The sequence below is a fragment of the Notolepis coatsorum genome (genome assembly GCF_963971535.1).
Source record: "Notolepis coatsorum genome assembly, chromosome: 13".
NCBI classification, from domain to species: domain Eukaryota; kingdom Metazoa; phylum Chordata; class Actinopteri; order Aulopiformes; family Paralepididae; genus Notolepis; species Notolepis coatsorum.
Window position 1 is genome coordinate 10,697,060 of NC_140177.1, and position 72,089 is coordinate 10,769,148.

General features: G+C 42.0%; 1 pseudogene across 1 annotated transcript; it reads right to left on the minus strand.

Annotated features, from left to right (window-relative positions):
- Positions 1-18,071: 18,071 nt before the first annotated feature.
- Positions 18,072-35,495, minus strand: LOC311238901 (zinc transporter Slc39a7-like; annotated as a pseudogene). Its single transcript, XR_014621097.1, has 7 exons — positions 34,875-35,495; positions 28,717-28,885; positions 28,030-28,110; positions 25,930-26,049; positions 23,802-23,924; positions 22,124-22,320; positions 18,072-18,328 (listed from the first exon to the last, which is right to left on the minus strand). The product of XR_014621097.1 is annotated as a zinc transporter Slc39a7-like (transcript).
- Positions 35,496-72,089: the final 36,594 nt, after the last annotated feature.

The window sequence follows — 72,089 nt, forward strand, 5'->3', positions numbered from 1 at the left end:
TCTGTCACCAAGTCTGCCTTCTACCACCTCAGGAACATCTCCCGTCTCCGACCCTCACTCTCAGACTCTGTGGCGGAGACCCTGATCCACTCATTTGTCACCTCCCGGTTGGACTATTGTAATGGAGTCCTGTTCGGGGTACCCAGCAAAGCCCTGGACAGGCTCCAGTATGTCCAGAACTCAGCTGCCAGGGTTCTCACTCACACCAAGCCCTGGCAGCACATCACCCCCACCCTCATCCATCTCCACTGGCTTCCAGTCAGGTTCCGCATCACCTTCAAACTCCTGCTCCTCACCTACAAATCCCTCCATGCCCTCGCCCCCCGGTACCTGTCTGATCTCCTCCACCAGTACACTCCATCCCGGAACCTACAATCCTCTGATCTAGGTCTCCTCTCCATCCCTCGCACCAGGTTACGGACTTTTGGGGACAGAGCCTTCAGTGTGGCGTCCCCTACCCTCTGGAACTCTCTCCCCCCCGAAATCCGCAACGCCCCAACCCTGGACACCTTCAAATCCGCTCTAAAAACACACCTCTTCACCAAGGCTTTCCCCATCAGTTAGTTTTAGATTAAATTAGGTCCATTATCCCCTACTTTCCCTCATCCCCTCTTCCCCCTCCCTCCCTACTTTCCTTGCCCTATTTTTTGTCCTGATTGTAAAGCGACCTTGGGTTCTATGAAAGGCGCTATATAAATTTGATTTATTATTATTATTATTATTATTATGCTTGCACCTCATGGTACCAAAGCACCTCAAAGGCGCTAAAAACAAAATTACAAACATCTCAAAACAAACTGGTCAGACTACTGCTTGACCTTACTCCTAGAACCCACCTCACCCCTGCCCACTTTGACAACCTAGGATGGCTTAGAGTAGACGACAGAGTACAGCAAGTTGCAATGGGCCTGGTCTACAAGATACACTACACGTACCCATGAACATGTCAAAATACTTCCCAAATGTCTGTGAATACCATGATCACAACACCAGAGGGAGCTCCACAAATCATGTTAAACCCAGATTCGGCTCAAACAAGGGACTAAACACGTTTTCGCAATTATGCCACATCAATGTGGAACGCCCAACCTAAAGCTGTAAAGGAATGTGAATAACTACCCACTTTCAAAACCACTCTCAAGGAACACCTACAGGAGACTGCAATTCGAAACTGGCCCCTGTAAATGTCCTAACCCAACCCTCTCCAATGTACAGTAATTTACCTAGTATGGTCATCAATATTACAATGTACAGTTTTGCTTGTTTGTACAGCCCCCCCCCCCCCCCCCCCAATGTACAGTAAATTACCTAGTATGGTTGTCAATATTCCAATGTACAGTTTTGCTTGTACAGTTGTACAGTGTTTCCCCCCCCCCCCCAACCCCTCCTTTACAACCAAGAATCAAGAGGTTTATTTGTCACATCATTCCAGGTTCAACTAGAAGACTGATAAGGTGAATATGCCTACCATATTACTACTACACCTGCATATAACCCATACAACTCTGTATGATATCAATAATGCTGTATATACGTATACATATATTTACTGTATATATATTTATACACATTTGTCGGTATATACCTGCATATAATCCTTTTTTCATACCTGTAGTTACTATATCTATATCTGTACATATCCCTTACGTACTCTTACTAGTTATACCGCTGGCCAGTATGACTTTATTTAGACACAAAACATATACAGATTTTACTCCATTTACACTTTTGTCAAGGATAGGAACGAAAAAGGCGCTTCGTGAAAAAATAAATACTTTATTCATGCCGAGGGAAATTCCACGGTGGTTGCTAACTGGCTTAGCTAGCAGCTAACGTGCTACCGGCTGTTAAGATGACGGTTTGCTTGCATTCGTCAAACATTTAACCGACTTGAGGTAACGTTAGCTATAAACTGAGAACGCGTGTTGGTATATTCCTGACCCGGCAGGTCCATCTCACTTAGCCCACCGTCTGCTGGTCTCCCGGCTAACAGAGCTAACAGTTAGATAACAGAGCTAACAGAGCTAACAGTTAGCCAGCAGAGCTAACAGAGCTAACAGTTAGCAGCTAAAGCTCGTCTCCTCGACACACAGCTTACTGTAAGGCCGCGACATGTCTCCCCAACAAAACAATAACAATAAGCTGAAATACAAATAAGTCACAATTTAATATTCAGTGTTAGTTAGTCAAACAAAAGCCCCGTTTGATTTACCTGTGTACTTTTGGCGTAAGGTTGAGCGGCGATGTGATATCTACTGCTTCTGCTTCTCCCTCCAGCCGTGACGTGTCTCCTGAGACGCCGGAGACTGAATGCCTTCTTCTGGTACAAAGCCGTAGAGAGAAAGTTAAGACACTCCCACCCGCTTGTGTTGTTATCGTGGAATGCGGAAGTAAAGCGCTCAGGGGGGCGTCTCTACAATTCGTAGCCGCATTTCTGCAGACCCCTCTCTGATTGGTTGAGGCCATTTCTGCAGACCCCTCTCTGATTGGCCGAGCGCGCGCATGTGCATGAGCCGCGACAAGCTCCTCCAGCCAGGAGTCGAAACTCCGTTAAGCTCCAGAGAGAGAGGCTGAAAACCCACAGTTGTTGCCCGACGGATGGGAGCCGAATCCCGGATCCGAGTTTTCTGATGAATAGCCCCAAAACATGGAGGTCGCGAACGCAATTTATACGCATGGAAGTATTGATTACGCCATAACGAATCATTAAACAAATATACCGTTAACTGGAATATGTTGTGTGTGCCTTTACACATATGTTGGATAGGATTAATTGGTTTGTCATTAACCAATAATAAACTTTCTGAATATGATTTGGGAGGGTTATAATAGAAGAAAGACAGTGTAAACAATATAAAGTTATGTGAATAAACCGCGAAATAATAACTAATTCCTTGGTCAATAGAAGTCTCTCTGATACTTTCTGAATATGATTTGGGAGGGTTATAATAGAAGAAAGACAGTGTAAACAATATAACGTTATGTGAATAAACCGCGAAATAACTGCGAAATAACAACGTTATGTTATATAATGGAATAAACCGCGAAGTCACGCGAAATAAATAACGTTATACGCGAATCTGGTAGTACATTTCTGCTTATCTTCTTGATATGATAACATTACATCCGCCTTTTACGGCGTGACGAGCTAAACCAATCAGAGAGGGGCTTCGCTCAACCAATCAGAGAGGGGTCTGCAGAAATGGAGCTCAACCAATCAGAGAGGGGTCTGCAGAAATGCGGCTACGAATTGTAGAGACGCCTCAGGGGGGGTACGTACATAGATATATATAGAACACTAGATAGGTTGCCCGCGCTGCCGGCCAATGGAGAGCGACGTCACTGAACCGCCGCCATCTTGCGTAGGTCAGCCTTGAGTGAGAGTGAGTGAGCTGCACAGACAAAAATACTCATAACTCGCTGAAATATTGACGGATTTACAAACGGGTTGGTTTGCTATAAACATCAAAGATGTAGTTATGATACTGCATACGTATAAAAAAAAAATTAAAGATGTTTTTTTTTACAAACCGCTTGAATCATAGCCATGTTAATAATGCTTGTAATAAACCAACCCGTTTGCAAGATGGCGGCAGTTCAGTGACGCTGGTGACTCCGCCTTAAGCTATCTAGTGTTCTATATATATCTATGGGTACTAGTTCAAGCTTTCAGCTCATCGCCATTCATTTCATTGTTGCCGAGGCGGCACTCGCTCATAAGTTTACTTTACTTACTTACTGCATTTTTTACATTTTAACGCATTAGCAGACCACTCATGGATGTAGTCAATAGTGGTATTTTATGTAGCAATCTTTAGTTAATGTTTATCATAAGTTAATAGCTTGTTAGATTCTAAATGCAGTTAGATAACGTTACCATGTAACGTTAAATGTATATACACTCTTTTTCTGGACACTTTATGTATCACAAACAGTACTGTATTTGCAAATCTGGTATGTCATAAATGTATAGATGTAGCAGTACTGTATATCTATGTCGTGTGTGTCATATATGTTATGATTAATTGAAAATGGGGGACCCTGATGTAAACAAGACGAAAGTCTTTCTCTGGTCTGCATCCCCTTAACAATTGTATGTATTGAGCTGTGCTGTACTGTACCCATTCTGCAATCTGTTAATAAAGTGTTCAATCAATCAATTCAAAACCATACTGACGTTGGTAAAGTGAGCAACACTAGTTTCGATCGTATTCGTATTAGTACATCTGATTACAACCAAGAATCAAGAGGTTTATTTGTCACATCATTCCAGGTTCAACTAGAAGACTGATAAGGTGAATGAATGAATGAATGAAAACTTTATTTAACAGATTGCAGAATGGGTACAATACAGTACGGCTCAATACATACAATTGTTAAGGGGATGCAGACCTGAGAAAGACGTTTGTCTTGTTTCCATCAGGGTCCCCCATTTTCAATTCATATAGACATTTATGACATACACAACATACATGACATTTATGGCATAGGGACATATAGGTATTTAGTACTGATACATTTGTGACATAGGCGGTATTCAAATATACAGTACTGTTACCCCTAGATCCTGACAGAGTATATACATATGATGGGGAGGGGACTGTACATTAGGAGGGGGTGGGTGGGAGGGAAATATACATACGGCGGGGAGGGAATATATACATGCGGTGGGGAGGAGACTGTCTATTAGGAGGTGGTGGGGTTTTTGGGCATTTACGGTGGCCAGTTTCGAATTGCAGCCTCCCGTAGGTGCTCTTTAAGGGCGGTTTTGAATGTGGGCAGGGATTCACATTCCTTTACAGCTTTGGGTAGGGCGTTCCACATTGTTGTGGCATAATTGCGAAACGTGTTTAGTCCCTTGTTTGAGCCGAATCTGGGTTTAACATGATTTGTTGAGCTTCCTCTGGTGTAGTGGTTGTGGTATTCACTGACCTTTGGGAAGTATTTTGACATGTACATGGGCACCCCGGTCGTATAGTGTATCTTGTAGACCAGGCCCATTGCAAGTTGCTGTACTCTGTCGTCTACTCTAAGCCATCCTAGGTTGGCAAAGTGGGCAGGGGTGAGGTGGGTTCTGGGGTTCAGGTCAAGTAGTAGTCTGACCAGTTTGTTTTGTGATGTTTGTAATTTTGTTTTAAGCGCCTTTGAGGTGCTTTGGTACCATGAGGTGCACGCATAGTCATAGTACCCTTGAATGAGTGCTCCTGCCAGAGTCTTCAGGGTATTCTTGTTTACCAGAGAGGAGATCCGGTACAAGAATCTAGTTCGTTGGTTGACTTTTTTTATTACATTGGATGCCATTTTGTCACAGGAAAGATTTGCCTCTAGGATGGAACCCAGGTAGGTAATTTCGTCTTTCCTTGTGACAATATTGTCACCCACTGTAACTGAGAAGCCGTCGGTCTTGCTGAGTTTGTTATTTGAACCGAAGAGAATGGACTCTGTTTTGCCCATGTGTAATGATAGTTTGTTATCAGCGAGCCATATGCAGATTTTGCCTAGTTCCGTGCTGAGGGTTTTTTCAACCTGCAATTTGTTCTTGTCAGAGACCAGCAGGGCTGAGTCGTCCGCAAACAGGAACAAGTTGCAGTCACAGGCTGACGACATGTCATTTGCATAAATTAGGAAGAGTAGCGGTCCTAGTATGCTTCCTTGTGGAACACCACAGCTCACTGTGAGGGGGGGGGATAGAGTACCGTTTACCTCTACCATCTGTTCTCTCCCCTCCAGGTAGGATTGCATCCAGCTCACTGATAGGCTATCAAAACCAATTGCTTTTAGCTTGTCCATTGAGTGAATATGCCTACCATATTACTACTACACCTGCATATAACCCATACAACTCTGTATGATATCAATAATGCTGTATACGTATACATATATTTACCGTATATATATTTATACACATTTGTCGGTATATACCTGCATATAATCCTTTTTCATACCTGTAGTTACTATATCTATATCTGTACATATCCCTTACGTACTCTTAGTTATACCGCTGGCCAGTATGACTTACTACCATAGTGTCTTTAAACCTGTATCACTGTAGATAATAATACTATAACACTGTACATACTGTACATCTGGTTATAATTATTACTCAGTAGTACTCTTTATATATTTTGTATCCAGTCTAATCACCTGTACATTGAATATTGCTATTGCACTTTACTGCTATATTTGCACTCCGGTTGGATGCCAAACTTATTTCCGTTGTACTGTACTTGTGCTGTATAATGACAATGCATTTTAATCTAATCTAATCAAATTTTGTGTTGAGTGACATTTTATCTCATGGCACAAGGGCATATTAAACATATTTTCCCTTATTCTGAAATACAGTATATATAAATAAATATATATATATACACTGAAAATGATATTCACTGCATTTCCACATGTGCATGTATGAATGTCTTATAGATAGCATTAGGATGTGTGTATTTATGACCATAGAAGCACAAGTCTCTCTGCCACTCCCCTAAAAAATGCTATAATATATATTGAATATAAAGTGTTGTCAACATATAACTGTAATGTGGGCTGAAGACATGTAAATGATATAACGCAACAGTGATCAATGCACATTGTGTAAATAAGTACCAAAAATTGCTGTAACAGTAGTATCAGAGCCGTATAATTAGTTCTACCCAGAGCCGTGCCGTTCTGTCCCGCTGAAATCAAGTCGACAGGAAGGCCAAATTGGAACTAAAGGTAGCTACGTGAGCCACGTGATATCCTGTCGGCAAGATCAAAGTGTGTCGCAACTCTAATTATACGGCTCTGCCTTCTACAACAGAACTGCGTTTCCGCGTCTCTGATTGGCCAGGTCATTTCTGGTCATGTGCCATGTACGCCCAATCGTGGGACCGCAAGTGTCTACACTGGTTAAGCTTAGGCGCTCGTTCGAAGTTGGTTAAGGTTAGAGTTTGTCTTAGAGCGTGGCGATAGAACGCCAGGTAGTTTGCAGGCTGTTAGACCCGGAAATAGGCGCAGAACTTGCTGTCCCAAGATTGGCGCACATGTCACATGACCTGGCCAATCAGAGCGCAAAACTCGAATGCGGAAACGCAGTTCCGTCGTAGAAGGCATGCGTGAATACCAAACCCAGCCACATTTCTCGGAGACGCTCTCTGATTGGCCGACGCCTGTTTCTACACTGGTTAAGCTTAGGCACTCTTCGAAGTTGGTTAAGGTTAGAGTTTGTCTTAGAGCGTGACGGCAAGTTCTTTCGACGGTTAAGCTTAGGCACTCTTTCGAAGTTGGTTAAGGTTAGAGTTTGTCTTAGAGCAGGTGTAACGGAGTTAGAAATGATATTTGTTTGCATGTGAATTTTATCTAAATTGAGAAACATCATACCATATTGTTTTGGGAGCCACCTGGTGACGTGTTGAGGTCATTGTATATCGCGCTGCATGTCCCTGTGGGGACACCGTATCTATCCAGCAGTGTTGTACCGGTCTGCTTGAGGTAGGTTCCTCATTGAAGTGTAGCTCTGCTAATTCACTAATTTCTCTGGTTAGAATTTGTCTAAACATTAAACTGCAGTAACCTAGTGCATAATGCTCACTGTATTACATAACGTAATGATAGCTGTGTTGGTTTGACCGCTGGTATTGGTTCTGTATGTGTGTTGCGTTTGCAAATGTTGTAACTGGAGGAACGTGTTATGGCGCGAATACTTTCTTTGTACAATAATCTTGAGAAGGAAGTCTAATGTACCGTTTTATGTTACACATGCAGGTCTACCAGATGTACAGTGACCAAGAAAACACTACAGCTGTTTCTATTTCATGTCTTTTTATAGGTATGTGGCTTCATACGTAATGCAAACATGTTATATTCGACGTCATTATATGTTGGGGATATACTGATGCACTTCCTGCTATGTCCAGCAGGTCGTGCAAGTTTACCAATTTGGTTAATAGACTTAATGGTATTATACTGTGTGTTGGGTAGTGGGTTTGTTATTTTAATTGTTATGAGAATGTAAAATACATGTACTTTTATAAATACTGTGTCATTGAGACATTATAAAAGAGCAGTGTTGTACCGGTCTGCTTGAGGTCTACCAGATGTACAGTGACCAAGAAAACACTACAGCTGTTTCTATTTCATGTCTTTTTATAGGCAATAAACAGTCGAAAGCAGTTCCGTCTCTTCAATCTCTGACCAGATGACAACCGTTACACAGGGCGATAGAACGCCAGGTAGTTTGCAGGCTGTTTGATGTGGAAATGGGCAAAGACACAGCTCGTCACGGATTGGGCAAACGCGTCAGTGGCCAATCAGAGAGCGTCAGTCAGTGCCAATCAGAGAGCGACTCCGAGAAATGCGGCTGGGTTTGGTATACACGCAGAAGGCATACACGCGTTCCGGAGAGCTGTCATGCAGCGCAGCGCCACCAGAGGGAGCACTATTGTTTGATTGAAAACTGTATTAATAGATTACAGAATGGGTAAGGGGATGCAGACCAGAGAAAGACTTTCGTCTCGTTTACATCAGGGTCCCCCATTTTCAATTCATCATAACATATATGACATACATGACATACAGATACAGACAGTACTGCTACATCTATACATTTATGACATACCAGATTTGCAAATACAGTACTGTTTGTGATACAAAAAGAGTAAAGAAAAGAGAGTATACACATTTGACGTAGAAACAGTACATTGGAGGAGGTGGGGTTGGGGGGGTACTGTACATAGGAGGTGGTTGGGTGGGTGGGGGGGGGGGGGGTGTTTTATGTGTCACAGCCTACCGCTTCACAGATCACCGGCCAAAAAATATACGGGTAGTAATTTTAGCACAAGTAATTTTAGCACAAGTGTATACAACAATAGATATTAATGCAAAAAAACAAAACAAAAATGTGCCATTGTATATAGATCACTGATTCTTGAGAGTCGGGACAAAACACTTTTTAAATATTATATTTTGAGAATGCACACTATATTAATTAGAGTTATATATTCATGTAGAGAAAGGTCTGAGCTATTTAACCATGTAAAGGTGCGGGCTCTACATAGAAAAACATTTTCAACAAATTCACATGTTTCCCTTTGAAACTTGATTTGTGTTAACTCCGTCAGACACACAAAAAAGTATATAATTCTAATTATTCCAGTCCAACAAGAATCTAAAGTTCTGAAGTATGTTGTAATAGTGTTTAGTTACTCTGGTATGCAATAAAATATAATATATAAACCTCAGGTGTAATTTCACACTATTCTGAAAACCCAGAGTTAGAAATATTAGCATTTTCAAACTTTGTTTTTAATTTTGATATGATAAAAAAAGATCATTAAGTAAATAAGACACAAGAGGATGAAGATCTAATGCTCCTTTATTACTTAAACAACATAAACTGAAGAAGGAATTTGTATTTTCCCCAAGATTAACAAAAATAAATATCTGACGGTGTTGACAATGATCTGACGGTGTTGACGAGAAACTGACGGAGTTGACAAAATTGGATTTGCATCTCTGCTCAATTTTTTAAACAGATGGAAGTGACAATAATAAGAACTAATAACTCCTTGTCTTATACTGAACATTTTGTTAACTCAATTGTAATAAATAAACAAACTTTACATACACTGTTTCCAACTATTACAAAATGCACCGTTTCCAACAACAAAAACAGTAATGGAGAACAGGACCCCTTCTTCTCGTCCCTGTTTTCATCTACCTCCTCTACACCACTTCCTGATCTCCACTTTCTCACCCACTTCTCCTCTTCCTTTCCTTCTGCATTTCTGATTAGTTTCACTATGATGTCTTGAACTGGGCAGAAACAGACATCCTTCTTGCCACATTTGGGCTGAACCACATTTCTGTTGGACCATGGGGATGCAGAAATTCTACTTTCACATCTTGTTGCTCATTATCCACATCGATGGTCTTGGCTAGCCACCAGTGGTCATCATATACTACTGCTAACCAGTCTCCATTACTAAGGCTGCTAACAGCCTTTCAAAGGTTCTTCGTCCAACTCCTCCATTACATCTTCCATCTCCATACCCTCTTCCATCTCATTTTCCATCTCCTCCCACAACATGGCCAGAGGTCTCTTCTTCCTTGCCATCCGTGTATCACTCTGCTGTTCTCCTGGGTTGCCATGGTAATAGGAGGTAGCTGGGCAGAAGCACTGGCAATCCAACATCTCGCTGCAAAAGCAGGATAGTTGTCTGTTGTGGATCCTGTCCTTATGTGCGATGATCTGGTGTATTTGTCTTGTTGAGGGAACCGGTTTGAGAGGATTCATGAGAAGTGTGTCGTATCTTTGCATGTCTTCTTCCACAATATGATACAGCTGAACACCATTCAGACTGTTTGAGACCTTTTTGAAGAATATGTGTCCATCCGTCACATAATTTCCTCTCAGGACCAGGTTGTCAGCTGTTCTTTTTACTGTTCCGCCAATGCCGTCTGGTGCGCCCTTACCATGAGAAGTGGGGAAGAAGTTCCACGTTGTCCTTTCAAACCCCAGTGTAGGTGGGATACCAGACAGAAGAAAAAAGTTCTTCTTGTTCTTGTTTGCTTGGACCATCAGACCAAAAGTGCACGGTGGTAACCTGTGGATATTTTGTCTTGATATCTTTTAGGACTGGATCCATTTGTGTCCAGATTGCTGCAGCATCCTGTCTCTTTGACTCTGACAGTGTGCAAAACCCTGCCTTTCCACCCTTAGTGTAATACATTCTGGTATGGAGTGTTATCTTTGGCAGATTTTGTCCGAAATGGCAGGCCTGAACTTCAGCTTTATATTTGAATTTCCAGGATTCTGAAAAGTCAACATGGACGATTGCTGTACTCTCATCACAGGACTCAATTATGTTGCTGTATTCTTTTGACTGGTTTCGCAATGAACACACATGTGTTGTGGTTTCCTTTCTGAGTTTTTGCTCATAGAGTTTGATGAGCAATGAAAGGCTGCCTCGGTGTTCGACGATTCCATTGCGTGTGTCTTCTTGAACTCTCTCCCACTGCCTCCATTGAACATCGATTTTGTCTTGCTCTTGGGTTGTAACTGTACCTTTGTTTAGACATTGTGAACAGGCGCGAAGAAGGCAGGCCTCACTTGCTGGAGAGCAACAAACGAATTGAAAACTGTCATCCAGTTTGTTTGACTTCACAACACCAGACATTTTAAGGACCTCGAGCATTAAGCATGCATTTTCATGTATTTGACACAGACATGTCTTCCGATCAGATGCTTTTGGTGCTGTGACATAGAAGGGCCTCAGAGCACAGAATGAAGAATAGCTCAGCTTTACAGTGGTTCTTAATCTGGTGTGGAGGTTGAGCATGGAGTCTAGCAGGATCATTATGTGCCGCTTGATCTTGTTCCTGGTGATTGTGTCAGTCTTATCCGTTGTCACACGTGTAGAGTTCAGGAAGAAATCCTGAACAGTCTGTGTTATACCCTGTATTAATGTTGGCTTTTTCTGAGGCTGCTCCTTTTCTCTCATTAACTTGTAGGTTAACCCAAACTCTTTCATTTGTTGAAGAAGACGATACTTTTTAAGAATCGTGCCTGATGACACACTCAGTGGTGGTTTTTGGCGCCGTGGGCCAGGAGTTTGTTTGTCTTCAGCTCCCTTCTGGGGATGTTGTGGAATAGAAGGGTCTTTTGGATTTTCGGATTCCTTACTTTGCTTCCTGATAGCATCTTCTTTGTTTCTGTGCATGGAGAGTCCAGTGGTGATGTATTTGTAGCCTTTTTTCTGCGCATTATTGTTTTTATCAGGTTGTTTCGTTGCTTTGTTACATTTGTAATATTCTCTTTCATAGTTTTTATTTCTCTTGAATGCCTTTTTCGCATTTTACTTCGTTGCTTTTCCTGTCTGAGAGACTCCCTGCACTGTCTGGCATTGTTATCTAGAATATCCTGATCTGATTTTTATCTGATCCTGATTTTTCTTGAACTCTACACTTGTGACAACTGATAAGATTGAGACAACTGACTAGCAAAATATTATCCTGTTGATCACTCCATACCATAATGTATTACACTATGGATGGAAAGAGTCAGATAAAGGATGATGTAGCAATCTACAGTAGACACACATGGACCAGTCCTATATTAAGAATTATTATAAAGTTTACCACCGTTCACCTTTTCTCTGATGATCTAAGTAAACAGTATAAGAACAAGAATAACTGTTTTCTTCTGTCTTGTATCCCTACTGGGTTATGAAATTTTACATCAATCAATCAACCACGTAGACAAGTGATATATTTATATTTATGTATTAACACATGTGTTGGGAAAGTAAGACAATTATTCAATAAGCATACCACAGCCTGCCCATGCTCTAAAAGTCAGAAGTGTATTGTAATGCATGCTATTATATGCACACTTCTGTGCAGATACAACTCTGAAATAACATTTAAATCCTTTACCATGTTCAAAAATAGTATAATAATAGCATATTATGAGGTTATTGATGGATTTGTCAACTCCGTCAGCTTACACGTCAACTCCGTCAGACACAAAATCTGACGGAGTTGATGTCTGACGGAGTTGACAAAAAGGCACACATTTTCCCTCCAAGCCTGTATTGTGCACTGCAGCTAGCTCGTTTTTTGGCAGTTGCTAGCTGTCTTAATAATCTCACTGAAACACTTGAATTCAATCCACTATTGTTTTTTAAAAGTATAATAACGGAGAGATGGTGTTGACATGTTCCAGCTGTGACCATAGGAATATTGACATTGTTTGTCTAAAATATCAAAACGTATCAAATTTACCAGACCATGTGTGGTAGTGTTGCATTCACCACAGGCAGGGAAAGGAAAAGGGGTCCTCAGGGATAGAGCTGGCCATGCTATTGCCTGATTTAATTAGGTTTATGAAAAAGTCTGACGGAGTTGACATAAACTGAGGACACAACTTTGATGATTTCTATGGAAAATATTATTTGAGTTTCATGGCATGCATTGTTTTATACATTTATAACCCTTATCCTTGATTTGATATGTATGTTTTCACAAGTGGAGAGGTTTTTCAAGCTTTTTTGGGCTGGTCAATAATGTGACCCTTGCTGAGGACAAGGAAATTAACATGGGAGCTTCTAACCACAGATTATACATTTAAACAAATATCCCCCAAAAAACAAATATATGTGCTAAAACATAACATCAGTATACACAATACCTTTAGATTGAACTTTGTGAGTATGTCAATCATTATTAATTTCTTTATTTTTTATATAAATTAGACTTTTCTATGTAGGACATGTTTTGTCCCGACTCTCAAGAATCAGTGAGATAATTTGATTTAGCTGTAACAATACTGCATTTAAATTGTGCATCAAAATATCAATATTGCAATTATATATATATTTTTAGTAGTTTAGTAAATATTAGTAGTACTAATTATTATCACCTCAGCATGTTCACTAAACTGCATTATTGACAATACAGACATTCAAAGCATGGAATCACTGGGGCAGAACAATGCTAATTAATTCAAATATTAGATAAATACAAATATAATAAATAGACATTACGTTACCAACATTACTTGAACTGACAGGAGATTAATATATATATATATATATATATATATATATATATATATATATATATATAGACACCAACACTGATATGAGAGGAACACTGCCAGGCTGGTGACCCTGTTAGAAGTAACTGTTCTTCATGTATATCACTGAAAAACAGAGTGGATTATATTATAAAAATGCATCACTTGACTTTGCACTGATTGTCTCCAGAGGTTGAAGGTGACGCTCACAGCACAGCTGCTGTGTGGAGCCTCACAGATATGTCTCCCCTCTCCACCTCCCTCACTCCCTCGTTCACGTCTCACATGGTCTCACATCACAGATATGTCTCCCCTCTCCACCTCCCTCACTCCCTCGTTCACGTCTCACATGGTCTTACATCACAGATATGTCTCCCCTCTCCACCTCCCTCACTCCCTCGTTCACGTCTCACATGGTCTCACATCACAGATATGTCTCCCCTCTCCACCTCCCTCACTCCCTCGTTCACGTCTCACATGGTCTTACATTTGTTGTGACAGCGTCAGGCAGGATATTAGATCATGCAGTGGAAGTCCACTGTGCGGCCTGTACATGATGCAACACAAGAGAAGCCCTTTACATGTTATTTTTATCAGTTGTTGTGGACGCCTGCCTGATCTCACACGCACACGCACACACACACACACTTAAATGCAGAAGTTTACATATATCGACTTTAAGTGCAATTAAATTAAACATAGCTCACAGTAGTTAAAAAGGAAACACATTATGTTAAGGCTACAGTTGGTCGTGCCTTTTCATTTGGAAATGTGCAAAACAATTTTTTGTTCACGATGCTGAGGATTAACATTGTACCAATACTTCACCGTGTTGTTCCAGAAGTATAGGTACAGAAGCTGTGACATCATTCATCAGCCTCGGTGAGGTGTGTCCCCCTCCGCTCTAGGAAGATCTTTAACAACAACAAGCCCTGGTTTTCAGCCCAACTCTATCCTCACCCACTCCATCATCTCCTGGTTCCCCGCTGCAGCGGGTGATTCGCTCTGCGGAGAGGGTGATCGGCTGTCCCCTGCCCTCCCTCAGGTCCCTGCACGACTCCAGGTCGCTGAAGAGGGCAAGAAAGATCATGGCCGACCCCTCCCACCCCGGACACAGCCTCTTCACCCTGCTCCCCTTTGGGAGAAGACTGAGGATCCCAAAGGCTGTGAAAGCTCGTCACAGACTGAGTTTCTTCCCCTCAGCCGCCAGGCTGATCAATGCCTCAGGCCCCCCCCCCCCCCCCCCCCCCCTCCGCGCCCAAGTGACACTGGCACAATGACAATGACAATGACACTGCACTGGTCCTTACTGGAACTCTGCACTTTACACTTTATATATATATATATGTATTTAAATTATTAAAAAGCTCTGCTCTCTCTCTCTCCGTGTCCAGAGGAAGCTGACAGGAAGCTCTGCTCTCTCTCTCTCTGTGTCCAGAGGAAGCTGACAGGAAGCTCTGCTCTCTCTCTCTGTGTCCAGAGGAAGCTGACAGGAAGCTCTGCTCTCTCTCTCTGTGTCCAGAGGAAGCTGACAGGAAGCTCTGCTCTCTCTCTCTCTGTGTCCAGAGGAAGCTGACAGGAAGCTCTGCTCTCTCTCTCTCTCTGTGTCCAGAGGAAGCTGACAGGAAGCTCTGCTCTCTCTCTCTCTCTGTGTCCAGAGGAAGCTGACAGGAAGCTCTGCTCTCTCTCTCTCTCTCTGTGTCCAGAGGAAGCTGACAGGAAGCTCTGCTCTCTCTCTCTCTGTGTCCAGAGGAAGCTGACAGGAAGCTCTGCTCTCTGTGTGTCTAGAGGAAGCTGACAGGAAGCTCTGCTCTCTCTCTCTCTCTCTGTGTGTCCAGAGGAAGCTGACAGGAAGCTCTGCTCTCTCTCTCTCTCTGTGTGTCTAGAGGAAGCTGACAGGAAGCTCTGCTCTCTCTCTCTCTCTGTGTGTCCAGAGGAAGCTGACAGGAACCTCTGCTCTCTCTCTCTCTCTCTGTGTTAATTTTGGCAGCTATTTGAATTTTAGTTTTAGTCTTAGTCATGTGTCAAGTGCTCCTTTTTCGTTTTCATCATATTTAGTCATCTTCATTTATTTTTCGTTTAGTCAGTTTTAGTCAACTACAGGTCTGAGCATTTTAGTCTCAGTTTGTCTCAATTTTGTCTCTTTTGTTTTAGTCTAGATTTTGTCGACGAAAACGGATGACATTTTTGTCTATTTTTAGTTAATGTACTAAAAAACCTTTTTTCTCTTTTTACAGCTAGTTTTATATATACTGTTTTTTAGTAATAACTAGAAAGTAATGGTATTTATTCAACAACAGGTGATTGTATAGATTAGTATTAGTATCATTAAATGACAACTATGCTCAACTATGCTTCACCCACGGAAAGGTTGTTCCACACGGACATTATACGTTGTTGCACTTGCTTCCAGAAGGTTAAGGTTTAGTCGGCCAGTAGCAGAGGCTCAGTTGTGATTTTTAATGCACAATAAATATTCAACATTCTCTTTTGAGACTCCGCCTCAGACTCTTATCATTTGGCACTAAAAGCTAAACATTGTCACCGGTATGGGTGTCTGCAGCATTACGTCATTAATTGTGTGCGAGAGCAGAGGTCGATCAGTGACCACGTTAGCATGAGCTAGGTTAGCCACTAGTTAACGCGAGCTAGATGGAAATACAAACAATGTAACGTTACTGGTGAAAAAGTGATTTACCTTGGAATACTCCTTTGCCAACTTGCTGTACTTTGCTTGCATGTCTGCAGCTGGATTATGAATAGTCCCAATTTTAGCCAAGGTAACGTTAAGCTAAAACTAGCTTTTCAAATAGCTCTTCAGCTAATGCTAATAACAGAGCTCCCCGTCACACTGCTCTGTCGGGACGATGGCATTAAGAAAAGTTATAATTATTTTGTCTCGTCTTGTTTTAGTCAACAATATCAACATACATGAAGAGAAATTTCGTCCTGGTTTTTGTAAATTAAATTTTTGTGTCCTCAGTTGTGGTCAACGATATTTAATAAACGATTTAGTCTCGTTAGCGTGACGTGGTCTTCAATAACGTGACGTCACGTCTCGTTGTCGTCATGAAAAAAACCTTCGTTGACGAACATCTTTCGTCATCATTTTAGTTGACAAAATTAACACTGTCTCCATGTCCAGAGGAAGCTGACAGGAAGCTCTGCTCTCTCTCTCTGTGTATAGTACGCATTTCTAATTCATCACAATTCATCACTTCACTGTTCAATTTACAGCCAACATATTTTTACTTACATGTATACATTGACATACAGTATATTTCTATGAGAAGGGAAAAGCACACAACATTCTTGGTTGACAGTTTTATCATAATGTTTACAACAACGCAGAACTACAAATGTGTGGCGCTTCGGAGATGGAGCTTCAGCAGCATGTGAAGGACATCTACCGCCATCTAGTGGTTTGGTCAGCAACTGCGGCTGAGTCGCCGTCAAAAACAACTGAACCTTTAAAGGAACACTCCAACATTTTGGAAAATTTGCTTATTTGCCATCTACCCTGGAGTTAGACAAGAAGATACAGTACATACCTTTTCTTCTCTGTGCAGTAGGAGTAGGAAGACGTTGGGAACTAGGCTAATGGAGGAACCTACTTCCAGTGACTGAAGCTAAGCTAGGCTAACGGTGCATGTCTTCCTACTCCTACTGCATGCACAGAGAAGAAAAAGGTATGTATCTTAACACTCCAACATTTTGGGAACCCTGGAGATAGACAAGATACATACCTTTTTCTTCTCTGTGCATGGAGTAGGAGTAGGAAGACGTTGAGAACTAGGCTAATGGAGGAACCTACTTCCAGTGACTGACGCTAAGCTAGGCTAACGGTGCGTGTCTTCCTACTCCTACTGCACAGAGAAGAAAAAAGGTATGTATCTTCTTGTCTAACTCCAGGGTAGATGGCAAATAAGCTAATTTCCCAAAATGTTGGAGTTTTCCTTTAAATCCTCCCATCTTCCTTTCAAACCCCGATTCCATTCCCCAAGTTGATGACGAAGCAACAATGGCATTTTGGTCTCTTTGCTGTCAAATGTCCGACATGAGTAAATTAAAGACTTGCACAGTATCACTATATACAGTGTCATAGAACATTTCATTGGAATGTCTGTAGTTACAAAGCAATAGACCTACAGTATTCTGATCCACAAATGCGACAGTATGTACATTTAATAAAACTCAAACTTTTCCATTTGACCCGAGCCAGGTTTGGCCAAAACCCTTTTCCCCCTCAAGTGCTGATATTCTGGCAATAGTTATTCCTGACATCAACTTTAAACTATTGAACTTGAGATTTAAGGTACATTTCTTAATGCTAAAAACATTTTTGATCCACTTTTTCTCCCATCCCAATTCTGCCCCCCCCCCCCCACCTCCTCTCCACCCTCTCCCCCCCCCCACGAGTCCCCCCCCACCTCCTCTCCTCCTCTCCTCCCCCCCCCCCACGAGTCCCCCCTCCTCTCCTCCTCTCCTCCCACCCCCCCCCCCCCCTCCTCCTCCTCACTCGTACTCTGCGATCAGCACCATCATCGCCACGCCGAGCAGCAAGGCCAGGATCTCCATCACCGACTGGCCCAAGCTGGCGCGTCCCACCAACAGTTCTGGAAGCACGGTCACCGTGGCGATGTAAACAAATCCTCCGGCCGTGAACGGCAGGATCCAGGCGGTCGCCGCGGCGCCCACACCTTCAGCCAATAGGGAGCAGGCTGTGCCGGCCAGAGCGCCCACGGCTGTCAGCAGCTGTAGACACATGGCCTGGTGGGACAGAGAACAGAGCGGGGCTCGCAACTCACTTGATGCTCCAAGGTGTTTTAATTGACTAAATAATACCAGTGGATACAACGTTTCGACGACCCTTCCGTTCTTTTTCAAGTATAAATACAACACAAAAAATGACATCTTTTTATACAGGAAATTAAATAGATTACATATCAGCCCCACCTGGTGATCAGGGGCGGTCCCAAGACTTGCATGATTTATACATTTTATACATGATTAAGTAACAATTAGGGCCGTCAGTTTATCACGTTAATTAGATTAATTAATTACACAGCAAATTATCGCGAAATACTGTGTCTGTTACTAGGCTTGAGTAAATTGTAATGAACCAAATGAGAATATCAATTACATTTTTTTTTTTTTATCTTTGACTGTGAATAACACCATGCTAAAATTTACCAGACCTGAAAAATCGAAGCAAATTAATAGATGGAAGAGGATTAAACAGAAGGTTTTGTAGATACAGTACTGAATTCTGCCATCCGGACACATGCAATTTTAAATGTGATTATAGAATAGCAGGCATAAAATGGTTATGCGATTAATTAGATTAATTAATTACAAATCCTGTAATTAATTAGATACACATTTTTTTATCGCCTGAGCAGCACTAGTAACAATTTATCTTTTCCATTTGACATTTTTTAGAAGGAGAATTTTTTTAGAGAAATATATATATATATATTAAACACAGTATTAGACATCATTTAAAGATAGGCAGCAGTGAGGTACTTTCTTTGGACCCGGTCCAGGTCCTAGCCACTGAAAACAAACAAAAACGAAAAAACAAAGTCTATCTATCGACTGTCTCCCTCTATGAGTTACATTTACAAATAAGGTCTAATGTCAAAGTCCTCATTGAGTCCTGTTGGTGCCATAGTTTTAAGATAATGGATCCACCATACTTCTCTCCTCAGTAGGAGATTATCTATATCTCCCCCTCGTCTTGGAAGATGCACTCCCTCTATTCCAAGGTATCTTAGTGATGAGACATTGTGGTGTGCCTTTTTAAAATGTAAAGCTACTGGGCTTTTTTCATCCCCAGTCCGTATCGTACTCCTGTGTTGGGACAGAGGCCACAGTTACCATCTATATGAAGCAGATAGGGAATCATTCATAAATAAACTGTGTTCATATTAATCTCAGAAGTCATGAGATGGTTAACCAACAATATCCACAGAATCGTACTAAAAACAACACAGTGGCAGGAGTTTCATTTCAAAGACAGGACATCCCAACGTCGACTCTAAACGACATGTTCGCAAACTAGGGATGTTAACAATTAATCGAAGATCGATTGATTGATCGTTAAGGATTTACTCGAACACATGACATTTACTACATCTACTATCAAACAATGACGTGTTAGAATGTTGTCTGTCTCTTATCACATTGTAGCTGTCAGTAGAATGATGTCTTTTCAAAGCATGTTTCAATGGACAGATAACTATGACGAGGAGGAGTCTGGAGAAGAAGCCACTACATCATGAGGACTGGCGAGTCACCACTGCTGTGTTGCCAACTAGGGGTTAACCCTAACCATAACTAGGGGTTTACATTACAGCGCTGTATATTGTTGATGGAAAGATGAATTTGCCGCCTTTCGATCGTCACCCTACTCAACCTATTGCGTGCTTCCTGTCTCGAGTTACAAGACGAAACCTCTGACGAGTGTCATTTGACGAGCCATTCGGACAAGTGACCACGTCCGGTTTGGCCGGGTCCTGAATGGATCGGTTACCGCTGATGGCGAAAATGATTGACCGACCACCTTTGTAGCCAATGAAATTCTGGAGCCAACGGTATCTTACATGAGGGCTGATTCCTATGGTAAACGGAGAGAAGAAGATGTTTCCTCATTCGCCGTCCAAATCAATGAGCAGTCCGCCATTTTGGACGAATTATTACCGATACAAGGATTACAAAAACATCTGTAAAACACTAATTTTCCCAGGGATTGTTATGTTTGGACCTGTACTGTAGATAAGACTACAGGTTATGGAAAAGTTATATTTTCCAGCTCCTACCTCTCAGATGGAACTCAAACAGGCATCTGGCAACAAGTCAACACAACGCGAGTCACTTGTATTTTTATTTCAGTGTTCAAACCTTGTGGAAGAAAGTTCAGAATGTTTCCTTTCAAAAGAGACCAGACTCATGCATGTGGTTCAAGTAATAAATCGCTAATAACTTTGGGTATGCAATCGTCAGGCGTTTTATGCAAAATGTGCCCTCAGCATAAGGGGTTAAGAAAATGTTTGAGTTTGTTAAATACATGCTTTAGATTATTTAAGTGGCGACTGACGTTTTCTTTTTTTGTAGCCACATACAGCTCGCCCTCTTTAAGTTGACACAAAGCATGTGTAGGCCTCTACATTTCTATGTGTTTCATATGCCATGCAATGCTGTGGAAATAAACCTTTTGATTGAGGAAAGAAATACATTATTGTTTGGTAAATTTGGTATCTTTTGTTACAATGAACACATTGACCGCCAGCAGCAGGGGGCGCTGATCCCCCTTCAGCGCCAGGTCTTTATTCAATGGATATAGTTTTGCCAGAATGCCAAACTTGCGAGTCCTAAAACTATATTTTATATTATAGCTATGGATCTAATAATGCCGTAAGACTGTCAGTGAGTTGCTTCTGGTCAACATGCAAGAAACTGATTGTTTTTTCATCCGCAAATTTCAGTTTTATACCGTTTTGAATATGAGTATAGTTTGAGTGATTCTGAGTAATTCCAGGAAAAGACGAGGAAAAGGCATTTGAGTGTAATCCAGTCATTACGTTGTAATTTTTCGGCTGATTATCGAATCATCCTGAAATCTACGCTAGATTATTATCATGTCTCCTCGTGCATACATGAAATGCCCCCCCCCCCCCCCCCCCCTTCCACCGCAGCCAGCGGTAGAAGGCACAACACGGTCCACACAGATAGCTTTGATCGCGGGAGAAATAAATATCAGATCAACGTTGACCGTCTGCCAGCTCAGACACATTCACCAGGGTCTGCAGAGGCTGCAGCCATGAATTATGAATAGATATAGCGAATAAAAGAAATAACGATCATAAAAACTAGTATACTCGTTTTTGGCGCAGAACCAGTTAATGGGTTATTGATCGTTAACGTTACCAATGATCGAGTAAGGAACGTGCTTACAATTTGCAACCCTATCTCAAACCGTTCAATCTCAAGCAGGGATCCAGGCTCATGAACACAGGAATCTGCCACAGCTTTGTGTCCTGGATGATAGAAACACTGCTCTCTGCACCACAGCTCTGTGTCCTGGATGATAGAAACACTGCTCTCTGCACCACAGCTCTGTGTCCTGGATGATAGAAACACTGCTCTCTGCACCACAGCTCTGTGTCCTGGATGATAGAAACACTGCTCTCTGCACCACAGCTCTGTGTCCTGGATGATAGAAACACTGCTCTCTGCACCACAGCTCTGTGTCCTGGATGATAGAAACACTGCTCTCTGCACCACAGCTCTGTGTCCTGGATGATAGAAACACTGCTCTCTGCACCACAGCTCTGTGTCCTGGATGATAGAAACACTGCTCTCTGCACCACAGCTCTGTGTCCTGGATGATAGAAACACTGCTCTCTGCACCACAGCTCTGTGTCCTGGATGATAGAAACACTGCTCTCTGCACCACAGCTCTGTGTCCTGGATGATAGAAACACTGCTCTCTGCACCACAGCTCTGTGTCCTGGATGATAGAAACACTGCTCTCTGCACCACAGCTACTGCTTGAACCGTTACCTTCTTCTTGGTGCATCCGGACTGGACGAGGATGGCGAAGTCTCCGATCTCATGGGGAATCTCGTGCAGGAGGATGGTGATGGTCGTGACCGTTCCCACCGCAGGACCCACCAGGAAGGACGCCCCGATGGCCAGGCCGTCGGTGAAGTTGTGGGTAAAGTCGGCCGCAAGATTCAGGTACGCAGACACCTTGATGTCTATAGTTAGTGAGAGAATCAGCCAATGAGACGCACAAGAGCTACAGCTGCAGACTTCAGAGAGTATTATCTACACTATCTAGTAGGGCTGACCACTATTAGTCGATTAGTCGACTAATCGGTCGAAAGGGGCCGTAGTCGACTAACCAAACTCTTAGTCGAATAGTAAAAAAAAAAAAAAAAAAAAAAAAAGAAAAAAAAAATATTATTATTTTTTTTCCATTCTTTCCAAAAGGAAAGAGGCCTAGAAGCGTAGCTAACGCTAATGGCACGCATACCAGAGGCTAACTGCCTACGAAAACAGGCACAGAGGCACTGAAAGAGGATTTCACCCATCTAATGAACACACTAGACCAGTGGTTCCCAAAGTCGGGGTCGCGACCCAAAGGTAGGCCGCGAGCAGCCACGGGAGGGCCGCGAGATGATTTCCAAAAAAAAAAAAAAAAAAAAAATCTATTTTTTTTTTGTGTCAGGCCACTGAACTTAGAAGCAGGCCAGGACAGTGTTTCTAGTTGTATTCTAAAATTCTATTCTATTGTATTCTAAAATGTGACTATATGGTTTTATATTAACTTAATAAATAAACAAAAACGAAAAATCTACTTATTTCAACGAACATTTCAAACTAAATAACAGACTATGCACATAAAATGCTGAAAACAACCGAAGCAACAATAGTATTTTAATGAGGCTATTATTATTATCATTATTATTTTGCAACAAGTAAGCCCTCTCATAAATAGCACATATAAATGAATAACTAACTTGAACTAACTTAATAGGATTGAAGTGATATTTGGCTTAAAAAATCGGTCGCCTGGCAAAAAAGAAAAGAAAAAAAAGCCTGACGATGTGCATTGGGCCGCGGCTCTCTGACGCCTTATTTTCTGGGTCCCGGCCTGAAAAGTTTGGGAACCGCTGCACTAGACTAGACAAATATCAAGATGTATCCATCAGTGGACCAATTGCATGCTTTTGCAGAGGACAAGAAGCCTTCAGTCGACTCCTTCAGACATTAAGCACCCCCCACAGCCCAAATGGAATGATAAAAAAATAATAATAATAATAATTTAATAAATATTATACGTTTCTTTTTTTTTTGTCGACCAATAGTCGAATAACGGCAAATTTTGGCCAATCATAGTCGACCATCCAAATCCTTAGTCGGGGACAGCCCTACTATCTAGTAAAGTATGAAACTGTTTCAAGTGCCTTCTGTCTACTAAAAGGTGCATCAGTGTTAATGCTTGTTTTTATTTATGTTTTCAGTTCTTAAAAGTGTTGGGTTTATAATTCAGTTAGACATCAGTGTAAACACACTGAAGTCTGCGTTCAGGATGACAGCATGTACATTAATTACTACTGTGTGTAGTAATAATACCAAGAAGAAGGTCTCCAAGTTGACTCACTAAACAGCTGTTTGAGAACGGGATCAAAAGGTCCGTCTGAAAACATGTTGGATGAATAAATTATCTCCTCACCCGGGCTTTTCTCTTCATCTTTCTCTTTCTTTGGTGGCTTCTGATCTTTGCCTTCCTTCCCCTCTTTCGTCATCTCCTCCCCCTCGTCTTCCTCTCCGTCGCTCTCCTTTGCCTTGGGAGCGGCTGGCGATGGAAGGACAAACACAAAGCATCATTTAATGCTACTTCGCTAAGAGCAACCATAACAAATATATAATTTGAAATGGGCTCAGATGTAGTGACATTCAGCAACTATTGGGCGAGGAGGGGAGGTTGGATGGGGGAGTGCAGGAGAATGGAGGAGAGGAATAGAGGAGAGGAATAGAGGAGAGGAATGGGGAGGAGGAGAATAGAGAGGAATAGAGACTGAGAATAGAGAGGAGAGGAATGGGGAGGAGGAGAATAGAGAGGAATAGAGACTGAGAATAGAGAGAATAGAGAGGAGAGGAATAGAGAGAATAGAGGAGAGGAATAGAGATGAGGAATGGGGAGGAGAATAAAGAGGAGAAGGGAAGAGAGGGATAGAGGAGAGGAATGGGGAGGATGAGAATAGAGATGAATAGAAGAGGAATAGAGGAGAGGAATAGAGGAGAGGAATGGGGAGGAGAATAGAGAGGAGAGGAATAGAAGAGAGGAATAGAGGAGAGGGATAGAGGAGAGGAATGGAGGAGAGGAATGGAGAGGAGAGGAATAGAGGAGAGGAATAGAGAGGAGAGGAATGGAGGAGAGGAATAGAGAGGAGAGGAATAGAGAGGAGAGGAATAGAGGAGAGGAATAGAGAGGAATGGAGGAGAGGAATAGAGAGGAGAGGAAAAGAGAGGAGTGGAGGAGAGGAATAGAGAGGAGAGGAAAAGAGAGGAGAGGAATAGAGAGGAGAGGAATAGAGAGGAGAGGAATAGAGGAGAGGAATAGAGAGGAATGGAGGAGAGGAATAGAGAGGAGAGGAATAGAGAGGAGAGGAATAGAGGAGAGGAATAGAGAGGAGGAGGAATAGAGAGGAGATGAATAGAGGAGAGGAATAGAGGAGAGGAATAGAGGAGAGGAATAGAGAGGAGAGGAATAGAGAGGAGAGGAATAGAGGAGGGGGATAGAGGGGAGAGGAGTAGAGAGGAGAGGAATAGAGAGGAAAGGAATATAGAGGAGAGGAATAGAGAGGAGGGGAATAGAGGAGAGGAATAGAGAGGAGGAATAGAGGAGAGGAATAGAGAGGAGAGGAATAGAGAGGAGAGGAATAGAGAGGAGAGGAATAGAGGAGAGGAATAGAGAGGAGAGGAATAGAGAGGAGAGGAATAGAGAGGAAAGGAATATAGAGAGGAATAGAGAGGAGAGGAATAGAGAGGAGAGGAATAGAGAGGAGAGGAATAGAGGAGAGGAATAGAGAGGAGAGGAATAGAGAGGAGAGGAATAGAGGAGAGGAATAAAGGAGAATAGAGAGGAATGGAGAGGAAGAATAAAGAGAGGAATGGAGAGAATAGAGGAAAAATAGAGAGGAGAGGAATAGATCGGTTCCCAGCAGAGAGCTACCATGTGAATGACTTGTGTTCCCCGCAGAGAGCTACCATGTGAATGACTTGTGTTCCCAGAGACCTACCGTGTGAATGACTTGTGTTCCCAGACACCTACCATGTGAATGACTTGTGTTCCCAGAGAGCTACCATGTGAATGACTTGTGTTCCCCGCAGAGACCTACCATGTGAATGACTTGTGTTCCCAGAGAGCTACCATGTGAATGACTTGTGTTCCCAGAGACCTACCATGTGAATGACTTGTGTTCCCAGAGAGACCTACCATGTGAATGACTTGTGTTCCCAGAGACCTACCATGTGAATGACTTGTGTTCCCAGAGACCTACCAGGTGAATGACTTGTGTTCCCAGAGACCTACCATGTGAATGACTTGTGTTCCCAGAGACCTACCAGGTGAATGACTTGTGTTCCCAGAGACCTACCAGGTGAATGACTTGTGTTCCCCGCAGAGACCTACCATGTGAATGACTTGTGTTCCCCGCAGAGACCTACCATGTGAATGACTTGTGTTCCCAGAGACCTACCAGGTGAATGACTTGTGTTCCCAGAGACCTACCAGGTGAATGACTTGTGTTCCCAGAGACCTACCATGTGAATGACTTGTGTTCCCAGCAGACACCTACCATGTGAATGTGAATGGCCTCCTCCCTTCAACAGGCGCACAAACTTCTCCACGACCAGGAAGGCCACGATCCCGGCCAGAACCCACAGGCCGACGGACATCATGTGGTCGTGAGCGGCGCCTGTGGAGAAGCAGGAGAGACGTTCTGTATGAATAACATCTCAGCCACAGACTCATACCCCCCCGACACTCAACTAACCGCCTCGGACAGTCCTTCATACCAGCGGCCATCAGGCTCCACAACAGTGGGCAGGGACTGCTGCCAGACATCCAACTAGAACTAATAGGAACCCAAGGAGGACAATAACACTACCTTATGCATACTGCACCTCATGTGGATACTGTGATACTGTATATTTCAGTTAGTTAGATAGTAAATTATAACACTACCTTATGCATACTGCACCTTATGTGAATACTGTGATACTGTGAATACTGTATATTTCAGTTAGTTAGATAGTAAATTATAACACTACCTTATGCATACTGCACCTTATGTGAATACTGTGATACTGTGAATACTGTATATTTCAGTTAGTTAGATAGTAAATTATAACACTACCTTATGCATACTGCACCTTATGTGAATACTGTATTCTTTCAGTTACCGGTAGTTAGATAGTAAATTATATTGACTTATTTGTTTACACTGCTTGTGTTGTTTTTACTACCTCAGTGTTTCCCCTACCATTGCCCCGCCAACCGGACGCCCCGCCCCTCCAGAAATAAAATATTAAAAATGTATATATATATAATTTTTTTTTATTAAAGTTTGCTTTAATCAGCTAAATTATAGCTAAATTATACATAAATCGGTTTTCATATAAATCAATCTTCACTAAGACATTAAACCGGTGGTGCAGCGCGGTCTACGGAGACGCAGAAACCAAATCCATTCCGAGACAACTCCGAGACTGACTAGCATCGCGCGTAACAAGTCTCAGGGCTAGATCCACAAAGAATGGATTGCTAATTGCTAATTGCACCCTTACTTACAATTCACTATGAATTGAAAAGGGGGGACCCTGGTGTAAACGAGACGAAAGTCTTTCTCTGGTCTGCATCCCCTTAACAATTGTGTGTATTGAGCCGTACTGTATTGTACCCATTCTGCAATCTGTTAATAAAGTTTTCATTCAATCAATCACCTTGTTAATATTTATTCACCTAATTTATGTGCAATCATTTCATTTCAGCTCAGTGTAGAGAAATGCACCGATACTAACAACCGCCTTACTAGTAGTTTTGGGGGCCTACCACCCCACCTGAAAAAAATCCTAGGTGAAACACTGTACCTGTACCCCCCCCCCCCCCCCTCCCCATGCTGCTATGATGCCTGCATTTCCCAGAGGGGATCAATAAAGGAATATCTTATCTTCTCTATGTTCTGGATCTACTGGGTTTGGACAGGCAGCAAGATCAGCAAAGCATGACATATGAAGATGTAGTTGTTTGTAGTTTAAATGTCAATAAGTCGGCTATCAAGTAGAGCGTTTCATCATCACAATTTCAATGTATCTTTGAAATTAGATTTATTTTTTATTTTAAAAGCATTACTGTATATTTGATTGCATTTTTATTCTATTTTATTCTACTCTTATCTTTGGCAATTTGATTTGTTTTGTTATTCTTATTCGTGACCTGTTCTGTCTAAATGTTTAATGTTGAGCGATTTGCCAAATTTCCCTCTGGATAATAAAAGTATTTCTATTCTATTCTACAGGAGATCCAGGGTTTAAAACATGCAGAACAAGGAATTACGACCCTTCTCACGTTTCAGTGTTGCAACCTTCATTAGATAATTAAGCAATATTTCTCAACAGGGAGGACTATACCGTGAGACTTGGTAGTAACCAGGTTAGTACTATTTTTTACTATTATTAGTGAAGAGTTTTATTTATCCATTTGTATTTTTTAACCCCTTCACTGCCACACGACAGCCGGTTAACCCTTTCACTGTGACAATACAGAAGGTTAGCCCTTTACTATCACACAACCGACGGCAATGCTCCATCATTAGCATCATTAGCTCTGCGGATGCTAAAGGGTTAAATGAGAGAGTGTTCCACCTCTACCACTCGATCCAATAACAGTTCCATACCGTGGGCGTGGCCGTGGTCATGTGACTCTTCACTGGCGTGTGAGTGGCCAGGTCCTTCATCTCCTGTGTGAGAATGGGGTGCTGCAAGAACAAACGAGAGGAAAAGGTCAAACAGATCATATAATAATAAACTTTATTTGTGTTTACTGCTTGATGCACTACAGGGCCAGGCTGCGTGAATCCTTTCCGCAACGGAATTCGGTTTCCGGGTTCCTCTGATTGGCCGCGACCCCCACGTGACCCCCCCCCCCTATCCACCGCGGACTCGCTCGCTTCCTTAATTTATACGCATGGAAGTATTGACTGAATGAATGAATGAAAACTTTATTTAACAGATTGCAGAATGGGTACAATACAGTACGGCTCAATACACACAATTGTTAAGGGGATGCAGACCTGAGAAAGACGTTTGTCTTGTTTACATCAGGGTCCCCCATTTTCAATTCATATAGAACGACTACGCCGTAACAAATCATTAAAAAAATATACCGTTAACTGGAATATGTTGTGCCTTTACACATATGTTGGATTATGTAATTGGTTTGTCATGACAAAACAAATAAAAAAATCGCGATTTACCCGCCGGCTACAACAACACTCAGTTATCGCGATATGATTTTTTGCCATATCGCCCAGCCCTAATGAAAAGCGCTATACAAATAAAGTTATTATTATTATTATTACTACCCAGAGCGTGGGGGATGAGGTGGAGGAAGGCGTCTCCCAGAAGTCCTCCGGAGGCGAAGCTGAGCAGCACCTTCAGCAGGTTCTGGTGTTTGTCCGTGTTGGACTGGACCGGGATGAGGAAGAGGATGAGGAAGGGCGCGGCGCTGATCAGCAGAGTGGCTCCAATGGCCTAGAGAGGTAAACAAAGAGACCAGGGTTTATGTTTATGTTTATTAGGATCCCCATTAGTCATCATCAACGTGTTGACTATTCCTCCTGGGGTCCTCACAGATAAACACATACAAATATGAAACATTCAGTGTAACTCAGTCATATATCACATCCATAATCAATAGAAAATAAAACAAAAGGTCATAGGTGAATCCATTTCACCATACCTTTAAAAAAAGCACAAAGTGAACAGAAGGAGTTTGGATAACATGGCTGCAGCTACACTCATGCATGATGACATATATTGATTTCCTTCCGGATTATGGCTCCTTTAAGTTTATTTTTGAAACTGTCCTTGTTTTCCGTCCGTATGATATGTAATGGGATCCTATTACAGTATGTTATGGCTCTATACTATACATTGCAGTTTTCTTTAGATCGTTGGTTCTAGGCAGAGGTAGGGTGAAGCGACTACTTGAAGCATGTATTATGGTCATGGCTATCATTGGTGGATAAAAGCATAGAATACAATTGAGTGTGTTTACCTAAGGTACAAATGTTCTTTAAAAACCTAATCAAACTACATGCTAGCCTCTCCTCCACCCTCATCCACACAGGGATTCAGAAAGGTGAGCTTGAACACATCAAACCCGTGTTTCCACTGCCGATACCGGAGTCATAACCTTTGATTATAGTCCGATACGGAGTACTTTACTCAACGGTGTAGCCTTAGAGACCACTGGTTTGGGGTCACTAGGCAGAAATGTATATACTGTACCTGTAGGGTTATATTCAAAGGTTGAAACTTTCCATGGGAATATATGAGAATTAATGGGAATGAACCAGAAAAGAAAAATGAAATATAGGGGTTATTTGCACAGGCTGTATTTACCATGTCATATGAAGGGTATCTGCAAGTTCAATTTAAGACTTTTTAAGACCTTTTTAATACCACTCAGAGCGAACCACGACAATACTAGCAAAACAACAACAACACATAGCGACACTGAACTGGGAGCTGCACCAATTTAAATTATTGCACGTTCCATATAAGCCGTCACCAGACAAGCTCCTGGTAGCCCCGCAATAAAGAACATTTCATACATTTTATATTATTTCATCTCCCGACAGCCCAACCAAAATGTAATACCTGTGCAAATGAAATGTAAGACTTTTTAACTGAACTGACCTGGGACACCTTTCCCAGAGTCTTAAACTCGGCTAGATGATCCATAATCCACTTCCATTAATTTGTGCTAAGCTAGGCTAGCTTGCAGCCAGATAGCTTTCTACTGAACGCACAGAGAGGAAACTGGTCTCTATCTTCTTGTCTGACTCTGGAGAAGACGGTGAGCACATAATCCCATAGTTTCCCATAATGTTGGCGTGTTTCTTTAACATCAACATACTGTATGTGACATGGTGTTACGCTGCATGGTGTTGCTGTGGTTTGGGTTGTCTGCTTATTATGGGAACTGTGTCACACAGGGTTGCACTCTGTCACCTCACTGCAACGTTACAGCTTCCTGTTCACATACTTGCTGTATATCTGTATATCTGAGTCTATATTCAGGGTTGATTGTTTCTAATCTACATATAGATGGGCTCAGTGGCAGTGCGTTGCTAGGCAACAGATTGGACCCAGGTGTATTTCCTGTTGCAGTGTTTACTAATATCAAATATAGGCGTGTTGTCCCTTTAGAATGTTTATGTTGCAGTGTTTACTAATATCAAATATAGGCGTGTTGTCCATTTAGAATGTTTATGTTGCAGTGTTTACTAATATCAAATATAGGCGTGTTGTCCATTTAGAATGTTTATGTTGCAGTGTTTACTAATATCAAATATAGGAGTGTTGTCCATTTAGAATGTTTATGTTGCAGTGTTTACTAATATCAAATATAGGCGTGTTGTCCATTTAGAATGTTTATGTTGCAGTGTTTACTAATATCAAATATAGGCGTGTTGTCCATTTAGAATGTTTATGTTGCAGTGTTTACTAATATCAAATATAGGTGTGTTGTCCATTTAGAATGTTTATGTTGCAGTGTTTACTAATATCAAATATAGGCTTGTTGTCCATTTAGAATGTTTATGTTGCAGTGTTTACTAATATCAAATATAGGCGTGTTGTCCATTTAGAATGTTTATGTTGCAGTGTTTACTAATATCAAATATAGGCTTGTTGTCCATTTAGAATGTTTATGTTGCAGTGTTTACTAATATCAAATATAGGCGTGTTGTCCATTTAGAATGTTTATGTTGCAGTGTTTACTAATATCAAATATAGGCGTGTTGTCCATTTAGAATGTTTATGTTGCAGTGTTTACTAATATCAAATATAGGCGTGTTGTCCATTTAGAATGTTTATGTTGCAGTGTTTACTAATATCAAATATAGGCGTGTTGTCCCTTTAGAATGTTTATGTTGCAGTGTTTACTAATATCAAATATAGGCGTGTTGTCCATTTAGAATGTTTATGTTGCAGTGTTTACTAATATCAAATATAGGCGTGTTGTCCATTTAGAATGTTTATGTTGCAGTGTTTACTAATATCAAATATAGGCGTGTTGTCTGTTACGACCCTGGCTCAGGGGCACGCAACCTATGTGCAAACCAACACCAAAACCCTGTGCTCTAACTCAAAGTGCTACTATCTCAGGGAACTATTAATATAAATGTTAACTAAAGTACTAAGGTAACCCAACGGACAAGGACTAGAAGAACGTGACAGCTCTTTCTCTAAGCACAGACAGTGCATGTGTGTTACTAGGTCTGCCTTTAAAGCTCCCCAGCAGGTCACCAATCAGCACTAATTGGCTAATTGGCAGGCCTCACCTGCATGCCCGGTGACACAGGAGTGATCAGGCCTCTAGTACATAACATTGTCCATTTAGAATGTTTATGTTGCAGTGTTTACTAATATCAAATATAGGCGTGTTGTCCATTTAGAATGTTTATGTTGCAGTGTTTACTAATATCAAATATAGGCGTGTTGTCCATTTAGAATGTTTATGTTACAGTGTTTACTAATATCAAATATAGGCGTGTTGTCCATTTAGAATGTTTATGTTGCAGTGTTTACTAATATCAAATATAGGCGTGTTGTCCATTTAGAATGTTTATGTTGCAGTGTTTACTAATATCAAATATAGGCGTGTTGTCCATTTAGAATGTTTATGGTGCAGTGTTTACTAATATCAAATATAGGCGTGTTGTCCATTTAGAATGTTTATGTTGCCAAGTTGAAACCGTGTATAAACTGACTGCCTACTGACTAGTGAGTCATGTGTTGTGATTGATTATCTGCCTTAGAAAGGTCCAGAACATTTTTTATTTAGTAGAAAGAATGATAGGATAAAGTTGAACTTCAGTTTGAACAGGCTGACTCTAGAGGCATGTGGCAGGGCCTCAGAACAATGACAGACTACAAAGGAACCCCCCTCAAACTGAACAGTGACATCTCCTTAGCAAATGATCTCAACTCCTTCTATGCGAGGTTTGAGGCTGTGAATAACAACACCAGCCTACAAACCACGGAAATGGGGGGGGGGGGGGTCTGCTGATGGAGACTCAGTGTTCAGGGTAACAGAGCATGAGGTGAGACGGATCTTTAAAAAAGTGGATATCAGGAAGGCAGCAGGACCGGACGGCATCCCCGGCTGCGTCCTAAAAGTCTGTGCCGACCAACTGGCCCCGGTATTCACTGACATCTTCAACCTGTCCTTGGAACAGGCCGTCATCCCCACCTGTCTGAAGAAGTCCACCATCATCCCTGTACCCAAAAAATCTACGCCCGCTTGCCTCAACGACTACCGCCCTGTAGCCCTCACCTCCATAGCCATGAAGTGCTTTGAGAAGCTAGTGAAGGGCTACATCTGTTCCTCCCTCCCCATCAACCTGGACCCTCTGCAATTTGCATATCGCCCCAACAGGTCCACGGAGGACGCCATAGCCCATGTGCTGCACACAGCAGCATCACATCTGGACAAGAGGAAGGGGAACTATGTGAGAATGCTGTTCATCGACTACAGCTCAGCATTCAATACCATAGTCCCCTCCAAACTCATAGCCAAGCTCAGGGACCTGGGCTTGAACTATGACCTGTGCCAGTGGGTCCTGGACTTCCTGACGGGCAGACCCCAGGTGGTAAGAGCCGGCAACTGCACCTCCTCATCCATCACGCTCAACATAGGGGCCCCCCAGGGCTGTGTTCTGAGCCCCCTCCTCTACTCCCTGTACACACATGACTGCGTAGCACAGCGGAACAACAACACCATCATCAAATTTGCTGATGACACAGTAGTGGTGGGCCTGATCTCTGCCAACGACGAAAGGGCCTACCTGGAAGAGGTAGAGAACCTGTCACAGTGGTGTCAGGAGAACTGCCTCTCCCTGAACGTCAGCAAAACAAAAGAGATGATTGTGGACTTCAGGAGGTCGGGGGTCAAGGACTACAGCCCCCTCAGCATCGACGGGGCACCAGTTGAGAGAGTGAACAGTTTCAAGTACCTCGGAGCCCACATATCCGAGGACTTGACATGGACCACACACATTGACAGTGTTGTGAAGAAGGCACGACAACGCCTCTACTTCCTCAGGCGCCTAAGGAAGTTCCAAGTCAGTCAGAAGATCCTTAGGAACTTCTACTCATGTACAATAGAGAGCATCCTGACCGGCAACATCACCTCCTGGTTTGGGAATAGCACTGCACAAGACCGTAGCAGACTACAAAGAGTGACACGTTCAGCCGAACGCACAATTAGAGGGGGGCTTCCCACCCTCCAGAACATTTACAACAAGCGGTGCAAGGGGAAGGCTAAGAGAATTATTAAGGACTCGAGCCACCCGAACAACTGCCTCTTTGAACTGCTGCCGTCAGGCAAGCGATACCGGAGTCTTATGGCGAGCACAGAAAGACTCAGAAGGAGCTTCTATCCCCAGGCCATCAGGCTGCTAAACGAACAATAATCGCTAAACGAACAATAATCACTATGCAACAACCATCAAATGCACACAGCACACACACCCACAAGCACACACTCACTCAAACAAACAACACACTGCAGCACCCACTCTCCACACTTTAGATCACACAAACACACTTACACTTTATATTTATTGATAAAGGATTTGCACTACAACTCGTACACCTACTGTGAATTGTACCTAAACTGCACCTCGTCCATTTATGCCTAGCACTATATAGTATTGTATATTAGTACACTGCACAGTATTGTATATTGTATGGTAACTACGTCTACGAACATTGTACATATGTCTAAACTGAACACTGTGACCTCTTTTTTTACTTCTAATTTTTACTATGTTTTTATTTCATACTTATCTTGTCATGCACAGTCTCTGGAGCGCAACAGTAAGAAGCATTTTGTACAAAAGTATTCTGTACTTCTGTATGACAACTATTAAAGAAACTTGAAACTTGAAACTTGACAGCAATGGTTCAGGACAACTGGTCAGGTGACCCATAGAAACGTCACTATGAATTAGAAGTACGATGGTGTCAGACAGCAGCACGCCTGTTCTAGGAGGGTTGATGAAGCCTGTTCTAGGAGAGTTGATGAAGCCTGTTCTAGGAGGGTTGATGAAGCCTGTTCTAGGAGGGTTGATGAAGCCTGTTCTAGGAGGGTCGATGAAGCCTGTTCTAGGAGGGTTGATGAAGCCTGTTCTAGGAGGGTTGATGAAGCCTGTTCTAGGAGGGTTGATGAAGCCTGTTCTAGGAGGGTTGATGAAGCCTGTTCTAGGAGAGTTGATGAAGCCTGTTCTAGGAGGGTTGATGAAGCCTGTTCTAGGAGGGTTGATGAAGCCTGTTCTAGGAGGGTTGATGAAGCCTGTTCTAGGAGGGTTGATGAAGCCTGTTCTAGGAGGGTTGATGAAGCCTGTTCTAGGAGGGTTGATGAATGAAAAACCCAACACTAAACCAAATAGCACCACATCAAGGTTTGGTGTGTGTTGCACAGGGGCTTATGGAGGTGATGGGATCATACCTGCGTCCAGAGCTCCACCAGGTCTCTCTTCTCTCCCTCCGCCTCCCGCTTCACTCGCTCCTCTCCGTGCGCGTGTCCATGTCCGCTCTCTTTGTGCACACGCACAACCTCCTCATCATGGGCGTGTCCGTGGTGTTCCTCATCATGGGCGTGTCCGTGGTGTTCCTCATCATGGGCGTGTCCGTGGTGTTCCTCATCGTGGGCGTGTCAGTGGGCGTGTCCGTGGTGTTCCTCATCATGGGCGTGTCCGTGGTGTTCCTCATCATGGGCGTGTCCGTGGTGTTCCTCATCATGGGCGTGTCAGTGGGCGTGTCCGTGGGCGTGTCCGTGGTGTTCCTCATCATGGGCGTGTCCGTGGTGTCCCTCATCGTGGGCGTGTCCGTGGGCGTGTCTGTGGGCGTGTCCGTGGGCGTGGTGTCCCTCATCAGGCAGGTTGGCCTCCGCGCTCCACTTACTTGCTCCGTGGTGCATTTTTACCTGAGGACCGTGGCCGTGGCAACCGCCTTCGCCATGGGAGTGGGCGTGGCCTTGATGATGGTGGCCGTGGTCGCCATGGGAATGGCTGTGAGCGACAGCAAGCAGCAACACTGCAGACGTGAGCAGCAGACGTACATGGGTCATCTCGGCCCCTGTGAGGGAGAGAGAGGGAGAGACTGTTGAGGAATAAAGAAACACAAACATTGTATGGTTGGTGGGTTAACAACCTCTTGAGCCCGAAGCACTATTTTCTGAAAATCTGCCTAAAAATACATACCTAAGTAAATGGAAGATTGCTCCACTTGGGTTAGGGTTGATTGTTTCAAATCTACATATAGATGGACTCAGTGGGTCTGCCTCGTTAGACTGTAGGTAATGATATAACAGTACTGCCTCGTTAGACTGTAGGTAATGATATAACAGTACTGCCTCGTTAGACTGTAGGTAATGATATAACAGTACTGCCTCGTTAGACTGTAGGTAATGGTATAACAGTACTGCCTCGTTAGACTGTAGGTAATGATATAACAGTACTGCCTCGTTAGACTGTAGGTAATTGTTAAGAGCCGATGGGCTTGTCTCTAATTATCTCAGATCACTTACTTGAGATATAACCCTTTGGCCGCTCGATATCCCCCAGCGAGGTGCTAAACTCGCCAAGTTCTCGAGTCAATTACTATTTCTGTCAAGATTACTTCAAAATCACTGGTCTAGTTATATCCAGTTGATATGAAATGTAAGCATGAAGAGTTGTTAATCTCTTCTTGTTTGTAATAAACCGAATGTATGTCTAGGAGAACTCTTATTGCCTATAATAACAATAATATTATTATTATCATTATCATCACCGTCCTCATTTGTGAGGGAAGGCATGTAGTACTGATCATTTGAAAAGCTTGGTTGTATTACTACTCTTTTAATAAGTATTACCACTGTTAATAATATAACATTAGCGTACTAACACGTAATCATTGTTTGCACGCCCCAGCACCTCCTGTCAATCCGACAGGCCCGTCCGCCAGCGGGACAGACCATCCAATCCTGCAGTGATTTAGACAATCGATTTCCCACAGACCTGACAGCCCATCGAACCGAGATACCGGAACCAGCAAACAACAAACATTGCCATATATAGATATAATATATAACTTTTAGCTGAAAAGCATTAACCAGCAATTGATTCAATCTGTATTACATGCTGCCAGTCACCTTCATAGCCATAGTCACCTTCAATAGGAAATCAGGGCGCGGCCGGCATCGTGGCACATTGCTGGCCGGAATCAGTCCACGAAGTCAATGGATAATTATAGGAAGTCATCTTTATTTTAGGAAGTTACAAAAAAGGACTGTATTGGAAATGTCCATTACAGTTTAAAAGATTATATAAAACAAAACATCTCCTCTCTAGAATAGCAAAAGCCTAACACGGCTGTTGCCTGCAAGCAAAATCTGTAAATCAAAAAAATCTGGCTGTGTTCTGGCGAGTTGGCCCTTATAAAGGAAAACAAGATCTCTTTGCCATTGGTTTAAATACAGTGATGTAATTTCACTAGCCAATCAACGTCTCACACATCAGGACTGACTCTCCTCCCCTCCTAGTTGTCATTGGCTGCCGTCTATTCCACTGGATTGTAACTTGAAAAAGTACTTGTAACGTTTTTGCTGGAACAGAATACGATATTGTGGAAAGTCCCTCTGGAGCAGAGGCCCCGTACATTCCTCTGGGCTCCAGTCAGTATTGAGAGGGAAGACCTGGCCTGTGTAGTGTACAATACATGAATACACTTCTTGCATGAGTATATAGTATATATAGTATATATAGCATATATAGTACATACAGTATATATATATAGTACACATAGTATATACATATATATACATATACCTGTACTAATCATTGGTTACATGTTTACTCTATGCAGGCAGGACAGGCAAGGGTTAACATGTGCCAACCTGCTCTTAGCTCGGGCTGGAGCTGTCTCCAAGGCCACATTCTTATCTCCACTAACAGTAAGATAAGAAGACGAGGCAGACTGCCGTAATATACAGTACATAGCCCAACACATACATATATAGATATATACAGATACACATACATATACAATACAGTACATATATATATATAGTACATATAGTATATACATATATATACATATACCTGTACTAATCATTGGTTATATGTTTACTCTATGCAGGCAGGACAGGCAAGGGTTAAAATGTGCCAACCTGCTCTTTTCATTCTGGCTTGTGCAGAGCAGCCCATACACTTCACATATAGACACATACAGTAACATATGCCTAGATCTAAAACAGATATATACCATAAACATATGCTTAAACCTTTTACATCCCACAATTGACAGAGAGAACAGGATGTCATTATTAACTAGTGTCACTAGTGTGACTCTCAACAGTAATGATATAACAGTACTGCCTCATTAGACTGTAGGTAATGATATAACAGTACTGCCTCATTAGACTGTAGGTAATGATATAACAGTACTGCCTCGTTAGACTGTAATGATATAACAGTACTGCCTCGTTAGACTGTAATGATATAACAGTACTGCCTCGTTAGACTGTAGGTAATGATATAACAGTACTGCCTCGTTAGACTGTAATGATATAACAGTACTGCCTCGTTAGACTGTAGGTAATGCTATAACAGTACTGCCTCGTTAGACTGTAGGTAATGATATAACAGTACTGCCTCGTTAGACTGTAGGTAATGCTATAACAGTACTGCCTCGTTAGACTGTAGGTAATGATATAACAGTACTGCCTCGTTAGACTGTAGGTAATGATATAACAGTACTGCCTCGTTAGACTGTAGGTAATGATATAACAGTACTGCCTCGTTAGACTGTAGGTAATGATATAACAGTACTGCCATAATACATATATAGTGACATATATGACAAGACATACAAATATACAGTACTGCTACATCTATACATTTATGACATACAGATATACAGTACTGTTTACCAGAGATCCTGTAATGACAGCTGCTACCACTAAGTGGCAGTATAACATCATGCAAGCTGTTACTATGGTTACTGGTAGGGCTATATAATTAGGGCACCTGTGTACAACCTGCAGACAATAAACAGCTGGCTGAAGCATAAAGATCTAACGTCTGTCTGATTGATAGTAGACTACAATCTTTACAGTTGTTACTGTACAAATATACCTTTACATATACGTATATTGAAGAGAAATAAACAACAGATTCAAAATATTAGACAGCATATTTAGACAGAAAATAAGAGACTCTGCAATGCCATGGAAACAATCAAATAAATAATTGTACTTACTGATGTTGTGGTGTCAAAAATCTGATATATGTTATCAGAAGCAAGTTTGGATCCAGATGGTTTTAGTATAAAGTCTTGTTCCAGTAGAGAATGTGTTCTGCCACAGAGAGGGGTTCAAGTCAACCAGCAGACTATCCAGTGTTTCTGGTTGAATGAGTAGTTCAGTCTGGAAAACAGCCTGTTCTTATACAGCTGAGCCAATAGTTGAGCAGTTAGCTGCTTTGAACTGATTGGCCAATCAGAATAGACCATAGATCCACCAAACACAAGGTGATAGGTCCTCTTATAATCATCTTGGAAGACAACTATGGTACACTTTGTACAATCAGTATTACACCTGCATATATTTTTGTTTTATTTGTACTTATTGTACTTTCATTATTTCAATATTCTCTCCCTTACAAGATACTGGATGATGAGAATGTTGCCCAAATCCTTAAATAGACATATTTCAGGTTCCAAACCAAACACAATCCTCAGTGGGATGTTTAAGTGTCTTTAGGAAATGTATTGATTTGATGTATTCAATTTTTTTTTTTTTTTTATAAACATTGAGTCTGACATTACTTACATTACTGACCATCCAGTTGGCTGGTGACTGAAATTGTGATTCTTGGATTATGGCATCAGATTACAAAAAAAAATTATTTGTCAAACCAAGATATTGCCTAACAGGGAGTAATCTGGTTGCAGATTTAATTTCAAGATTTATGAAAGCTGCTGCTATTGCTACTATGTGGACACTCTGCTCCAAAGATGATTGTGGACTTCAGGAGGTCGGGGGTCAAGGACTACAGCCCCCTCAGCATCGACGGGGCACCAGTTGAGAGAGTGAACAGTTTCAAGTACCTCGGAGCCCACATATCCGAGGACTTCACATGGACCACACACATTGACAGTGTTGTGAAGAAGGCACGACAACGCCTCTACTTCCTCAGGCGCCTAAGGAAGTTCCAAGTCAGTCAGAAGATCCTTAGGAACTTCTACTCATGTACAATAGAGAGCATCCTGACCGGCAACATCACCTCCTGGTTTGGGAATAGCACTGCAAAAGACCGTAGCAGACTACAAAGAGTGACACGTTCAGCCGAACGCACAATTAGAGGGGGGCTTCCCACCCTCCAGAACATTTACAACAAGCGGTGCAAGGGGAAGGCTAAGAGAATTATTAAGGACTCGAGCCACCCGAACAACTGCCTCTTTGAACTGCTGCCGTCAGGCAAGCGATACCGGAGTCTTATGGCGAGCACAGAAAGACTCAGAAGGAGCTTCTATCCCCAGGCCATCAGGCTGCTAAACGAACAATAATCGCTAAACGAACAATAATCACTATGCAACAACCATCAAATGCACACAGCACACACACCCACACGCACACACTCACTCAAACAAACAACACACTGCAGCACCCACTCTCCACACTTTAGATCACACAAACACACTTACACTTTATATTTATTGATAAAGGATTTGCACTACAACTCGTACACCTACTGTGAATTGTACCTAAACTGCACCTCGTCCATTTATGCCTTGCACTATATAGTATTGTATATTAGTACACTGCACAGTATTGTATATTGGATGGTAACTACGTCTACGAACATTGTACATATGTCTAAACTGAACACTGTGACCTCTTTTTTTACTTCTAATTTTTACTATTTTTACTATGTTTTTATTTCATACTTATCTTGTCATGCACAGTCTCTGGAGCGCAACAGTAAGAAGCATTTTGTACAAAAGTATTCTGTACTTCTGTATGACAACTATTAAAGAAACTTGAAACTTGAACTTGAACTTGAAAGACTCTGTAATGAAGCATGTGGCAATACAGGAGAAGGAGGTTTAGGGTTTCCACCCGTCTCATAAAATACAGAATTGTCCGTCTTTGACAATTAAATCTGGAGTTCCGTTTAGAATCAATACAGGACGTGATATGTTCCCTATTGTCATCCCACCCGGGGATGAGGGTCAGAGCCAATCAGAGGCAGAGTAGGGGCGCGGCACCGAGCATTGGAAGGAAAGGATGGCAGACTGTCATGTAAATTGAGGTGTAACGTTAAGCTATTGCCCATCAGAGGTATTTGGGTAGCTTTTCAGTGAGAACAATGCTACCACCATTTCAGCCTGGTTTGGTTTCAGTTCCATTAAACCATCTGTAGGGTGCTCCAGTCTGCTCCCATTGACTTTTCAATTGCAAATAAATTAAGAGTGTATCCCACTTAGGGCTGCAACGATTAGTCGACATAATCGACAACGTCGATTATAAAAAATCGTCGACGAGAAAAAAAAAATGTTTGCACTACCTATCTTTGTGAAAGTGGCTTCTCAGCTCTGGTCCAGCCAGCTGAAGACTTCTTAGCTTAACATAACAGACCGACAGTAAGTTTGGGGGAACTAATGGGATAACTGGGGATGTTGTTTGGTCCTGACAAGAGTCTCAAAGCAACTCTGAGGTCATGCTCAATGTCCAATCTGTTCCTCTGCTCTGTCTTCAGCTGGACCAGAGCTGAGAAGCCACTTTCACAAAGATAGGTAGTGCAAAAAAAAATTATATATAATTGTTTTTAGATTAGTCGACTAATCGAAAAAATAATCGGCAGATTAGTCGACTACCAAAATAGTCATTAGTTGCAGCCCTAATCCCACTGCTATACACATGCTTATTACGTTATGCCCGGGCCATTGGCTCTGGTATGTCATCAGTATTGTTGTTTTTAGAAGGAAATAATTATGATTGAACATGTCCCCATCAATCATCTCAACAAAACCAAAACAAATAAAAATGCTTTAAAAAAAAAAAAAAAAAAAAAAAAAACTAATGGAATCTTTAACTTGTTCAACATAGTACTTACATCTTTTCATCCTAAATCTAGTAATACTGAGTTGAGACTTTTCAATGGAAGAACCAAGAACATATCATTAATCAATTATGTAATTTTACATAATGAATAAATGTGAGGCTTAACAAGTCCTCCACCTGTCCTAGGAAGGCAGAGTGCATCTCATTCTGTAGTGACAAACCCTCTTCACCCTGAGACCTGAAGACATACAAACTTCTCTTAGGCATTTGGTGAAAATGGCCAATAGAGAATGTTAAATACTTAATCTAAAAATAACACTGACAGGACAGTATTGATGTAATACTTTTTTATTTGCATACAGTCATCAAATAGACAAGAGGTAAAGCATGGGCCAACAAAAATAAATGATGGAATAATAAGACTGGCCTCTGATAGCACATGGTCTGAAGAATACTGTACATTTGAACCATTTCCAGAGTGACTGAAGCCCTTCCTACATTGGTCACAGTGGTAGGGCCTCTCTCATGATAAGCATCATATTTTGAGTAACATAATGAAACCATTACAAGGCTTACAACTTGTGGGTATAAACTATTTCCATATTCAAATATGTGATCTTACGGTTATTTGGCATAAAGGTCCACTATGGAGATTTGTTTTCATTTATAATAACACGAGAAGAAAAACAGCTGGGTAGCGCAGCGGACTAAGCGTTCATCTACCACCGCAAAGACTCTGGGATCAAATCCAGCTGTCAGCGGTACCTCCGGCTTGGTCAGTCGTCCCTACTAACACAATTGGCAGTGTTAGCGGGTAGGAAGCCGGTGGGGTATGTGTCCTGGCCGTTGTAAACAGCGACTCCTACTGGTCGGTCGGGGTGCCTGTTCAGCAGGGACTCTACATGTATCAGAGGAAGACATGTGGTAGTCTTCACCCTCCCCAGGCCGACAGTAGGGGGCAAAGGCGTGCAACGACCAGGAAGGGAATTGGCATAACGACTAAATTGGGATGAGAAAAAAAAAAAAAAAAAAAATTGGAAATGGGGAGAAAAGAAAATTGATAAAGAAAAACAGGCTCTGCAAACAAAAAACACTTTCTCAGAAACTGCATAGTGCACCTTTAAAATAACATTTCAAATGGAAGAAATGTTCGTTTAAAGAAATGTAATCGAACTATTGACAAATCCAATGTTGGATATGTACATGCATTAACCTCTTGAAATGTGTATTACAAAATAATATTAAAGCTGCAATAATTATTTTCTGACAAGTAGAGGGCAGCAAGGAGTCATTGTAAACAAAGCATTGCCTCTCTTTCTCCCAAAACAAAAGCCTTGCTTTGTCTCACTAAAGTGATCATTGTATCATGTATAAACATAATCCTACCTTGGTGGTGTGTTGTAACTAGAGAACAAAACCAGTGAAAAAACGTCAGTTTCATGCATGGATTACTAGATTTCAAATAAAGTATATACAACGGTATTTTAGGCATTTCCTGGTTGTTAAACATGAAAATGGCAATAATAAAAAAAATAAATAAAAAAACATAGGTTTATACAATAGACAGAGGAATGTTTGATTTGTGTCCAGTATGAATGCGCTGTTGAATATGTAAATGTTTTAAGCAGATTTCTACTTATTTTTAGTGTTTGACAGCTGTATGAACAGAGTGAACAAAGCTCTTCCCACACTGGTCACAGATATAGTGCTTCTCTCAATTATGAATGTTCTGGTGTCTCTTTAAGTGTCCAGATGTACTGAAGCTCTTCCCACATTGGTCACATTGGCTTATCTCCTGTATGAGTACGCTGGTGTCTCTTTAAGGTTCCAGACTGGTAGGGCTTCTCTCCTGTATGAGTACGCTGGTGTCTCTTTAAGCTGCCAGACTGACTGAAGCTCTTCCCACACTTGTCACAAGGATAAAACTTCTCTCCTCTCTCCTGTATGAGTACGCTGGTGTGTCTTTAAGCTGGCAGACCAACTGAAGCTCTTCCCACACTTGTCACAGGGATAGAACTTCTCTCCTGTATGAATGTTCTGGTGTCTCTTTAAGCACCTTAAGTCTCTGAAGCTCTTCCCACATTGGTCACAGTGGTACGGCTTCTCTCCTGTATGAATACGCTGGTGTGACTTTAAGGTTCCAGCGCGACTGAAGCCTTCCCCACATTGGTCACAGTGGTAGGGCTTCTCTCCTGTATGAATACGCTGGTGTCTCTTTAAGTCTCCAGACTGACTGAAGTCTTCCCCACATTGGTCACAGTGGTAGGGCTTCTCTCCTGTATGAATACGCTGGTGTGTCTTTAACTCTCCAGACCCTCTGAAGCTACTTCCACATTGGTCACAGTGGTACGGCTTCTCTCCTGTATGAATACGCTGGTGTGTCTTTAAGACTCCAGATGTACTGAAGCTCTTCTCACATTGGTCACAGTGGTACGGCTTCTCTCCTGTATGAATACGCTGGTGTCTCTTTAAGTCTCCAGACTGACTGAAGCTCTTCTCACATTGGTCACAGCAGTGAGGCCTTGACTCAGCCATTATTGTATTTGTTGTTGGGGAACAATTGTATCTGGAATAGAGAGAAACATTGCAATGAAGATTTCAGATCTGTAATTCCGTATTGTTTATACAAGGTTGGAGTTTAGTAACTTATTATAGTGCGAGTTTCTTGACAGAGCCTGAGGTGTGTCCAGCAATTATGTTTTTATACATAAGATTGTTTTTAGTAATACTGTGCACGAGCATTACACTAGAGGTTACATTAGTGGGCAGCTTGAATTGCCAGCACTTTGGGGAGACCTTTTATTTTTAGAGCATTAACTCTTTGGAATGGCCTGCCTCGGAACCTCTGCTGCATTTACAGTAGAATCTTAAATAGTTTTTAAATTGTTTTTAACAAATTTTAGTTTTTGTTTTACACTAATGTAAATAAAATAAAATCAAATAGCAACACCTTCCTTATCCCCACTCAATTACAAGCCACACACCAGAGAAACATGTGCAGTATGGGCAGTGCAGTATCAAGCAGGGCTCCGTTACCTAGAGGTCACTGTTTGGTGGCATTACAGATTCTACCTTTGGAAGTGAATCTGCTCCATGGATGGATATTGAAAACGGCATGGACAGTTATCTGCAATTTGTCATTGTGGTTGTTACTGTACAAATATACCTTTACATATACATCATACATCTACGTTGTCATGGCGCCTGGAGAGAGTGGCAGCCTGTTAGAGCAGCTCCTCCCCTCTCCCCATCGTTACCTTTTTTTTTTAACTCATTTATCTTTGATTATACTCTTTATTTTTTCGATACTTCCACTTTGTAACAGTACTTGGTTTGTTTAGGCTCAACACTTCCATGAAGTTAGACAGCTAAGAGTTAGTTTAAGTTAGGTCTAGCCAGAAAATGGAACAACAAGACGACGCCAACGATATTGTTGTTGTTGTTGCCAACGACAACAGAGCCAGCAACACTGTTGTGTATTCGAGAGAGGAGCTAATCTGTTTCAAGGATAGAGCCACAGAGGAATTTACCTAAAGAAATGAGGATTCGCAGACGGGGCAATAGAGCTGGTGTGACCGTGAAGGAGAGGAAGACCAGGGAGAAGAGAAGATTCAAGCCTTACCTGCCCTCCGTTGTTATGGGTAACGTGCGGGCGCTGGTCAACAAAATAGATGAGCTCTCAGCCCTGGTTAATAACCAGCAGGAATACAGAGAAGCTAGTTTATTGTGCTTCACGGAGTGCTGGCTGAACGACAACATCCCGGACAGCAGCGTGGAACAACAGGGTTCACCGTGGTGCGAGCTGACAGGAATAAACAGAGCGGTGTAACCCCGGTCATATCACGGTTAAAGAACGTATATGTTCTCCGGACATTGAGCTGTTGGCCCTGAGCATGAGACCCTATTACCTACCAAGGGAATCTTCACACGTTATCTCAGTCACCGCTTACATCCCACCCAGTGCAGCGGCGGCGCAGGCGTGTGACGTCATCCACTCCACTGTCGCGGGGTTACAGACAAAACACCCCGAGGCATTCATCATTATAAACGGAGACTTCAACCATGTCAGGATATCCAGATCCCTGACCAATTTCACACAGTATGTCACTTGCAAAACAAGAGACAACAAGACCCTGGACTTACTGTATGCAAATATCAAGGAAGCATACGGCCACACTGCCCTCCCCCCGCTTGGCAGCTCAGATCACAACCTGGTCAGACTTGATCCAATATATAAGCCTGTGATCAAACGACAGCCAGCAACAACTAGGCTTGTCCCACAGTGGTCGGAGGATGTTGAGGAAGAGCTAAGGGAGGGCTTCAGCTCCACAGACTGACCTGTTCCAACGGACCCACGGTGAGGACATCAATGGACTCACCGAATGTATAACTGATTATATCAGGTTCTATGAGGAAAGCATCGTACCCACTAACAAACCCTGGATCAATAGGGACATCAAATACCTCCTGAACAGGAAGAAGAGAGCCTTCATGGCTGGGGACACTGAGGGGGCCAAGATTGTACAGAAGGAGCTCAAAAAAGAACTCTGAGCCGCCAAGCACATCTATAAGGACAAGCTGGAGGGCCAACTACAGGCAAACAACGCTAGAGAGGTGTGGGGAGGGGGCAGGAAAATAACAGGCTTCCGACAACAGAGCACGGCTGTGGAGGGGCCCCTTGAACGTGCAAATGAGCTGAACCGGTTTTTCAACCGATTTGACCTGACAAACCCGCCCCACCCATCCGCACCAGTGTCCCCCACCCCCCACCAGCGATGACAGGCGCACCACCCCACCCCACCGCCACCAGCGATGACAGGCGCACCCCCCCCCCCCCGCTGATTATCACTAATGACCAGGTCCGAAGTTTCTTGGAGTTCACATGAACAAGAATCTGGACTGGTCGGACAACACTGAGGCCCTCTACAGGAAGGGACAGAGTAGGCTGTTCTTCCTGGGAAGGCTCAGGTCGTTCGACGTGTGCAGCCGACTGCTGCCATCGTTCTACCAGTCGGTTGTAGCCAGCGTCCTCTTTTTTGCTGTGGTGTGCTGGGGGGGGGGCAACATCAACTCGAGGGACTCCAGCAAGCTGAACAAGCTGGTGAAGAAGGCTAGCTCAGTAGTGGGTGGTGAGCTGGATAACCTAGAGGTGGTGGCTGACAGGAGGATGAGGAAAAAGCTAGAAGCCATCTTGGAGAACCCCTCTCACCCCCTCTACGAGGAGCGGCCCAGAATGAAGAGCAGGTTCAGCCTAAGACTCACACCCCCCGACACACCACAAACCGCCTGGGCCGGTCCTTTATCCCGGCAGCCATCAGGCTCCACAACCAAGGGCTCGGGCGGCCGGTTCTGCTGCAGAGTTATCACTGTCTCAACTCGGGACATGAGAACTAGAGACTCAACGACTACCTTGGTTCTATCTTGATTCTTTGCGCTAGAGACTCATAACACTGGTCTCTCTTGTGTTTGTACCTTTATATTACTATTTTATATTACTTTATTTATTACTTTTTATAGTACTTTATTATTATTATATTTTATATTACTATATTGTACTGTACTGTGAATCTATGAATCCCCCCCCCCCCCCCCATGCTGCTCTGACACCTGAATTTCCCCTAGGGCAGGGGTTCCCAAACTTTTAAGGCCGGGACCCAGAAAATAAGGCGTCAGAGAGCCGCGGCCCAATGCACATCGTCAGGCTTTTCTTTTCTTTTTTTTGCCAGGCGAACGATTTTTCTTAAGCCAAATATCACTTCAATCCTATTAAGTTAGTTCGTTAGTTATTCATTTATATGTGCTATTTATGAGAGGGCTAACTTGTTGCAAAATAATAATGATAATAATAATAGCCTCATTAAAATACTATTGTTGCTTCGGTTGTTTTCAGCGTTTTATGTGCATAATCTGTTATTTAGTTTGAAATGTTCGTTGAAATAAGTAGATTTTTCGTCCCACCTTTGGGTCGCGACCCCGACTTTGGGAACCACTGCCCTAGGGGATCAATAAAGGATTATCTTATCTTATCTTACATATATTGAAGAGAAATAAACAACAGATTCAAAACATTAGACAGCATATTTAGACAGAAAATAAGAGAGACATGGAAACAATCAAATAAATAATTGTACTTACTGATGTTGTGGTGTCAAAACTCCCCTGGAGCCACAGCCAGCAGAGAAGCCCGTTTACTTTCACTTTCAAACCAGCTGCAGCCTGAGAACTGGAGTGTGAGGGGCTGTAACACTAAAGATGGCGGCAACGACAAAGAATTGCTGAAAAAAACAAAAAAAATAATTTAATTATTACATCTTTTGAATTAAAAATTTAAATTAGTTTAGGCCTGTCTTAAATACTTCGAAGCCTCGTTCGGTGGGCATGGGATTCGAATGGGAAAATAAAATTCGAATATATATAAAAAAAAATGCAACGAACATCATACGCCTCATTAACTCTGCATCTCTTTGTTAACTACAACAAGCAATGCCGGTTGTTATTTAAGATGAGGTCGGACTCTGCACCGACAGATTCAACTTCAAATTACTTTATTTTCCTTTCGGAACTTCATTTGTGCAGTGGTTAAAATACAAACATACAGTCACAATACATACACTCACTACTATAAAAAACACAAGCTTTGTTAAAACTACAGTAAAAAGAGGTTGCATGTTCAGATCACATCAGGGTCACCAATGTAGGAATGCGGTAATGATAGTGAAAACGGAGCCGTGTTCCGATGCAAAAATACAATTTTATTACGCACTCTACTGTCGCACAACAAAACTGCCATTCCTCTTTCATTCGTCTCTCTTAAACTACGTCATCCCCCGCTAAGGATCACGGGAGATGTAGTAAACACCACATAAGGCTAGGATGCCGTGAATTATGTCCCAGTAGCCACTACACCACTATATAAAAAAACACCAACTACATCAAAACTACAGTACTTAAAGCATATATTAAAATCCATGTGGAGCAGTTCTATGTGTAAATAAATAATAAATAGTAGTACAGGTGATATATGTCCATCAGGTGGAAGGGGGAGTCTATTTTAAGTAGGGATGCACGATAATTATCAGGTCGATATCAGCAATTATGACGTCATCCTAGGGCTGGGCGATATGACCAAAAACGTTATCGCGATCAAATTATAAAATTATTTTCATATAATTCAATATCGATAATTATCGTCGATATAATGTCCGTCAAGTTTAATTAACTTCTAATATGCTGCTGCGAATGTCTCAAGTCGAGTTGATGTCGTCATCAGTCCTCGCACGTTAGCAGTTAGCCGACAAGCGGAGTATCTCATGACAATAAATATGACACTAAAATACTCTCTTCCGCCACAATATATTGAAACGACGTCCACTCCCACACTACTATAAACGTGGCCTCAGAATTCAAAACACACACATACTCTGCACGTAAATATATAAAACAGTGCCGTGCAAGCTAGTTATCCTATCCAGCCTGTTGCTTCTAAGCGGTGTATTCCATGACAATGTGCTAAATATGACACTAGATACTCTCTTCCGCCACAATATATTGAAACGACTTCCACTGTATACCCCCACTACTATAAACGTGGCCTCAGAATTCACGCCACACACATACTCGGCACGTAAATATATAAAACAACGCCGTGCAAGCTAATTAGCCTAGCAAGCCTCGTTGTTGAGTGAGTCCTACCTCCTTCCGGGTCTACTTCGCTCTCGGCCATCTCCTTCACTGATTGGTCGTTAGCTGTTGTGCGTAAGCACGTCATCACGTAACGTTGGTTGTTGTTAGTGAGTGTGCTGAGCCGAGGCTGAACGGAGCCAAGCTTGGAAAATCAATATATCGAAACTTTGCGACCACGTTTCATGTTTATTTCGAGGAAATAATTTATCGCGATAGTTATCGTTATCGTTTTATCGCCCAGCCCTAATTGTACCCATTCTGCAATCTGTTAAATAAAGTTCTCATTCATTCACACTGTTTCAACTCACCACCCCCGCATCATATTGTAGTCTAGTCTGTCTTCAAACTTCCACTCCTCTCGACACACACACACACCCTTTCCCCAGTCCCCTGTTCTCTATGGCTCTGCCTCTGATCAGGATTAGCTTGTTAGCTTATGCTAATGTAACGTTAATTTAGGGCGATGTGGGCATAAAGGAATGGCGACGATGCAAAGCGTGTTAGATGCATTTGACCCGTTGTGAGAAAGAGAAAAAAACACCAGAGACTTATTTCGGATCGCAAAATAGCCGCACTGCTGTGCAACCCCGCTCGGCTGAGAGCAGAAGGCAGAAGCACGGTCTGGGGCGGATATGACATCGCAGAGTTGCTATGGGTTTTCAAAATAAGAGTATCATATGAACCTGACCGTTGCTAGCTGCCGGAGCCCAGATATTATGACTGGAGCTGCGCTTAGGCGGAAATGCGACCTGTGACAGGATTTTCAAAATAAGAGTATCAATATGAACCGAATGCCTATCGCACCAGTGCTACTGAAGTAAATCCATTCATCGCACAGACCGCTGTTGCTGTAGCACGTGCGATATATATGTCGCACTGTACAGCCCTGCCCTAATCAGTCTGGCTTCCGGACTGGCCACTCCATAGAAACGGCCATCATTGCGGTCACAGAGGCACTTCACTTTAGGGCTGACCTTCGAAGCTTTTTTTGGCAATCGAAGCTTCGGGGCCGAGCTTCGATTTTAATTCGAAGCTTCGATTTTTTATTTTTTTAAATAATAAAAAAAATCTTTTTTTAATATTTATTTTTTATTTTTTTGTATCTTATGTTGTGGGACTTGTACAGCACTTTCGTAAACTTTGTTGTTTTTAAATGTGCTCTATAAATAAAGTGGGTTGGATTAATTAATTAAGTAGCCCCTTTCGTGACTGACGCATCCAACAAGGTTTCACTCGGCTGTGTGATTTAATTCAAGGTGGATCGCTGTTGTCGTTTGAACAACTTCAGATTTCATGGGAACTACCAATCCCCCAAATCAAGAATGTTTAAGATGAATGAAGTAAGATTTTGATTATTTGAAATATGGCCTGTGTAGACTAAACTATGCACAGAATTATGTCAGTCTACAAGGTCCGGATTCTACATGGTCCGGCAATGTAGACCTTGTAGACTCCACTACAGACCAATTATCAGTGAATGTTCATGCATTTTTAAGAAGGGCAACTTCCACAAAAAAACAAAGAACTCACCAAAACATCTCAGTAGCACCTTATCTAAATGTTATATTTCATATATGGAGATTCATATTTATTTATGTATTGCATGCATTTCTACATTTTATTTCCTATTTTGTTTATTCATCCCAGTATCTTTCTTTCTTATGTGTGGAATTCTACAAGGCGCGCGCACACACACACTTAAATTTAGTCATTTAGCTGACGCTTTTATCCAAAGCGACTTACAAGTTCTGTACGACAAGACAGCAAGAAGGGTACAACTCTATCAGCTGAGTAACAATGTTCATCAAAGTGTTGCGTGTTACAGTGTAGGTTAGTTTATTAGGACAAGTGCATGACAGTAAGGTTAGTCACGGTTAGATTTTTTATTTTTTTTTTATCATTTCAGATAATGGTTGAAGAAGTGAGTCTTTAGTCGACGGCGAAAAATTGGACGGGATTCGGCTGTCCTAACTGGGATGGGTAGTTCACACACACACACACACACACACACCTACACACACACAAATCGAAGTAAAAAAAAAAAAAAATTGAAAAAAAAAATTGAAAAAAAAAATTAATATTAACATTTTTTTTTTTTTTTTTACTTCGATTTTTTTTTTAATGTTCGAAGCTTGTGCCATCGAATCGAACGTTCGAAGCTTCAAAGCATTTAAGACAGCCCTACTTCACTTAGCAAAAGCGAAGGGCCTCTCCTCAAGGACTACAGCCCCCTCAGCATCGACGGGGCACCGGTTGAGAGAGTGAACAGCTTTAAGTACCTCGGAGCCCACATATCCGAGGACTTGACATGGACCACACGCATTGACAGTGTTGTGAAGAAGGCACGACAACGCCTCTACTTCCTTAGGCGCCTAAGGAAGTTCCAAGTCAGTAAGAAGATCCTTAAGAACTTCTACTCATGTACATAGAGAGCATCCTGACTGGCAACATCACCTCCTGGTTTGGGAATAGCACTGCACAAGACCGAAGCAGACTACAAAGAGTGACACGTTCAGCCGAACGCACAATTGGAGGGGGGCTTCCCACTCTCCAGAACATTTACAACAAGCGGTGCAGGGGCAGGGCTCTACGCTAACCTTTTTCCCAAGGAGCACATGTGCTCCTAAATGAAACAAATTTAGGAGCACACAAAGAAATTTAGGAGCACAGTGAAAATATTTCAAGTAACAGTTTATTTTTTTTTCAAAAATAAATGTATATTTGTACTGTGCGTGCATGTGCAAACGGGAACGGGACACACATCTGTGCAATAGCACATACCACCAAAGTCACTGGCCCACTGTGTGTGTGTATCTGCGTGTGCAAACGGGAATGGGACACAGACATTTGAACTATTAAGTGATTAATGCCTACTGTGGCAAAGTTGTAGCCAACAACTAGAGACCTAATAAGAAAGGCAGTGACATTGAACAAAAAGGAGACACTGGCATTACCACCAGGGCCATCAGTAGAGGGGACTGTAAGGTGCCTTTTCGGTATACTACCTTTGCTAAAACTGTGTTCTCTGTTAAAGGTGTACTGGTAACTACTGGAATAGCCTACCAGTTGTGATTAGAGAGTGCCCCACATACTCCATGTTCAAGACCAATCTTAAACTGCATCTTAAGGCAAACCAGAACTGTGATAATTTTTAATCTAATTTAGTTTATGTAACTTGTTTCTTGTTTTTATCGTTGATTGTCACCATGCTTTATCGGAATCGGATCGGAAAGGGAAAAATGGTATCGGAACATCTCTAGCTACAACCCTGCATGTTTACATTTTGTATTTTGTACTTGATGTTCATTAACATGTGCTGTCCCTATCAAATAAACTATCAAATCAAACTACTGCTACAAAAGTAACAGTGACTTAACTTTAGCGTTTGCCCCTTTTATGCATACAATGCCTATGTTTTGGCTGTGTTGCTCTTCTAGAAAAATAATCCTTTCAGGGTTGCCTATTGAAATACTGTACACCTCCAGTACAGAAACATTGTTTATGAGTTTGCGTGTCAGGTAGACCATTGATTGACGGTCGATTCTGCCAATTACGTAACACTGCTTGCACTCCGGCCGTCCGGCGCTGCAGTTAGACCCTATTGCCCACCTCTGCTGTTGTGTGCAAGACAACGACATCCGCTACTGCATAGGCCTGCCGCGATAAGCAATAAATCGATTAATCGGCGCGATAATTAAAATGAATGCAATAATTTTGACGGGCGCGATTAATTGCTATTTGCAAGTTTGTTTTAATGAGGCGGAACCAGTACCCCTCGTCAGTCACTCTCCGTGTGGGGGGCCGCTGGCCTTACTACAGAGCACAGCACAGGAGCTCCGTGGGGCAACGCCACATAGCTTAACTACATTTCTCAATAGTGTTGCTCCTTTTAACCAAGTAGCGTTATTTGTAGTGTAACGTTAGCTATTTTTAGACCCAAGTAGTTACTCGCTACTGCCCGGAGAAACTGGACTGCTAAATAAAGATTAAAGATCTAGCGTTCGTTGATGCTCACTCAATGCTAACAACATTAGCTAAATAGCTAACAAACTAAATACAACGTATACAGGGAACAAACTTAACTTTTTGACTTACCAGCCATTTGGCTGGTAGATTTTAAAAACTACTAGTCATCCAGATTTTTTACCAGCCAAAAATTATAAATAGCTTTTTAGTATATCGCCATGTGTTATTATTACTATATAATACTCTCGTATGCTATTTTCAATTAATATCATAAACAACATAATTTAATTGAGAAATGTTTTTGTCTTGGTGATCATGCATTCCACTGGGTAGGCTTTACAACCATAATTAGCTGAAAGTGAAAGCTGACACACCTATATGAACATGCTGGACTAACGTTATAAAAAAAAACAATAAACTTACTCGCACATCCAGGCGAAGTCCCTCTATGGTCTTGATTTTTTCGCTATAGCGTGGGCGTTACGGAATAGTATCCGCATTTTAGCCAGAGTCGACTCTGACAGCTTGGTCAACAGTCGTACAGTCGGAGCAGCCAGGAGCGGAGTAGACTGTGCTTTGTATCTAACAGAGCAGTCCCTGTGACAGCGTGACGTCTCGTGGCTTTTGATGGCTTCCAGTTTCATCACCGACGTCCCGATGACAAATTAATTTCGTTTTCTTTTATCCCTTGCTTTGGCACGACATGGTATACAAAACATTACCCACCCCCCTCAAATTTAAGCCATTCTCGTGGTTTCCCGGAATCAGATGTGTACCATTTCTGGCTAAATTTCCTAACTACACCGACGCTAGTAGCAGGTGCAGTGTTATCGGTGGTGCTGGTGGTAGCAACGGACTCGTCAACGTTAATGTTGTCGCCTGTTTTTCTTAATTTTGAGGGGGGACCCGGGGGAGCTACTCCGGGAATATGCCTCCACATATTTGGTCAAATCAAATGCAAAATTAAATATCAGAGCACAATCAAAAACGCGATTGCAGGGTTTTTTTGTAGGCTAAAGAACGGATGAAGACAGACCTCATGTGCGTCTCATGTTACAAACTTGACCTCGTGAGCAGAGCGCATCTCATTTACATTTAAAGGTTCATTGTTTGTAAACATTAGAACGGACACGTGACACACACACACAGTTTCACTTTCGTTTCAACTCACCAAACCCGCATCCAATAGGGTCCAGCTGGAGCGCCGGAGATTGTTCCAGATTGGGCAACTTCCGCCCGCTCCCACGACATTTCTCTCGCTCAGCTGGAGGCTACTCCCTGCATCATATTAATGCCGACTCATGCAGTGGATTTTGTTGGCCGCCAGATGGCGCCCAGGCCTTAATTTATGACGGCCAAATTTATGACGGCCAAACGTTAAAACTAACCTAAAGTTAGTTGTTCACCAACAATCTCTCAACATTTGTTTTATCATTAGCTCAAAAACACAGAACCGGACGAGACAAGTTGGCTGCTAGGATAATAACAACAATACTTCCGCTTCGGTCGGTGGGCTTCAAAATAAAAGTCTAAAACACCGGAAAAGACGGAGCAGTGGGCTTCAAAATAAAAGTCTAAAACAACGGAAAATACGTTTATTTTGTACAGCGTTTTCCTCCACGAGTACATCATGTGATCAATCAATCTGGATTATTTTTGCCCATCCCTAGTTTATCTTGTGCTGAAGTCTCCATTCCAATAGAGTTAGTATATATTTTGGTGTTTATTTGATTATTGTTTCACTGCCTTTTTATTTATTACGTTTCCAGTTTTTTCCTCACAGTTTATTAACATTTTGTACATGGTACCGCGGCGCAAGGTACATTAATAATACATGTACATCATATACAATACTGCACAGTATTGTATATTGTATGGTAACTACGTCTATTCTGCATCGAACATTGTACATATGTCTAAACTGAACACTGACCTCATTTTTTTTTTACTTCTAATTTTACTATGTTATTTTATTTCATACTTATCTTGTCTTGCACAGTCTCTGGAGCGCAACAGTAAGAAGCATTTTGTATAAAAGTATTCTGTACTTCTGTATGACAACTATTAAAGAAACTTGAAACATGTTAAAAGGATGACACAAAAAGCCAGACAGAGGGCTTGTTTCCAGTTTCAGTTTGTTTTATAATAAACAATCAAACTGAGAATTTTTTTATTTAGGATATTTAAAATGTCTTCCAATGTTAAATAAAAGTTTATTGCACTTTGAAACGGTGTCCTTGCATTATTATGCTATTATCATTATATTAGTGAATTTTTAAAAGAAAATTGAGAACTTTTGGGAACTAAATTTCTAAAAAAAATAAATCTCTAACCAGTCGCAATAATATCGCTTATCGCGATATTTTCGGGGGCAATTAATCGCCCAGCAAAATGTGTTATCGTGGCAGGCCTACTACTGCATCAACGTTATGATTAACAAAGCAAGGCATTCATTTTGTTGCATTAACGTTCTATTACTATTGCTATCGCTAAATCTAGGTGTTCTAAAATCTATTGCTATTGGTAAGACTATAATAAAGGTGCTCCCATAGTCGAGCGGACTGTACTCGGACTGGACTCCACGGAGTTCTGCTGCTCGGAAAACGCTCGCTCGTCTTTCAGGAAGTAAACAAACAAAATGAGAGCTTCCGATTGGTCATTTGGTTTATTTCCCATGAAACCAGTCACGTCAATCTACTGTGATTGGACCGTTGGCTTGAGTGCAATGTGGGACTTGTAGTTTAACGATTCTCAGCGGAGAAATAAAAAGAACGACTGAGGCTGTAATATGCATTCGCACAACATGCGAGTAATTGATTTTTCAGGTTCGCACACGGTTTTAGGGGCATATGCGAGCAATATGGTCGCACTGTAGAGCCCTGAGAGGCAAGGCTAAGAGAATCATTAAGGACTCCAGCCACGCGAACAACTGCCTCTTTGAACTGCTGCGGTCAGGCAAGCGATACCGGAGTCTCAAGGCGAGCACAGAAAGACTCAGAAGAAGCTTCTATCCCCAGGCCATCAGGCTGCTCAACGAACAATGAACACTACACAACAACCATCAAACGCACATAGCACACACTTTAAACAAACACACTGCAGCACCCACTCTCCACACTTTATATTTATTGATAAAAGATTTGCACTACAACTCGTACACCTTACTGTAAATTGTACCTAAATTGTACCTCATCCCATTTCTACTTTGCACTATATAGTATTGTATATTAGTACACTGCATAGCAGGGTTAGAAATTAACATTTTTTTTCAAGGGCTTTTTTTGCCCCCCTTAATTGATTTTCGGGGGCTTTTTTTTTTATTTCGGGGGCACTGAATTTTTATGATGAAAATTAACATAAGGATTATAAAACATTGTTGACACTTTTTTTTACAGTCTTCGTCCCTATGTTTGATAATGTAATGTTAATGTCTCCATATATAGGGCTCTACGCTATCCTTTTTCCCAAGGAGCACATGTGCTCCTAAATAAAATGTTAATAAATAAAATCTAAATAAAAATTTAGGAGCACACAAAGAAATTTAGGAGCACAGTGAAAATTGTTCAAGTAACACAGAGTTTATTAACTATTTATCTCATGCATTATTATACTGTGCGTGTGCACACTATGAATTGAAAATGGGGGACCCTGATGTAAACAAGACGAAAGTCTTTCTCTGGTCTGCATCCCCTTAACTTGTGTGTATTGAGCTGTACTGTATTGTACCCATTCTGCAATCTGTTAATAAAGTTTTCAATCAATCAAACGCAAAGGATATCGGTTGTCAAGCTGCTTTTGTATGTTGTAGTGTTGTTATGATACCAACATTTTGACTTTGATACAGATAGGAAAGGTAATGGAATATATTATTAGATGACAGAACATTGAAAATTCTTTATACAATTATTTAATTCATTATGAAATAGAAATTCCGTTTTTGGGTGGAACGTTTGTTGCAAGGAGGGAGGAGGCGGGGACCGCTGCGTGTTACACACAACACGGAGAAATGGTCTAGCTGCTTCGGTGCGTCGTTAACGTTAACGTCGGAAGAAATTCCCCACTAAGCCCTAAATTCAGAGCAGAGCAGTATCCTAATGACTTTTATGCTTCAGTCGATAAGGTGTTTTGCGAATTCTGTCAACATACCGTGGGGACTGGACCCGCAAAAACACGTGCGAATATCACTTCAAAAGCCATGTCAGCCGGATTCCTCTCTTTCTCCTCGTCTCTCTTTTGCTCAAAATAAAAATGAATGGGCTTCATGGCTGGCTGATTTTTTTGCGTTGTCTGATTCTGAATGTATAACTTGCCTAAGCCGGTACCGTGACTTTGTTTTCGGGCGCTACTGTGATTGGACGTTTATGCGCCTTGTAATGTGGGACTATTATAACAGCGGAGCTGTTTTGTAATCGTCACTCGTCTCGAGTAAATGATTTTTCCGGGTGGCGCACACACATATTATTAGGGCCAAATACAAGGGAAATGCTCGCACTGTAGATCATATATATAATTATATATATAATTAGTAAACTGTCGGGGGCATTTTCTGCCCCCCTTAACTGATATTCGGGGGCATTTTGTCAATTTTCAAGGGCATTTTGCCCCGAGCCCCCGTTAATTTCGAACCCTGCTGCATAGTATATTGTATATTATATGGTAACTCAGTTACGTCTATTCTGCATCGAACATTGTACATATGTCTATACTGAACACTGACCTAATTTTTTACCTCTAATTTACATGCTATACTATGTTATTTGATACTTATCTTGTCTAGCACAGTCTCTGGAGCGTAACAGTAAGAAGCATTTTGTATAAAAGTATTCTGTACTTCTGTATGACAACTATTAAAGAAACTTGAAACTTGAAACTCTGTCCTGATTCTCCTAGATCTATCTGCAGCCTTCGACACAGTCAACCATCAGATCCTCCTCGCGGCCCTCGCAGGAATGGGAGTGGTTGGCTCTGCGCTGACATGGCTGACATCATACCTCAATGATCGATCCTACCAAGTGTCATGGAGAGGGACCCTGTCGGCCACCCGCCCCCTGCGGACGGGTGTCCCCCAGGGCTTAGTCCTAGGACCCCTTCTCTTCTCCCTCTACACTAAATCACTGGGTAACATTATCACGTCTCATGGCTTCTCGTATCATTGTTATGCCAATGATACTCAACTCTTCCTCTCCTTCCCTCCCTCAGATATCCACGTCTCCGAGCGGATCTCGGCCCGTCTGTCTGACATCTCCGCCTGGATGACGACCAACCACCTCAAACTAGAAGCAAAACAGAACTGCTCCACCTGCCGGCCAAATCCTCCCCCCTGACCCACCTTTCCATCACAGTCCAGAATGCAGCTGTGACTAGGGATGCACCCATATGAACATTGGCCGCAGATACCGATAGTTCAACTAACACAATCGGCCGAAACCGATACTTGTGGCCAAAAAATTATAATTTATAATTCTTTTTTTTATATATATATATTTTTTTATGAAACTACTGTATATTTGTATGTCTCTAAATGTTTTGATTAATTGAAAATGGAGGACCCTTATGCAAAAAAGCCCAAAGTCTTTTTCTGGTCTTCATCCTCCAGTCCACTGTTGTTGTATTGAGCTGTACTGTATTGTACCCATTCTGCAATCTGTTAATAAAGTGTTCAATCAATCAATCAGACAAATGTATAGAAAAGCTTATATTATAACCATATAACAAAAGATTATATTATTGTTTATGAAAATGTTTTAGCCCTATGCTTAACTATTATTTTAGGCATGGCAACAAATGAAATAATAATAATAAAATGAATAAATAAAATATTGTGCCCACCGATATGAACATAGGCCTCTTTACTTACTTATGGTACTTTATGGTATTCCACCATGCCATGTGTGTTTTTATTTTATAATGCTCATGAGTCATGATTATTGCTGAAGTCTGAGTCATACAATACTCACTGGCTTTCATAACCTAACAGACTAACTTGTCTTGCTCAAGATTTGTTTATGAATTTTAATAAGAGAGCACTATCTATCTCAACCAAAGCAATGCAGGTAGACTGCAACAGAACAATTTTGATTGACAGTCGATTCGGCCAATTACGTCACACTGCTTGCACCCGCCTCTGCTGTTCTTACCACCAATCGGCAAGCGCTTATTCGTTTTTTACTTCTGGGAAGTCCGCCATTGATTTACACGAGAGAATCAATAACAAACATACCGTAGCTAATAAAACGTTAGCTCCCCGCCGGCCACGAGTAGACTACCAGCGCTCCGCAGGAGTACCAAACGAGGCATGATGATTTTACTGCAACGAATGTTATAATAAAAGCTTTTCTATACATTTGTCTGATTGAAAACTTTATTAACAGATTGCAGTATGGGTACAATTCAGTACGGGCTCTCTGAGCAAAGGAAGGAACTGAGATATGAATGACCAACAACAATGCTATAATGGTCGGGAAAATATGCTGATGTTATTGAACGTGTAACTATAACGTTAATGCCACAAAACGAATGCCTTTGTTAATCATAAGTAACTTTGATGCAGTAGCATGTGTGTGTGTGTGGGGGCGGGGTTGTGCAGGTCGCTTGACTGAAACTTGTTTAAAAGTTTGAACGTGTGGACCAGATTGACACGACACAAATTGACGGATATTTATCGGCCACTGCCATCGGCAAATTTGAGCTTATCGGCCGATACCGATACCGACCGATATATCGGTGCACCCCTAGCTGTGACCGCGTCCCCGACCGCCAAGAACCTTGGTGTCGTCCTCGACAACCAGTTGAACTTCTCTGCTCACATCGCAGCGACAACCAGAACCTGCAGATTCCTCCTGAGCAACGTCAGAAGGATCCGCCCCTTCCTGACAAAAGAAGCCACCCAACTCCTCGTCCAATCAACAGTCATCTCCCGCCTCGACTACTGCAACGCACTGCTCGCTGGCCTCCCGGCCACTGCCACCAAGCCTCTTCAACTCATTCAGAACGCAGAGGCCCGCCTCATCTCAAACCTACCGAAGTCGGCCCATGTCACCCCACTTCTTAGGGACCTGCACTGGCTCCCCATTGCGGCACGAATCTGCTTCAAGGCCCTCGACTAGAGCCATATGAAATCCGCATTCACAGAATCGCGGACGGAATCACGGAATTTACCAATAAAAATGGAATCAACTGCAAAACGTGGAATATTGCAGAATTTGGCCTAATCTGGACTGAAATTCCGTTTTTGGGTGGAATGTTTGTTGCAAAGCAAACATGACCGGGGAGGCGGGGACCGCTGCGTGTTACACACAACACAGCGGTGACCAAGCGTCTGCCGTCTGGCTGCTTCGGTGTTAACGTCGTCAAGAAGCTAAGAAATTCCGCAATAAGCCCTAAATTCAGAGCAGAATCCTATGACTTATATGCTTCAGTCGATAAGGTGTTTTGCAAATTCTGTCAACATACCGTGGGGACTGGACCCGCAAAAACACGTGCGAAGATCACTTCAAAAGCCATGTCGGGAACAAGGACTGTGCTTCCCAAAACACACCAGCTCTCTAACGGTGATCTCTGGTGATCACAATAGATACAGCTAGAGGGCGAGGCTAATCACTGACACTATTGTGATTTAAGTAGCTATGTAACATTATGGAAATTATAGCTTCTTGCTAAATCTGGTGCACCCATCTATTTGCAAATGATTGTCAGTAGGCCTACACACTGTCCTTTATAAATGAAATAAACTAAAGGTGCATAAATTATGCATTACTATATTCCATCACAATAGAATAGATATAGCTAGGCTACTGACATTGTGATAAAAGTAGCTAGCTGTATCTTGTTTACACTTGAAATGTGTATTTTTATTTTGTCACAATATTATTTGAAGCATATTGTGTACAATTGAACTGTATTTCTGAGTTGCAGCTAGAGCTGCTGCGGTATTGTTGTTTTCCTTACCGCACAAATTTGTGAAATATTTCCTACCGCCGCGGTTATTACCACACACACAAAACATTTAAAAAAAAGTTTGAATGCATTTTTTATTTTATTTTTAGTAGTAGTAGTAGTCTACTCTTTATAGCATATAGCCTGCCTCTAGTCTAAATGTCTATCTTTAGAGGATGACTTTGCAGCATGAATATTGTTTGGGATTCGGCAAGCACGCATTCGTTATTGGGTGATTACCCCCCCGACCCTCTTATTATTATTACTATAAAGTTACTACTTTATAATAAAGGCATTCGTTTTGTGGCATTAACGTTATATAGTTACACGTTCAATAACATCAGCGTATTTACCGGACCATAGCAAGGCAAGCAATACTCAATTCATATCTCAGTTCCTTTCTTTGCTCAGAGCGTGCCGAGTTGTCCCATTCTGCGGTCTGTTAATAAAGTTTTCAATCAGACAAGTGTATAGAACGAAGGGCTTTTATTATAACATTCGTTGCAGACAGTAAAATCATTTTGTCTCGTTTAGTACTCCTGAGGAGCGATGGTAGTCCACTCCGGCAGGGAGCTAAAGCTAACGTTATTAACCGTGTTGTGATGAGCTCTGATCAATGGCTGACATTCAGGACGTAAAAAAACGAATACACGCTTGCCGATTGGTGGTAACACACTGCAGGACGCTCCAACGTGTGACGCGTCTCTCTTCTGACCAATCAGTGGTCAGCAATGTTTCACGTGACTTTTCTGGTACCCAATAGGGTCGCTTGGAACCTCAATAGAGGAGTAGGGTATATCTGCAGAGCCGCAAGCCCAACGAGAGGAGGGTACTTTATTATTATTAGAGCTAGGCCGTTAACGGCGCTAACGCATACTAGTATCGCGCGATAATATAATTAACGCATTCATCTAAAAAAAAAAAAACAAAAAAAAAGCAGATGCTCTTTTTCAGGAACGCCCTGCTTCACATTCACACAGTTCCATTCACACCTGGGAGCTGCCCAGTACAACCACAGTTGACACCATTGGCCACTGAGCAACTCCACTGGAGCAGTTGATTCAAGCCATGTCACATAGTTCAAGTTTGAAATGATTCTTTCCGTTTTGCTCCTGAGAGTGCTAGATACTGTACTGTACTGGTAATATTATTTATTTGTGTTAACTTCTGAATAAAACAACTTATTAAACACAAGTACATCTTATTGAACATTATTTTGATATTGCATTACCAATTATCATAGCAAAACAGCTTTTTCAAACAGTCTGTAATGCATTTTGGAAACGGGAGATGGGCTCATGGTGTAATGGGCCACCTGGCCTGAGAAACATGAGGAAAGAAAAAGTAAGGACTTACTTCTGGTCATTATTTGGGTAGAACACACATATTTTTGAGCCATTTTAATCTAGATTAAATCCAGGATTGCAGATAGATTAATCTAGATTAAAAAAAATTATCTATGCCCACCTCTAATTATTATTATAAAAAACAGCGGTGATGCGGTATTCAGGCTACTCTTGCGGTGGGCGTGATGTAACAGCGATACCGCGGTAATGCGGTAATCGCGGCAGCTCTAGTTGCAGCACTTAAAAACATTAAATGGACTGTTATATCTTATTAAATTGTGGACATTTATTCATTCCCACTTATTAGACACTATTTCTGATGGTAAAATGGGCGTAAAAGGCAAAATACAGAATTCTGAAATATTAAACGGCCTCGACCTAGGCATAAAAAAAGATATTCTTTGGTTCCTGTTGGTTGTCAGTTAAGGCCATGGGTAGGCAGGGAATTTTGAATGTTTTTTCCCATGGCAACTATGGATAGGGAATTTATTTATTCAATTAAAATGTCCACGACAACATGGATGCATGTACTCTGCCAGCATGTTTAATATCCATAATACTAAAGGTTTGACTAAGATTTTTATGAAACTTTATTGTAAAGAAATAATAAATAAAATTATTTTAGGCCCTAGCATACCGTGCGGCAAAGGGAACCGCTCCCGCCTACCTCCGGTCAATGGTCTCTCACACCATCAAGACCCCTACGCTCTGCATCTTCTGGCCGCCTCAGACCTACTCCTATCCCAGCTCCGAGAGAAGTCGCCTATTCTCAGTCCTTGCCCCACAATGGTGGAATGAACTACCCACCCCAGTTAGGACTGCCGAAACCCGTCGAATCTTTCGCCGTCGACTAAAGACGCACTTCTTCAACCATTATCTGAATAAAAAATAATAATAATATCTAACCCTAACTAACCTTACTGTCATGCACTTGTCCTAATAAACTAACCTACACTGTAACACGCAACACTTTGATGAACATTGTTACTCAGCTGATAGAGTTGTGCCCTCTTCCTGATAACTTGTTACAGAACTTGTAAGTTGCTTTGGATAAAAGCGTCAGCTAAATGACTAAATGTAAACAAAACATGAAACAAGTATATAGGCTACTGTAGGCTTACTGAACAGATATTGAATAATTAATTGACGGAAGCATCATACGGATGCCCAATGTTTTGATTACTATTTCACGTTTCAAAAAATATATTGTTTGTTTATCACCGCTTTTTTCGGAGATGCGCTGCTGTGTATAAATGTCCGTTCTATATACCGTGAACTTTCATTAATTTGATCTTGCTCCGAGAGACAGACCGTTCTGAGAGATTGAGATTATCAAAACTTCAAATTACTTTATTTTCCTTTCGGAACTTCATTTGTGCAGTGGTTGAAAGACAAACATACAGTCACAATACATAGACATCACCACTATAGTTAAAACTACAAAAAAAAGACCACTATATAAAAAAACACCAACTACATTAAAACTACAGTACTTAAAGCATGATATATTAAAAACTAGTGATGCACGATATATCGAAATCGGGGTCAAAAAAATCAATATCGTGCACCCCTAATTTTAAGTAGCCCAAAGTCCTTGGGGGGGGGGGGGCAGTCCGGCCTCCACCAGACCTAGGTGTTCAGCAGTCTGATGGAGGTTGGCACGAAGCTACCTAAGCCCCTTTTGTTCAGTGATGAAGCTCTGTATCGACGGCCTGAGGGCATTAGTTTGTAATGGGTGTGAAGGGTGTGTGTGTTGTCCTCAACTATTTGGGAGGCCTTCTTTACTGTGCGTTTCTTGTGGACAGGGAACAAAATAACTGGGCGCCATCGCCAAATGCGTGTAGATTTACCATCTGGCTTCTAAAAATAATAGTCTGCCCGCCAGCTGGCGTGTAATTCATATCGATACTCTTATTTTGAAAATCCTGTGCGGGTCTCATTGCCGCCCCAAGCGCAGCTTCAGTCATAATATCTGGGCTCCGGCCAGCGTTTCCGTTAGCCGGTAATTACCGGTTTTTGACCGGCAAAATATGTTGAAGTCCGAATATTTAAATATCTCCGGTCATAATGTCCGGTGAAAATAATTTCTCTAAGCACAATTTTATTATTTGAATTGTATTAAAATAGGCTCAAATTAAATAGCCTATGCGATGAACAAAACAATCATTACATGTTGCTTCACGCTGATAAAGCGCGGATGGCGCCGCTCGGATGTGAATCTTTTTTTCTTTCTTTTTTTGAGCCTGTCTGTCTGCCCACCACAGAGACCGCTGATGCCGTGGTGAAAGAAAACAGAAACAGAAATGTCGAGCGTTCAGGCCCGAGTGGAAAGTTTAATTCTCCTGGCTGAGGTGCGACATTATATCCACATTTTCCAGTTCACTGATCCAGCCAGGGTTACCAGTGACACAGTTCATTCTGGAACCTCAGATCCCCGCTGATCATGAGGTTCTACAGTATCGCGTTGGATCCATACACGTATCGATTTTTTCGAATGGTGATCAGGAATTGGAATATACCAGTTGGATACCATCTGATGTCAGGCAAGGACTCTATGTTATCAGTGTTAGGATAATCAGAGTAAGTTTGATGAAGTTATAAGCTGTTTTGTGAAATGTCTTCTTGTTTCGGTTTCACTAAAAGTCCGAGAGGAAATCAACAGGGCGATTATCCGCGCGCGGCCGTAATGTGCTTGCGTGCACGTATAATATTGATCATCTAGCGTTTATTTGAAAACGATTCATAAAAAGGCTGACGAATATCAACGTTGTGGAATATTCCACTAAAAGACTATTTTCATAGAATGCTCCAGAAAGAGCTGTTTTTTATCTGAAAACGGGGGCTTTTCTAACTGCTCTGAAACGGCAACGACGCGATAAACAGCCTTGACAGCACCGACTGGAAAATAGTCTTTGATAATGCGATGGGCAGATTAGACACATAGCCATAATTTAAAACATAGATTAGGCGATATTAACGTTAACATTGGCGCCGATGGTGGCATTCAGCCGGTAAAAAGGAAAACCAGGCTGACCGGCATTTCTCGAATATGTCCGGGGATAGAAATCTTGCAGGACATCCAGACCGGCACGAATATGTTCTAACGGAAACGCTGGCTCCGGCAGCTAGCAACGTTCAGGTTAATATGATACTCTTATTTTGAAAACCCTCTAGCAACTCCGCGAGTCATATGATATCCGCCCAGTCCGTGTTGTTTCTTGAAAACAGAGCAGCGTTGTAAACAGAGCAGCGTTAACACAGCAGTGCGCCTACAGGCGCGAAATAAGTCTGATGTTTTTTTTCTTCTCACAACGAGTCCAATGCAGCTACATGCTTTGCACCGTCGCCATTCCTTTATGCCCACATCGCCCGAAATTAACGTTTATGTACCAATCACTACAACGTTAACGTCAGCTAACAAGCTAAGGCCTAACTAAAATAATGGTTGGTTTCCGGTTGCCGACCGACCCTGCAGATTTATGTGCGACCCAATTTATTTTATGAGAGTTTCTATTGGCGGAAAAAAATACGCATTTTGTAGAGCGCCCTTTGTTCCAGTAGAGAGCGCCAGACTCCAGCAAATGGCCGCGAGCTACAGTATCAACATGGATGTGTGCACCGTAACCATTGTTTGTTTGTGCGGTGTGCCTCCTAAAATAGTCAGACTGGGTGCAAAAACATTTGAAGACGTGCTCCTAGAGGTAAAACAGTGCACTTGTTGCTTTATATCAGCAGCTGGCAAAGTGGATAGAGCGGACAAATGGACAGACATTGCCAACGATGTATTGTCAACCACCACCCAGCTTGGGTCCCATGCCGGCGCCGTGTTAAGCTTATTTCAATTCAAGTACTTAGCACTGAAGTGCAAGGCTCCAGCGCCAGAACCTGTACCCTCCACAAGCCAGTCTGCCTTCGACTTGCTGTTTCGTGCACAGCAACGTATACATTTGCCTGATATCGGTTACATACCAGGGCTGTACGCTAAGCTTTTTCACTAGGGGCACACTTGCCCCTAAATGAGAAATTTAGGGGCAAAGAATATTTTTTAGGGGCAAATTTTTAAATAACTATTTTACCATTATAGTAGGGCTGGGCGATATGGCCTCTAAATGATATCGCGATATTTTTTGGCCATATCACGATACACGATATATATCGCAATATTTTGACATTTCCTCTAAAGCACTTAAAAATGCTTTAACCCTTTGATGCATACAGTCACGCCAATATGATGATTATAATAAGTCCCTGCAACATATGTTTGCATTATTAAACCATGAAGATGCTTTAAAAAATAATTTAATGAATGTACTAAGAGTAGTCTACTGACACACTAATAAAAAATGTATTTACATCTAAGACCATTTATATAAAAACTTTTGGGTGCCTTTTTTTTGCACAGTACTGTGTTTTCTATCCACTTTAGCCAAACACACACATATATATATATATACACACACACTACTGTGAGAAAATAATAATCACACACACAAAGGGATAATGGCTTATAGCAGACTTAATGATTTTAGAATATTTCAGATAATGAAATTAAATGTTTATATCATCAACTATCCAGTTAGTATTTATACTGTATGTAACGTTTGGCTACTTTAAATCATTGAATGTAGAGAGAGCTGTACTGTATTGTACCCATTCTGCAATCTGTTAAAGTTTTCAATCAATCAGAGCGAGAGAGAGAGAGAGAGAGAGAGGGGGCGAGAACGAATGAGAGAGCCAGCCCCCCCCCCCCCCCCCCCCGGGTTTTGTTCTAGTTTTGCGTTTTGATCGTCTAAGCTGCCGTATGTGATGACGTCACACTCGAATGTAAACAGGAAGAGTTTAACAGACGGAGATGGAAAGTGGATGATATACAGTAACAGAAACGAATAACGAATAAATATGAAGTTATGTTTAAACTTCTGTTGTCAAGCGTTGTCAATATAACTCACCCCCTTTCCTCCCGAATGGAACTAGTGTTGTGGAGTCCGCTTTGACTGGTGTCCAGGGTTAGCAGCAGCTAACGCTAGTTAGCTTAGCATAATCCTAATAGATACCGTGGATAGCAGCTAACGTTAGCCCATTGCTCGTGTCAATCAAATTGCATGTTATTAAAGGTCCGCGCTGGTCTGTCTAATGCAATTACAACCGCAACATTATGCCCTGGTTGTAGGCTAATGTTTTATCCAATTTGTATGGATTAATTTAGGAGTGAAATGCGAATGAAGGGTTGCAATCACTACTCGCAAGCTTGCCCCCAGATGATATTTTCCACTCGCACCGGCCAGATTAGGGGGCAATTTGCGACGAGATGCTCGCAGTGTACAGCCCTGCATACAGGTGAATACCTCGCTCGTCATCACACACAGCTACATGCTTACATAGATATAGAACACTAGATAGCCCGCGCTGCCGGCCAATGGAGAGCGACGTCGTCGTAGGGCAGCCATCTTGCTCCAGGCAGCTCAGCTACGGATAACCCTCACTCAAGGCTGACTGCAGCAAAATGGCGGCGGTTCAGCGACGCTGGTGAATCCGCCTTAAGCTATCTAGTGTTCTATATATCTATGCATGCTTACACGTGGAATCCACGACAACAAACTAACTTCCGGTGCCACCCCCTATCTCTCCCGGGCGGAAACACACCCCCAGCTAACAGTGACACACACAACGGCAGAACATTATTACAGTACGTTTCATTTTCATGCCTGGCACTGTTTAATATTGAATAATTCACTTTAAATAAATGTTCTGTTTTAACCCTGCTGCCAAGTTTGTATTTAAAAAATTATATATTATTATTATTATTATTATTTTTTTTTTTTTACTTCGCTTTGAAATATTATTGTGAAATGTTTTGCACTGTTGTCGCATATCTCTTGTTGAAATCCTCCCACAGGTTCTTTTTTGTAAGTCGACTGTTCTGCACACCCCTATATTATGACAGCAATCAGCTGTTCCCATGTGCTCCGCTGTAGCCGGCCTCCCGCCGGCCTCCCGCAGCAGTCGCGCCAGGTAACACACAGTGCTGAGGTTGCATTCTGTGCAGTGTCATGATCAACCCCCGCTAAGAAATCAAAGCAAATTCGCACATTCCAGCCCTCGTGGACAGACGATTACGGGTTTGTGGACCGTCAGAAGGACCGTGCTATGTGTTCTTTCTGTTTGGAAAATGTAGTTTGCCAAACATCATCTGTGAAACGCCATTTCGAGACTAAGCATAAAACAAGTTTCAAGGATCAGGCGGATAAGGCAGAATCCATTAAACGTGCCGTCGCCAGGTATGGGAAGCAAGCCAGCACCCTCAAAGTGTTCACAAGCGCTAAAAAACACGCAACTGAAGCAATTGCTATCGCATTGCTCATTGCATTGCAAAACGTGGAAAGCCATTCACGGATGGCGACGTATATAGGCTTTTATCTGTACCTCATATGTTTTGTTTGAAGGCTTGCCAAATAAAGAGACAATAAAAGCAAGGATAAAAGATATCCCCACCATGTCAACGGAACGTTGCAATGGCTTTGCTGACGGTCTTCGGGTCAACATACCTCTGTGAGCAGATCTTTTCGCACATGAAGTACGTGCTCAACCCCTCCCGGAGTCGATTGACAACCGACCACTCCGAAGCATGTGTCCAGCTTAAAGTGACTAATTACACCCCCCAAATAACCGGAGCTCAGCCAGGCAAAACACTGACGCGACAGGTAGGCTGCTGATTATTTTCCTATACATCGCCGGTTTGCATGTTAACTTGAACGTGCATATGCAGGGCTCTACGCATAATAGATCATACGCACAATCGCGCATATATTATTATTATTATTATTACGCGGCATGTGTATGTGTAGGGCTAGGGGAGCTGTCCACTGTGCATGTGGTGCTGAACCTCTCTCTCTCTCTCTCTCTCTCTCTCTCTGGTGGAGAGATTGGAGGAGGAGGGTGTGCTTTGTGTGTGCACTGTGTGTGTGCCATCATGTTAACGTTAGCCTCAGTTAAACTTAAACCTTGCGACGCCTCGTTAGATGAAGCTGTGTTCTGGGGTGTTCTGAGCTGTGTCATGTGACAATAGTACACATATTTAATTGAAACCCTTTATTTGTTTATTATTTCAATTTAGCTGGAAATACATTGCTACATCATTCAGTAACATTTGCAGAGCCTTATAACAAAAACATTATTACGGTCACCATTGTGACCAGTGCTTAATCAACACATTATTATTTATTTTTCTATTATTTCATTGAACATTGCACATGTTAAAAGCCATTTTTCTTACTCAAAATGTGAGTATTACCAAGTCAACTTCTGTTCTTAAAACAATGACAATAAACATAGTTTTATTAGGTTGAAATAATGTGGTTGTGTACTTATTTTTCTGTTAACTTATTATGGATTGAAAACTGAGCACAGTAACTGAACTCAATATTTTTAAGTTTGGGTAACTTATTATTATTTATTTTTGTACAGTTCTCCATTAGGCCTGTAGGTGGAGCTATGGTGTGTGCTGTGTCCAAAAATGAATGGGCAAATGTGAGTGAAATGGTCGCACTGTATGCAGCTGTTTGTCTGCATTGCACCCCCCCCAACTCAGATTTAGGGTTGATACAACCATCATAATAATATTGTTAATAATAACAATAACAATAATGATGTAATAATGTAAGAATTATCATTAAAAAGACCTGATGAGAAAAAAAAATACGATGCATGGAATATTGTTGAGGCACACTAGTTACAACTATATTTCAAATAGGCACTCCATGTCAAAAAGGTTGCTGACCCCTGGTCTAATGTATAAGTATGTTTTCATCTCTTTCTGCAGCTTTCTCCAGAATGTGATATATAGCCCCAAATGCATTATATTGATGATGAAATACAGTTTGATGGCAATCAGCGCGATATAAAAAATTCCAACTAGACGTACTTCTAGAAGTTACTACACATCATCTGATGTTGACCGGATGGGCGAGGGGGCGTTTATAATTCCGTGGGCAGCGTTATACCAATCATCTAATGTGGGTCAAATGTTGATAATAGCAGTTAGTATCGAAGACGGTAACGTTACACGCTGAAACTCACCCCAGTCTCTGCGCGCCATTGGGCGATCATCGTAGAGTAGAAATCTTATCATTATGGGATATATTTTTACCCGGTCCATCTCCAGCTTGTATAATGGTATATACGTCCAAATCATGTTGTTTATCGAGTTATTGCCAATCGATCACTGTGTAGTAGGGGTGGACGGTATAAACGGTATACGGTATAAACGGTATGAATTTGCTCTACGGTATGGATTTTGAGTATACCATGTAACCGGTAGTGCAGCTCTAAAATAGCAATGACGTCATGTAACCACAGCGCGACTATTTCACTCGCATTTGCCCCTAAAAATAGATAGAATTAGTCATAGATAATAGATATGTGCGAACTGGAAAAAGTTATTTAGGAGGCTTCACGCAGTGGGCGTGCCAGCCCCTACCGCACGCATGTAAACACGGGTCTAGTAGTCTAGTGGGACGGGACACGGGAGCTGTCGGCGGCTCCCTGAGCTAACGTTAGCGTAGCTACCGTTACAAAATGACCCAGTCAACTATTCACTTTTAGTTTAATACATGATGGGGCATTGTCTAACCGAACGGTATCTAGTCGGCCAGCTACCGATAGCTCCTGACATCAACAAACGCTCCACAAAGTCTAGTACTAGAGACGTGTATGCTACCTGTTAGCTCACGTTAACGCAAATTAGTTCACCGTTCAAAACGAAATGTCCCATTGAACTAAATAATTCACTGAGGCGTTGTATTAACGTTATATATGCAGTAGCTACAGATAGCTCATGATATCAATGTCTTATAACACTGATTCGATGCGTATTCGAGCTGAGGGCTTGCTAACGTTATAATACCAATACAATAGGGTCCAGGTGCAGCGCCGGAGAATCCTGGCCGTAGCTCTGCTCGAGGCTACTAGAGTATAGGTCCAGGTGCAGCTCCGGAGAAACCTGGCCGTAGCTGGAGGCTACTAGAGTACACACAGACAGTGGAGCTTGTTGCGTGGTGGCGATGTCTCGCAGATAATACCAGTACAAGTCTAATTATATAATATATATATTTTATAAAAAAAAAAAAAAAAAAAAAAGTATATAAAATAAAAAATAAATTTTTATCAAAAACGATGATACCGTGATATATACCGTTACCGTCTATGCTTCAAATTATACCGTGATATAAATTTTAGACCATACCGTCCACCCCTACTGTGTAGCGTGACGAGCCAGAGTCCCATGACCTATAGCGAGCGCCCGGAAGTACTACGGACGTCTAGCACAACCTCTATGGCACATCCTGTTTGGCGATTGCGCCGATCGGCCACCAGATGGCGCTCCTGAACCGCCAGAGAGCTCAGTGGGTCCTGCTGGTGGATCTCAGGCCAGCGAAGGGGACATATGAATCAGATCGCAGATTTTTGAAATATTGATATAAGGACGCTGTACAGCGTCCTCCGGCAACTTGAGCATGGCCCGCAATGACGTCAAAAGACGTTTCATGGCAGTCAAAGTGTTAACATTGAAGACTTCACTTTAAATAAATGTTGTTTTAAAAGGAGTTGTCCATGTCTTCAATACTATAAAAGCAACAATATATGGATATTAAACATCCTGGCAGAGTACATGCACCTGTGGTGTCAA